General features: G+C 49.2%; 2 protein-coding genes across 2 annotated transcripts; both read left to right on the top strand.

The window, feature by feature from the left end:
* Positions 1-22,680: 22,680 nt before the first annotated feature.
* SPG7 (SPG7 matrix AAA peptidase subunit, paraplegin) lies at positions 22,681-60,975 on the top strand (the record flags this gene model as incomplete). The annotated part of the gene is made up of 17 exons (XM_080702044.1): positions 22,681-22,845; positions 26,711-26,813; positions 27,868-27,957; positions 30,748-30,989; positions 34,274-34,413; positions 34,976-35,078; positions 36,676-36,801; positions 37,208-37,370; positions 37,932-38,105; positions 41,619-41,743; positions 45,968-46,070; positions 48,841-48,951; positions 51,446-51,561; positions 54,180-54,336; positions 55,479-55,645; positions 56,711-56,788; positions 60,781-60,975. 17 exons carry the CDS (start codon positions 22,681-22,683, stop codon positions 60,973-60,975), a joined length of 2,358 nt encoding a protein of 785 aa, XP_080558170.1.
* Positions 60,976-66,076: 5,101 nt separating this feature from the next.
* On the top strand, positions 66,077-69,700 carry RPL13 (ribosomal protein L13). Its single transcript, XM_080702904.1, has 6 exons — positions 66,077-66,092; positions 66,317-66,426; positions 66,506-66,647; positions 66,833-67,006; positions 67,380-67,436; positions 69,538-69,700. Exons 2-6 carry the CDS (start codon positions 66,323-66,325, stop codon positions 69,694-69,696), a joined length of 636 nt encoding a protein of 211 aa, XP_080559030.1. The 5' UTR covers positions 66,077-66,092; positions 66,317-66,322; the 3' UTR covers positions 69,697-69,700.
* The last annotated feature ends 489 nt before the right edge of the window (positions 69,701-70,189 follow it).

Here is a 70,189-nt window from a genome sequence, read left to right as displayed (position 1 = left end):
AAAGTTTTTTTTGTTTTGTTTTGTTTTGTTTGCGGGTCTGGGGGTGGAACCCAGGGGCATTCGACCTCCGAGCTACACCCCCTGCCCTATTTTTTATTCTTTATTTTGAAACTGGGTCTCACTGAGTTGTGGAGGACCTCACTAAATAGTAGCTGAGGCTGTCCTCAAACTGTGATCCTCCTGTCTCAGCCTCCCAAATGCTGGGATTACAAGCGTGGGCCACCACGCCCGGCTCCCTTTTATGTTGTTTTGAAATGTGCATTGCCAGGTTACTGATAGATAGTCTCCCCAAGTTACTGAGGCTAACTTTGAGCCTGTCTTAGCTTTCCTAGTACTGGGATTACAGACATGTGTTACCAAACCCACCTAAAGCAACACTCTGTGTGTGTGTGTGTGTGTGTGTGTGTGTGTGTGTGTGTGTGTGTTATAGGGATGGAACCCAGGGAGAGAGCATCACTAAGTAACTGAGGCTGTCCACTAAACTGTGATCCTCCTGCCTCTGCCTCAACTTACCAAGTACAGAGATCACAAACCAGCGCCACCACGCCCACTCTAAAGCAACACTCCTGAAAGATTTTTTTTTTTTTTGCGGGTCTAGGGATGGACCCCAGGGGCATTCCACCTCCGAGCTACACCCCCTGCCCTTTTTATTCTTTATTTTGAAACAGGGTCTCACTGAGTTGCAGAGGGCCTCACTAAGTAGCTGAGGCTTTCTGCGAATGGGGATCCTACAGTCTCAGCCTCCCGAATGCTGGGATTACAAGTGTGTACCACCACACCAGGCTTTTTTTTTTTTTTTTTTTTTTTTGGTGGTACTGGGGTTCCTGGAAGCCCTTCTACCTCCGGGCTACACTCCCAGACCTATTTTTACATTTTTATATTTGGAAACAGGGTCTCCTAAGCCAACGCGCGCGGCTGGCTTCGAACCTGCGCGATCCTCCTGTCTCTGCCTCCCAAGCGCGGGGATTACAAGCGTGCACCACCACGCCCGGCAGGCTTATTATTTTTAAAATAAAATTTCGCTAAGTTGTGGAGGGCCTCACGAGGGAAACTGAGGCTAGCCAGGAACCTGTGACCCTCCAGTATCCGTTTCTCAAGTGCTAGAATTATAAATGTGGGTCACCACACCCAGCTAGAGGGAAATCTATGAATCTTACTAAAAATCTATTTGTTAACAAAAGAATTTTCAAATAATGAGAAGGTGAGTGTTGTTTGCTTTTACAAGTGAAAAAAGGAGTGCCTGCAGGTTTTCAGAATAATAAAAAACTTTGCTACCCAGATACCAGACCCAGGGCAGAACTCAAGCACAAGTCTTGCCCTCAAGCCAGCCAGCTACTGAGCCAACATCCCTTGGCAACAGAGCCTTTGGCTAGGCCTAAGAAATGAAAGGAAGAGAATGTAGGCATCCCAAAGGCCATGGCGATCCAAGCATTCTCACCCCTTGAAAAATCCTAGCCATACTAATAGATTTCTTTTGTGTTCATACAAAACACCCACTATTGCTTAGTCACAGAATCAGCTCCTAGAATTGTGGGATTTCTTAGCTCTAGAATAGTCTAAATGCTTACAACCAAAACTAACCAATTCTATTCACCCCTTATATCACCCCAAAAGATGAACCCACACAAATCCAACCCAGTATCAAATCAAGAACTCAGCCCGGCATGGTGGCGCAAGGTTTATAATAATCCCAGTACTTGAGAGGCTGAGACAGGAGGAGGACTACAGGTTCGAAAGCAGCCTCCTTAACTCAGGCCTTCTGCAATTTAGTGAGACTCTGTTTCCAAATAAGAAAATTGAGCAGGGGGTATAACATGGAGGTAGAATACCTCTGGGTTCAACCTTCAGTACTAGAAAAAAAAATTAAGAACTCAACCATTCAAATACATTTTTAAATTAGTCTCTTTAAAAGCAATTTTCCTGCCAATTACATAACAGATTCTTCCCCCACCCTGTGCTACAAATGAAACACAGAGCCTTCATATATTAGGCAGGCACTGTACTACTGAACATCCCAAATCTCCAAGTTTTTTTTTTCTTTTTTCAGGGAGGGTTGCTGGGGATTGCACCCAGGGGCCTTCTATCCAAGTTACACCTCCAGACCTTTATTTATTTATTTATTTATTTATTTATTTATTTATTTATTTATTTTTGTGGATCTGGGGATGGAGCCCAGAGGCATTTGACCTCCGAGCTACACACCCTGCCCAATATTATATTCTTTATTTTGAAACAGGGTCTCACTGAGTTGCAGAGTGCCTCACTAAGTAGCTCCCAAATGCTGAGTCTCAGCCTCCCAAATGCTGGGATTACAAGCATGCGCCACCATGCCCGACTCCCTATTTTACTTATTTATTTATTTATTTTTGGTGGTACTGGGGTTCCTGGAAGCCCTTCTACCTCCGGGCTACACTCCCAGACCTATTATATATATATATTTGGAAACAGGGTCTCTTAAGCCAGCGAGGCTGGCTCCAAACCAGCGCGATCCTCCTGTCTCCACCTCCCAAGCACTCCCAAGCTCAGGGATTACTTTCCCTATTTTTATTTCAAAATGGTCTAGCTAAGTTGCTGTTGGAATGCTGAGGCTGTTCTTAAACCTACAATTCTCCTGTCTCAATCTCCAAAGTATTGTGATCACAGGCATTGCGTCACCAGGCTCAGTGCGTGCGTGCGTGTGTGTGTGTGTGTGTGTGTGTGTGTGTGTGTGTGTGTTTACTGGAACCCAAGGGTATTCTACCTCAGTAGAATTCCACCCCAATTGTTTTTTTTTTTTTTTTTGCAGTCCTTGGGATTGAACCCAGAGACATTCTACCTCTGACCTACACATCCAGCCTTATTTTTATTGTTTATTTTGAAACAGGGTCTCACTAAGTTGCAGAGGACCTTTAAGTTGCTGAGGCTGGCTGTGAACCTGCAATACACCTATCTCAGCTATAAGCATGTGCCACCACACCCGGCTTGGTCTTGCTGATGCTGTTGTTTTTAAGGCACTGGAGATGGAACCCAGGGGCATTCTACCTCTGAGCTACACTCCCAGCCCAAATTTTATTCTTTATTTGGAAACAGTCTCACTGAGTTGCGAAGGGCCTCACTAAGTAGTAGCTAAGACTAGCCTTGAACCCAGATCCTCCCCTCTCAGCCTCCCAAATGCTGTGTTTACAAGCATGCACCACCATGCCCAGCTCCAGCCCTATATTTTATTCTTTATTTTGAAATAGGGTCTCTTAGGGGCCAGGATGTAGCTCAGTGGCAAAGCGCCTGCTTTGCAGGTGTGGCGCTCTGGGTTCGATCCCCAGCTCCAAAAAAGACAAAAAAAAAAACTCTTGAAACAGGGTCTCACTAAGTTGTAAAGGGCCTCACTAAGTAGCTGAGGCTGGCCCTGAACCCAGATCCTCCTGTCTCAGCCTCCCACGTACTGGGATTACAAATGCGTGCCACCATGCCTAGCTCAAAATAAAAATGTTTTAAAAACATTTTTGGGAGCATATTTTAGGAACATAGCTCAGAGCTAGAATGTTCTTGAGAAGAAGGAAGGGAGGAAGGAAAGGGTAGGGGAAAGGAGAGGAGGAAAAAAGAGGGGAAGGTTGAGGTAGCCAGTGTCAAAAGCTAAAAGTGATACCAGACAGTGGTGCATACCTGTGATCCCAGGAGTTGGAAGCTGAGACAGGAAGATGGCAGATTCAAGGCCACTCTTATCTATATAGCAATACCTTGTTTCAGAATAAAAAATAAAAGCTGGGGTGGGGTGTTGCTTAGAGTGGTAAAACAGAGCTAAAAGGGAGGTGACCAAGGATCTGAGTAGAGGAGGAGGATACCACTCGGGATGCTAACAGTGTCTGTAGCTAGAAAAGTGGTTCAGTGGCAGGAATGTGGTAATACGTGCAAGGCCCTAGGTTCAATCCCCAGCACCATGCCAGAAAAAAAATAAAATCTGTAATTCTACTATATATACACGAAATGCTACTTGGTCCAAAGACAAACTACTAAAAAGAGAGGTATTTTTAAACTGGGAGTGGTGGTGCATGGGAGGCTGAGACAGGAGGATGGCAAGTTTGAAGCCAGCCTCAGAAACTTGGTGAGGATCTCAGCAACTTAGGGAGACCCTGCTTCCAAATAAAACATAAAAAAATAGGTCTGGGAGCCCGGCGTGGTGGCATACACTTGTAACCCCAGCATTTGGGAGGCTGAGACAGAAGAATCCAGGTTCAAAGACAGCCTCAGCTACTTAGTGAGACCCTTTGCAACTCAGTGGGGCCGTTTCAAAATAAAAAAAGCAATTGCCGGGCGTGGTGGCGCACACGCTTGTAATCCCCACGCTTGGGAGGCTGAGACAGGAGGATCTTTCAGGTTCGAAGCCAGCCTCAGCTACTTAGTGAGGCTCTCAGCAACTTAGTGAGACCCTGTTTCCAAGTAAAATATAAAAAAAAGGTCTGGGAATATAGCCCGGAGGTAGAAAGCCTCTGGGTTCCACCCCCAGTACCGCAATAATAAGAAGAAGAAGAAGGAGGAGGAGGAGGAGGAGGAGGAGGAGGAGAAGAAGAAGAAGATGATGATGATATAGTTCTGGGGGGTGTGGTTTGGAGGTAGAATGTCCCTGGGTTCCATCGCTAGTATATAAAAAAAAAAAAAAAAAAAATAGGTCTGGGGCTGGGCATGGTGGCGCACGCTTGTAATCCCCGCACTTGGGAGGCTGAGACAGGAGGATCGCACAGGTTCAAAGCCAGCCTCAGCTACTTAGTGAGGCTCTTAGCAACTTAGTGAGACCCTGTTTCTAAATAAAATATAAAATAGGTCTGGGAGTATAGACCGGAGGTAGAAAGCCTCTGGGTTCCACCTCCAGTACCACCAAAAAAAAAAAAAAAAAATAGGTCTGGGGATATAGCCCAGAGGCAGAAGGCCCCTGGGTTCCTTCCCCAGTGCCACAAAATAAAAAGATAAAATAAAAAAATAAAAAGGGCTGGGGGTAGAGCAGAGCATCTCTGGGTTCTAGCCTCAATGTAGAGGGAGGGAGAGGCCATCAAACAAACAAAAGCCACTTAATAGTAGAAGTATCTATAGGATTAATGAAGTAGTCATTAAAGTGGATCATTTCCTAAGCCTAAAAAGGCTTTCTGTGCCAATTATCCAACTGCCTGAGTTCCGGAGCTGAGGACTGACACCCTCTTTCATATAGCTTTAAGACAAAACTGAGAAACTTGAATTGCACAGAAATTCCATTTGAAATTCAAATTAAGAGAACACATACTGAAAACATTTCAAGACAATAACTCTTAGTTATCTGAGTTCATTCAATTTTTGTATAAAGTTTATAAGGCGGGCCACACTCAATCCCCACAGAGCGCTGGCTAAACAGCAATAACAAACTGACACAGCATGTGGTCAGACAAGCAATACATCATCATTTTCACCTATTAACTGGCAAATATCTTGCTATTAAGAGAAGCGCATCCATTACACTTACCATGTGAGGGATGAAGAGACTTACACAGGGTAATGGACAGATCAAAACACTTATTTTGGCAACAAATGCAGATTATTCTCTGAACCAGCATTTACTGATGCTCTCTAATTATGTTATTTAATTGATGATGGGCTCACCGCCAATATGCAAAATAACCATCCTCTCATATCTGATGGAACATAACTTTGCTCTATCAATCCTACTTAAGTACACAAAGCACATAAACCTTGAAAAATATTCTCAAGTATAAAAAGCATAGTTTCTTTTTAACTCTTTGTAGAAAGTTCTTGTCACTGTATCAACACTGTAATTATAGCTAACATGACAGCCACTAGTCATCAGCAGCCCATCTGGTTTAGTGAGATGAAAGGGGCTGGTGCAGTGTGATTAACGGCTAGTCTGGAGAAAGGCATCTGACAGTGCAGTGCAAGTTACAAGTCTGACAGAAAGTTAGAGCTGCAAAGGAGGAGTTCAGGACCAGGAGACACCTTCAAGAATGCCTGGTACGTTTAACTATGCATACTTTGCCACAGTAAAAAAAAAAAAAAAAAAAAAAAAAAACCAGAAGAAAAAAATCAGTGAGCTATAGGGTTGGGTCAAATTTGGGTAGCTTTCAACAAATTCAAGAGGCATGCACAAAGAACAGTGAAAACTGTCATAGCAACTCAGCCTTTGTTCCCTCCTATCCCATTCCATTCAGGATGGCCAGCCTATCACAGGAGATCCTGCTCTTAAGCGTGAAACTACCGAAAGAGAACAACAGCTGAATGCAGGGTGGGGGAGGAAACAACAGCTATGTGGAGATCCAATTCAAGGGTCACAATCGAAATTTGAACAAGGTATTTTTTCTTCTTATTTTAACTACATTTACAAAGTAAAATCTGAGTAATCATTCTCCAAAGGCACAAGAAGAACTCTAGGTCTTCATAGCAGCCACAGTTTAGGGAGAGAAATCAAGGTTCCAAAGACACGGAGTAACAGTCTCAGCCTCTTTGATGTAGAACTATCCAAGTTATGCCATTGACTGGTTTTGCACAAACCAAAAATAGTAACTGTTTCAATAGCACTTTTTCACAATATTATCTTACATGTTTTCTGAATAAGTCGCATCACTCCCCCCAAAAAGACCAAAAGATTCTAAGTTTTACAGTTCATCACGTGTGCGCTTTTACTCAGCTGAAAAGTGTTAAAGGTACTGCTCGAATGACAGGGATAACTGTCACTTATTTCACCAAATAAGAAAGACCGAAATCAGGTTTCTCTACAAAAAAAGAAAAAAGAAAAAAGCTGTAAAAGCACCCTGCTCCTGGAAGTGGATATAAAATTCCTCATGACCTGCAGAGACCAGGAAACACAGGGATGCTACATCTTAACTGCTAGAAAGTAAGCAGTTTTTGATGCACTGGACCCTCCCTCCTTAAACCAGCTTAACCTCCATTCCAAGCCTGTTCCCAGCCTCCTGGAAGAAAGTATGCAAGACTAAAATCTCCAAACCGACAAGAAACAGAACGTTCCGCTCGGGCACCAGGCAGGGTAGGCCTCGAGAAAAATCAGACTCCCTCCCAACAGACCAGACTGAACACACCGCCCCTCGGTGAAGGGGACAGACTCCGTGCGGCTGGCTAACCCGGCACCGACGCGCGCTCTGCTGCCGCCCTGCCAGGGGATGATGAAACGAGGAACGGAAATTAACATTTCAGGCAACGTCTCACATTGTTCCTTGAGGCCGAGCGCGGCTCCGGCAGCCGCCGCCGCCGCCGCTTTCCTCCCACTCGCCCAGTCCCGCCTCCCCGCGAACTCCCCCTGCCGCCCGACATTCCACCCCCGCGCCGCCCGCGCCCGCCGCCCAGGCCTCGGCTCGCCGCCCGAGCCGCCGGCTCCCGTTTCAAAACACGATAATAATAGGGACGCGGGGAATAACAACTGCGGCCGGCGCGGCCGGCGCCCCTCCCGCGGGTCAGAGGTCAGCGCCCGGCGCGCAGCCCACCCGGGCCCGGCCCCGCGGGCCGCCCACGGCCACCCGCTCGCCGGGCTCGGGAGCCCAGCCTTCCTCGGGGCGGCCGCGGAGCCGGCCCACGGCCCCGGCCTCCCTGGAGCCCGACCCGCGGCCCTCCCCGAGCCGCCCTCACCCTCCGAGGGCCGGACCGCAGCGCTCCGCGGCCCAGGCGGCGCCCCGAGGCCCCTGCGCGGCCGCCGCCGGGGAAGGCCTGCAGGCCGCAAGGCCGCGGGAACGCCCGGCCCCCGCCCCCAGGCCCGCGGCGCCTCTCACCCGGCTCGGAGGACGGCGCGGCTCCGCGGCGGGTCGGCGGCGGCGCGCGGGCGCGGCCCATGCAGCCCGCGGCCGCGTTTCCCGGGCCGCGCGGCCCGGGCGGGAAGGCGGCGGCGCGGGCTCCGGGCGGCGGCGAGTGCGGGGCCGGCGTGAGACGAGCGGGCCCTCGGCGGCCCAGGCTCGCGCGGGGCCGCGGCGCTCGCGCGGGCGCTACTGCGGGGGCGTCTGGCCGCGGGCTCGGCGGCGGCGCCTCCCCGGCTGGGGCCCTCGGTCCATCGCGCTCCGTCGCGGGCGGCCTCTGGCTCCAGGACCCAGCGGCGGCTGCGGCGGGCGCCGGCCGCATGAGACGCTCCCGCCCATTGGCCCGCCGTATCCGCCACCGCCATTGGCCCGCCCCGCAGGACGGAGGGCTACGCACGTCACAGCGTCGGGGCGGAAGCGCGCTGCGGGTGAAGGGGCGGCGGCGGCCCTGACGGCTTCCCCACCAGGCCGGAGGCGGGTCTAGGAGGACACAGCGCCAACGATTGGCCTGGGTCGTGCGCGGGCCTCGGGCGCAGCGGGCCACAGGACTGGCTACCTGCGTCAACACGGGGCTGAATCTTTCGCTCTGCGGCACCGCGATTGGCCAGGCCGACTGCCGGAAACGGCGGCGACGGGGCGTGGGCTCCGGACGGGGCTCGCCGGAGGCGTGCAGGGCCCTCGAGGGGCCGGCGCGCGGGCGCCCTGGCCTGCAGCTCCGCCGGCGTCGTGAGGACGCAGTGCCCGCCGCGGACCTTGCGGGCGCGGGCCGTGCGCCCCGGGGCCTGGGCAGCGCTCCCGAGCCGCGTGCCCTCGGCCGCCCGGGGTGCGGCGGGCTGCGGCGGGCTGCGGCGCCGCGTCGCCACGGCTGCACGACGGCGCGTCCCTTCTGCGGCCGCCGGAGCCTCCTGTGCGCAGACAGAAGGTGGACAGAGCCGGAACCCTGCCCCTGAGGATGTGGTCTCGGACCTCGTTAGCAAAACCTGGAACACTGGATGGGAATGTGAGGTAGTGATTTGGTACGCAGACTCGGGCTGTAATTAAAAGTCATCAAGCTACCGGTGAGTCTGGGTCCTATTTTTTTAATTAATTTGTTTATTTTTGCGGTACTGGGGTTGGAACCCAGGGGCATTCTACCTCCGAGCTACACCCCCAGCCCTATATTTTTTATTATTTTATTTTGAAACGGTCTCACTGGGTTGCAAAGGGCCTCGCTAAGTAGCTGAGGCTGGCCGCTTTTTTTTTTTTTTCTTTTTTTTCTTTTGCGGTTCTGAGGATGGAACCCAGGGGCATTCGACCTCTGAGCTACACCCCCTGCCCTATTTTTTATTCTTTATTTTGAAACAGGGTCTCACTGAGTTGCAAAGGGCCTCACTAAGTAGTAGCTGAGGCTGTCGTCGAACCGCAGTCCTCCCGTTTTAGCCTCCCAAATGCTGGGCTTACATGCGTGCGCTACCACGTCCGGATTTTCATTTTAGTGTGTGTGTGTGTGTGTGTGTGTGTGTGTGAGAGAGAGAGAGAGAGAGAGAGAGAGAGAGAGAGAGAGATAGGGAGAGATAGAGATAGAGATGTACTGGGGATAAAACCCATGGGCCTTCTAAACCTTTATTCTACACCCCCAGACCTATTTTATACTTTATTGGGAAACAGTGTCTCACTAAACTGCTGAGAGCCTCACTACGCTGCTGAGGCTGGCTTCAAACCTGCGATCTTCCTGTCTCACCCTACCAAGTACTGGGATTACAAGCGTGCACCAGCACACCCGGCTTTATTCTTTATTTTGAAAGAGGGTCTTAGTTGCGGAGGGCCTCACCAAGTAGCTATGCTGGCCTCCAACCGGTGATCCTCCTTTCTCAACTTCCTAAATACTGATACTACTAGTGTGCACCACTTGTGACTTTTTTTTTTTTTTTTTATTCTGTATGGTACTAGACTTGAAAACAACGAATTGAGACTTTCTTTTTTTTTTGGTGGTACTGGGGTTCCTGGAAACCCTCTACCTCCAGGCTACACTCCCAGACCTATTTTATGCTTTTTTATTTGGAAACAGAGTCTCTTAAGCCAGCGTGACTGGCTTCGAACCTGTGCGATCCTCCTGTCTCCGCCTCCCAAGCGCGCGCCACCACACCTGGCCCAAATTGAGATTTTGAGGATGCCCTTCCTTCTTATGAAATATGGTGTGGTCCAACATTTTTTTTTTCCTGGTCTGGGGATGGGACCCAGAGGCATTCTACCTCCAAGCTGCACCTCCAGCCCTAGTGTTTATTCTTTGTTTTGAATCAGGGTCTCACTGAGTTGCAAGGGTCTCACTAAGTGGCTGAGGCTGTCCGTGAACCATGATCCTCCTGTCTCAGCCTCCGGAATGCTGGGATTACAAATGTGTGCCACCACACCCGGTCCCCAACTTCTTTCCAAATTCTAACCTGATGATTAGATGTAACCCTGGACACCTTCTCTCTCAAGCCTTCAATTTCTTTATGGGTAACTGGAGCAAGTGACACCTGTTTCATTGGTTCTTCAAGAAGATTAGACCTTAAAGAAATTGGGAAATCCATAGAACCGTGCATTGCATGTTTTGCTGTGGAAGTATTAATTGTGACAACTGGGCTTTCAGACTCCTCAGGGATGGCCAGACCTTGTTCTTATTAACTTCACTGGGTAAGAGGTGGGCACCTGATAAAATAGCCAGCCCAGCCAGGTGTGGTGGTGCAGACCTTTAATCCCGGGACTTAGGCTGAAACAGGAGGATTGCAGGTTCAAGGCCAACCCTCAGTAAGAGACCCTGTTTCAAAAGAAAATATAAAGTGGATCTGGAGGTGTAGCTCAGAGATAGAACAGCCTCAGCTACTTATGTTCCTTGCAACTCAGAGAGACCCTGTTTCAAAAATAAAAAAAAAATTAGGGCTGAGGGTGTAGCTCAGAGGTAGAATGTCCCTGGGTTCATCCTCAGTACCCAATAAAAAAAAAAGATGGGGTAAGGCCTTGGGGTTCAGGTGATGGTGGACTATGCTGTCTACAGGGAAAGGATGTGCAGACTTCCTATGGCCCCCAAGCAAAGGCACTGGCTCCTCCACACCTCCTTTGCCCCCTCCCCCACTGGCTCTAGAAGGGCTCAGCTTGGGCAGGCTCCGCCTTCTTCCTGGCAGAATGGACTGAGGGCATCCCAGCCACGAGGCCTGCTTTGTACTTCCTCTTTCACACAAGTGGTAGAAGTGGCTGCAGCAGACCATGTTCTGGCACCTTCTTTCCTGTCTCCTCCCTGTGGCCTTGTGGAAAGAGCTGACAGCTGGATCTGGGCCAGGCAGGCCTGGCCTCCGCCCTGTGGTCAGCCCCAACTAGCCAGCATTCTTGGCATGAGGATCAGGAACCCAAGCTCATTTCACAACAAATTATTACTTGCTTTGCTCCCCGGTTCCCACATCACCCTCCCAGGCCACGAGGGGGGGGGGTGTGGAGGAGCCAGAGCGCAGGCTGCACCAACATCTACCCAGCATCTACACTGCACCTGCCGCACTGTCAGTAGCCCCGTTGCCATGGACTCCCCACATACTACTACGTGTTCCATTTCTCTCTCTCTCTCTCTCTCTCTCTCTCTCTCTCTCTCTCTCTCTCTCTCTCTCTTTTTTTTACCTTTTTTTGTTCTGAGGTAGAATCTTACAAAGTTTCCCAGGATGGCCTTGAGTTTAGAATGCTCTTGCCTCAGCCTCCCAAGCAGCTGGAATTATAGGCAGTTGCTAATAAACCATGCCCCAGCCTTTTCCTAATTATTTTGGGGGGTAGTTCTGGGTATTGAAGCATTCTACCTTCAAGCTACACCCCCAGCTCATGTGTGTGTTACTGAACTCAGGAGTATTTTCCCTCTGAGCTATATATACCCCCAGCCCCACCCTTTTTTTTTTTTTTTTTCTTTTTTTAGTACTAGAGGTGAAACCCAGGGGCTTTTCTACCTCTAGGCTATACTCCCAGACCTATTTTATACTTAATTGGAAAAAAAGTCTCACTAAATTGCTGAGAGCCTCACTAAGTAGCTGAGGCTGGCTTCAAACCTGTGTGATCCTCCTGTCTCAGCCTCCCAAACTCTGGGATTACAGGCTTGCACCAACACGCCTGGCCCCAGCCCTATTTTTTATTCTTCATTTTGAAACAAGGACTTGCTAAGTTACAGAGGGCCTCACTAAGTAGTTGACACTGGCCACGAACTGCTATCCTCCCGGCTCAGCCTCCCAAGCATTGTGATTAGTTTGCAGCCAGCCTCTGCAACTTAATGAGACCCCATTTCAAGATTTAACAAAAAATATATATAGGACTGCGGTGTGTAGCTCAGAGGTAGAATGCTACTGAGTTCCATCCCCAGTATGAAAAAAAATATAATAGGGCTAGGGATAGCTGGGCAGCAGGGTGGCTCATGCTTGTAATCCCAGTACTTGGAAGGCTGAGACAGGAGGAGCGCAGGTTTGTGGCCAGCCTCAGCTACTTAGGCCCTAAGCAACTTATTAAGACCTTGTTTCCAAAAGAACAAAAAAAAAAAAAAATAGGGTTGAGGTGTAACTCGGAGGTAGAATGCCCCTGGGTTCCATCCCCAGTACCACAAAACCAAAATAGGGCAGGGGGCTATAATTCAAAAATAGAATGCCCCTCAATTTAACCCACAGTATCATAAAAATAAACCAAGAGCCGGGCGTGGTGGCGCACGCTTGTAATCCCCGTGCTTGGGAGGCTGAGACAGGAGGATCGCGCAGTTTTAAAGCCAGCCTCAGCTACTCAGTGAGGCTCTCAGCAACTTAGTGAGACCCTGTTTCCAAATAAAGTATAAAATCGGGCTGGGAGTATAGCCTGGAGGTAGAAGGCCCCTGGGTTCCACCCTCAGTACCACCAATAATAATAATAATAAATAAATAAACCAAAATCAGACTTCATCTATAATTCTGTTTCCATGATTTTTTTCGTGTGTGTGTGTGGTATTACTAGGGTATACCTCAGAGGTTGAATGCCCCTGGTTTCCATCCCCAGACTCACAAAAAAAATTTAAAAAATAAAAATAAGCTAGGCATGGTGGCGGCACACATTTGTAATCCCAGCGCTTGGGAGGCTGAGACAGGAAGATCGAGGATCGCACAGGTCCAAAGCCAGCCTCAGCTGGCTTAGTGAGGCTCTCAGCAACTTAGACCCTGTTTCCAAATAAAGTATAAAATAGGTCTGGGAGTATAGCCCGGAGGTAGAAAAGCCCCTGGGTTCTACCCCCAGTACCACAAAAAAAGAAAAAGACTGCCAGGCATGGTGGTGCACACTTGTAATCCCAGCATTTGGGAGGAGGAGACCAGAGGATCGCAGTTCATGGACAGCCTCAGCCACTTAGTGAGACCCTTTGCAACTCATGAGACCCTGTTTCAAAAAAATAAAAAGACTAAAAAATAGGACTGGGGGTATATCTCTGAGGTGCAATGCCCCTGGTTCCATCCCCAGTACCGCAAAAATAAAAAATAGGGCTGGGGGGATAAGCTTGGAAGTAGAAATGTCCTAAGGTTCAACCCTCAGTACCAAAATTAAAAATTCTTTCCATGCAGATCTAAACAACAGGTACCTTTTCTCACATAGTTGGCAGCTTCCATGGCCCTCTGCAATCCCTTTCCCGGTGTTCAGAGCCCAGACACTCCCTCCCACAGGAGTCAGGCTTGGTCTCAGGGACCCATAGCATATAGCAGAAGTAATGGCATGGCACACCGGGATTAGGTCAAAAAGGCTACAGCTTGTTCCGGGGCTCTGGCTCGTGTTCTCTGGTCACTGGCTCCGGGAAGCTTGCCATTCTGCCATGTGAGTAGCCCTGAGAAGGTTCCCTCACACTGGACAGAGGTGTCCTGCCTGCCACAGCTGAGTGCCCAGCCTTGGAAGCAGATTCTCCAGTCCTAAGAGCAGCTAGGCCCATCACCTTGCCCATAGCCCTGAGAACCACCCAGCTGAGCCGGCTCCCAACCCTCAGAGGCTGTGTGATACTAAGGGTCTATTGTTTTAACTTGCCAAGTTGGTGGATTTGGTATGTACTGTCCAGAGCTTTGAGGGTCTTGTGTGGAGAGGCAAGACTGTGGAGGTCCCTCTCAATTATCTGTTAATCCCAGGGGCAGGAGTAAAACCAGCCTCAGCTTGGGGGGAAGCCCAGGGGCTTTCTACCTCCAGGCTATACTCCCAGATCTATTTTATATTTTATTTGGAAACAGGGTTTCATTAAGTTGCTGAGAGCCTCACCTATAAGTAGCTGAGGCTGGCTTTGAACCTGTACAATACTCTGTCTCAGCCTCCTAAGCACGGGGATTACGAGTGTACACCAGCACACCTAACTTTAGCCTCAGCTATTTAGTGAGGCACTCCACAACTTAGTGAGACCCTCCCTGAAAGAATAAAAAAATACAGCTAGGGGTGTACCCAGTTGGTAGAATACCCCTGGGTTCAACTCCCAGTCCTGAATAAATAAATAGGAGCATGGTGTGTTGGGAGGCTCCTGTAATTCCAGTACTTGGGAAGCTTAGACAGGAATATCAAAGGTTCGTTGCCAGCCTCAGTAACGTAGCCCTCTTAGTGAGCTCCTGTTTCAAACTAAAAAGTAAAATAAGCCGGGCGTAGTGGTGCACACTTATAATTCTGGCACTTGGGAGGCTGAGACAGGAAAATTGCACAGGTTCGAAGCCAGCCTCAGCTACTTAGGTTCTCAACAACTTAGTGAGACCCTGTTTCCAAATAAAATATAAAATAGGTCTGGGAGTATAGCCCGGAAGTAGAAAGCCCCTGGGTTCCACCCCCAGTACCACAAAAAGATAAAATAAAATAGAGCCGAGGTGGAATGCCCTTGACTTTAATCCCCAGTACAATAAGTAAATGCCAGCTTCAGCAATGCAGTGAGGCTCTCAGCAACTCAGTGAGTCCTTGCTTCCAAGTAAAAAATAGAATAGGGCTGGGGTATAGCTCGGAGGTAGAATGCCCTGGTTCAACCCCCAACACCAGAAAATAAATAAGCCGGGCGTGGTGGCACACGCTTGTAATCCCAGCATTCAGGAGGCAGAGACTAGAGGATTGTGGTTCGCGGACAGCCTCAGCTACTTAGTGAGACCCTGTTTCAGAATAAAGAATAAAAAATAGGGCAGGGGGTATAGCTTGGTGGTCAAATGTCCCTGGGTTCCATCCCCAGACCCGCAAAATAAATATGTAAACAATCCCATACAATAAGCCTGGCGTGGTAGCTCACACTTGTAATCCCAGCATTCAGGAGGCTGAGACAGGAGGATCATGGTTAGTGAGGCCATTTGCAACTCAGTGAGACCCTGTTTCAAAATAAAGAATAAAGAGCCGGGCGTGGTGGCGCACACTTGTAATCCCCACACTTGGGAAGCTGAGACAGGAGGATCACACAGGTTCGAAGCTAGGCTCAGCTACTTAGTGAGGCTCTCAGTAACTTAGTGAAACCCTGTTTCCAAAAATAGGTCTGGGAGTATAGCCCGGAGGTAGAAAGCATGTGGGTTCCACCCCCAGTACCACAAAAAAAAATAAAAAAATAAAGAATAAAAAATAGGGCTGGGGCAAGCTCAAAGGTAGAATGCCCCTGGGGTAAAAAATAATAACAATCACATACTCAATCTGGTGCAGTGGCACAGGCCTATAATCCCAGTATTTAGGAGGCTAAGATAAAAGGATCACAAAAATAAAGCGCTGGAAGTAGAGCCCATTGTGGTAGAGGGCTTGCTTAACATGTGCAGACTCTGGGCTCAAGCTAACATTCTGCCCAACCCTAAAAGAAAAAACTCGTATGAGTAGTTTTCCTAGCCGGGCATGGCAGCACATGCTTATAATCCATAATCCCAGCATTCTGGAGGCAGAGACTAGAGGATCGTGGTTCGCAGACAGCCGCAGCTACTTAGCAAAGCCCTTTGTAACCTAATGAGAACCTGTTTCAAAAATAAGATTAAAAAAAGACTAAGAGCCAGGCGTGGTGGCGCACGCTTGTAACCTAGCATTTGGGAGGCTGAGACCTGGAGGATCGCGGTTCGGACAGCCTCAGCTACTTAGTGAGGCCTCTGCAACTCAGTGAAACCCGGTTTCAAAATAAAAAGAATAAAAAATAGGGCAGGGGCTGTAGCTCGGAGATCAAATGCCCCTGGGTTCCATCCCCAGACCCGCAAAAATTAATTAATTAATTAATTAAATTTAAAAAGACTAAGAAATAGAGCTGGGAGTGAAGCTCGGAGGTACAATGTGCCTGGGTTCCATCCCTGGTACCACAGAAAAAAAGTTTTTTCCTATGAAAGACCTTTAGTTCAGAAACAAAATTTACCAAGATTCACAGATATAAACTTGTTTATTCAGCCATTCCTCTAGGTAGCACATTCTACCAAAAACATCCTGATATTAGACTGCTATCTGGGGATAGACCTGCTCAACCTGGCTTCAGCTGCTTGAGTGCCAACCTGGTGACAGTGCAGCGGCTATGTGTGCAGTAACCTCCGCGCTTCAGAAGCCTGGGTGAATGAGTGAGCAAGCAGCTGGGCAGCAAACCAGTTCGGAAGTTTAGCTGCTGCCAAATTTGGGAATAAACCAAGCGTGGTGGCGCACGCTTGTAATCCTAGCATTTGGGAGGCTGAGACTGGAGGTTCGCGGTTCGCAGACAGCCTCAGCTACTTAGTGAGGCCCTCCACAACTCAGTGAGACACTGTTTCAGAATAAAGAATTTTAAAACATGAGGCAGGGGGTGTAGCTCGGTGATCGAATGCCCCTGGGTTCCATCCCCAGACCCGCAGAAAATAAAAAAATAAAAAATTTGGGAAGAAGCAAAAAGTATATGCTCAGATATTAATAAGCCTAAGCCGGGCGTGGTGGTGCACGCTTGTAATTCCTGCGCTTGGGAGGCTGAGACAGGAGGATCACGCAGGTTCAAAGCCAGCCTCAGCTACTTAGTGAGGCTCTCAGCAACTTAGTGAGACCTTGTTTCCAAATAAAATATAAAATAGGTCTGGGAGTATAGCCCAGAGGTAGAAAGCCCCTGGGTTCCACCCCCAGTACCACCAAAAAAAAAAGATATTAATAAGACTAGTTTGATCATCTTCTCTTTGGGTACTGGGGATTGGACCCAGGGTCATTCTACCTCCAAGCTTCACACATAGCCCTGTTTTTTGTTACTAGTAATTGAACCTAGAGTTGTTCTTCCTCTATGGTACATTTCCAGCCCTTTTTATTATTTATTTTGAAATAGGGTGTCGCTAAGTTACCACATGCTCTCAAACCTGTGATCCTCCCACCTCAGCCTCCCAAGTACTGGGATTACAGGTGTGCAGCACCAGGCCCAACAAGAAGCCAAATCTTAAACTGGGCGTGGTGGCGCACGCTTGTAATCCCTGCACTTGGGAAGCTGAGACAGGAGGATCACGCAGGTTCGAAGCCAGCCGCGCTGGTTTAAGAGACCCTATTTCCAAATAAAAATATAAAATAGGTCTGGGAGTGCAGCCCGGAGCTAGAAGGGTTTCCAGGAACCCCAGTACCACCAAAAAAAAAAAAAAAAAAAAAGCCAAATCTTAAACCCAAAAATGACCTAAAATACCAGTTTCTGCTTCCAGAATGAAAAACTATGATTCCTACTTTGTAGAAGAGACAATTCAGGATCATAATGTAGCTTGTCTGAAGCCCCTCAGCAGGCAGTGTCAGGACAAGGGCCTATGACTCCTCCAGGTCAACAGAACAAAAGATAGTTCAAAGGGTGGGAGTGGGGACTGAGTCACCACTCAAATCTCCTCACAGCCCAGGCTCAGAGGGCTGCCCTTAGATGCCCCCGTGCCTCCCCTTTGATGGACCAAGTGCTGAAGGTACCTGGTGTTGGTACACCATCCACAGACCTAAGACATGTCCTGACTCAGACATTTCGCCATGAGATTGCCTCTCTCAGCCATTAGGGAAGTGAAGGGAAACCACACCACAAAGTCCTGAGGTAGAGTCCAGTGAGCGGAGCCCAACCTGGTGACAAGAAAGTGTAAATGAGTCAGCACGAGTTAGAAAGCACAGAATAAACACAACGGTGGGAGAAACAGCCGGGAAGGAAAGAAAGCATCCTGGCCCCTGGTGGGTAGTTGTCCAGTGCAGTGAGGGTGAGGGGCAGCTGTGGCAGCTGTCTCTCCCACGATGCCCTCTTCTTGCCCAATCACTGGGCTCCTGGATCCCCACATGATCCTACTTTCTGAGGCAGTATGAGCCTCCTTCTGTCACTCCGTGGTGGACAGGAACAGCCACATTTCATCTCTGCAGGCCTGGGGCAGAGCCAATCTTCAAAGCAGTTGAAAGATGCATGAACTTGAATAAATGAATCAAGAGTTTCTTCCCAGGCTCTTATTTCTCATGGCATCCTGGTTAGTAATGATTCCTGGATGTAAACAGCTTTCTGATTCACAAGTAGCTTTCACATACATTTATTGCATTTTATCTTTACAGCAATTCTGCAGGACGCCCAAGGCTGACATTAGCCTGATTTTGTAGATAATTATTATCCCCATTTTACTGATGAGAAAATTGAGGCTTGGAGAAGATAATAGCTTGCTTAGTAGGCTGGGAAGGACAGAACTCAGTGTTCTTCCCCCAAGGGCCACCTCTTGCCACCTCCTCACACTGCTTCTGACGGTGTTGCCAGGCAGAAAACTGCAGTCACAACTTATTTCAACAGTCTTAGTAGGCTTGCATCTCACACTCTTGCCATAAACGTTCAAATTCACTAGAGGCTTTGAGTTACAAGTGCGCTGAATGCACGGGCTTGGGTGAGGGTGTCACTTCCTATCGGGACTCTGTTGTAGAAGCTTTGATGGAGTACAAGAAACCCTCTTAGCAGTTTGGCTGTAGTCATAGGACAAGGTTGGGAGAGCAGGGGCTGGAAAATTCAGTGCAGACACACAAATTGAGCTGGGAGGCAGAGTGGCAAGGCAGGACCCTCTGATTTAGACCAAATGGTTTTTTTCACCAGGGAAAGAAAGTATAGTGGAGGAGGAAGTGGGGAAGATGGGCTGATTGTGAAGAAAGATTAAAAACAAGAGAAACAACAGGAAGAGCAATCAGAACCCCGTCAGCGGCAGTCCCAGGCCTAGGGGACTGCTCCCCCAAGCCAACAGCTAGCTCCCGGCCACCAGGAGCACCAGCTGCTGGACACCCCATCCCTCACTTGCAGGAAAGAGAGCAAGGCACTTCCTTAGGCCTTTGAGTTTTAGGGCTGCAGGAGACCGTGGATATGCAAGTCAACCACACGCAGCCCGGGCCCAGTCAGATTAGCTTAGAAACTGTGGCATAAATCTCGCCTGTGATCTTGGGTGGAGTATTTTAAATTTTTCTGAATCTCACTTTCCTTATCTATAGAGATATTAGAAGTATTTACTTCGCCAGACATGGTAGGGAGGCGGAGACAGGAGGATCGCACAGGTTCGAAGCCAGCCTCAGCTACTTAGGCTGTCAGCGACTTAGTGAGACCCTGTTTCCAAATGAAATATAAAATAGGTCTGGGAGTATAGCCTGAAGGTAGAAAGCCTCTGGGTTCCACCCCCAGTACCACCAAAAAAAAAAGTATTTACTTCACAGACTTGTGAATATTAAGACAGGGTGTTTGACGTGGAGCCAGGGCCTAGTAAACTTTCAGAAGTGCTGGTTCTTGAGCTGGATGTGGTGGCATATGCCTGTAATCCCAGTACTTGGGAGGTTGAGATGAGACAGGAGGGTCAAAGGTTCAAGGACAGCTTCAGCAAGTAGTGAGATTCTCATCAACCTAGCAAGACCCTGTTTCAAAATAAAATAGGAGCCAGGCGCAGTGGCACATGCTTGTAATCCCAGCATTTGGGAGGCTGAGACAAGAGGATTGCTGTTCACAGAGAGCCTCAGCTACTTAGGCCCTCAGCAACTCAGCGGGACCCTTTTCAAAATAAAAGAATTAAAAAATAGGGCTAGGGATGTAGCTCAGAGGTAGAATGCCTCTGGGTTCCATCCCCAGTACCGCAAAAAAATTTTAAAAACAAATATAAAAGTAAAATAAAAATAAAATAGGGTTTGGGGTATAGCTTGGAGGTAGAATGCCTCTGTGTTGAATCCACATTGCACACATATACAAGCACACATATACAAACACACACACACACACACCCCCCAAAAAAAGTGCTGGTTCTTGTTATAAACCTGGGGGATATAGGAAACATAGCTCCCAGTTGCTGCAACCCCAGCTCTGTGGCAGGCCTCTCTTCTGCTTTTTCTGCTCCTCTAAGCAGTCGGCCTTAGAACATCTCCCACAGGCTCACGCCAAAGTGCTGGGTGGACACAATGACCTGCCTGGGCCTAGAAATTCAGCTGCCCAGGATACTGACACAGATCCCTGCTTTCTTCATAATTTTTGTTTGATTGATTGGTAGTACCTGGGGTTGAACCTTTGGCATTGACCCTCTCTCTGAACAATACCCCTAGCCCTTTTTTTTTCATTTTCAGTACTGGGGATTTAACCCAGGGGCATTCTGCCTTCAAGCTACACCCCCAGCCCTATTTTTTGTTCTTTATTTTGAAACAGGAGCTCACTGAGTTGCAAAGGGCCTAAGTAGCTGAGGCTGTCTGTGAACCATGATCCTCCTGTCTCCACCACCACACCCAGCCTTTTTTTTTTTTTTTTTTTTTTTTTTTTTTTTTTTTTAAACAGGGTCTCACTAGGTGGCTGAGAGTCTTGGTAAATTCTGAGGCTGTTTTCAAACCTGCAGTCTTCCTGTTTTAGCTTCCTAGGTACTGGGATTACAGGCCTGTGCCACCATGCCCAACTGTTCTTCCTTGTGTTTTGGTACCATGCCTCCTCATTTCCCATGAACAGTGTGCAGACCTGTGCAGGGCCTGGCCATAAGCATGGCTGGGCAGTGAGGCCAATTACCAGGGCCTGCATGACTTTCAGAAGTGAGTCAGCCTCCAGGAAAAACAACTAACCTGGTCTGTGGAGATGATTATCTATACAAAATTAAGGATCCGTAGAACAAATATTCCACTCCTACTCAAATCATAAAGTGCTTAATACTTTCCTTTCAAAAACTTGCCAAAATGAAGAAAAATAATGGTCACAATCCCAGACATGTTCATCCTGGTGGCCTGATTGTGTCCCTCAGCTCTCTCCAGGCCAAGAAATGACTAGCCTGCAGTTGATTAGTGACTTCTGCCTTTGGAAGGGCTCCTTCCCTTCCTTCCTTTCTTTTCTTTTTTTCAGTACTGGGGGTTGAAACTAGAAACACTCTACTTTCGAGCTATTACACCCCCAGCACTATGCTTGTAACCCCAGTTGTGAGGAGGCTGGGAAAGGAAGATAACAAGTTCAAGGACAGCCTCAGCAAAGTAAGACTTCCAGCAAGCCAGGTGTGGTGGCTCACACTTGTAATCCCAGTACTCAGGAGGCTGAGAGAAGAGGATCATGGTTCAAGGACAGCCTCAGCTACTTAGTGAGGCCCTCTACAACTCAGTGAGACTTTGTTTCAAAGTAAAGAATAAAAAATAGCCCTGGGGGTGTAGCTCAGAGGTAGAGGAATGCCCCTGGGTTCCATCCCCATTACCGCAAAAAATTAAATAAATAAAAACCAGGGTCTAACTTGTTGAAGATCTTTCTACATTGAAATTGCTGAGGCTGGCCTCTAACTTGGAGCCTCCTGTCTCAGTACCTTCCCTTCCTTTCTAAGGCGGGGATCTTCGATTATGGCCCACCCCTATCCCAGTACTGGGCAGTCTGAGACAGAAGGATTAAAGGTTCAAGGCCAGCCTCAGTAATTTAGCAAATCCTGTTTCAAAAATAAAAAGGGCTGAGTATAGTTTAAGAGGTAAGGATGCAGCCGGGCGTGTTGGAGAAGGGTTGTAATCCCAGCATTTGGGAGGCTGACTGGAGGATCCCACAGGTTCGAAGCCAGCCTCAGCAACTCAGTGAGCCCCTGTTTCCAAATAAAGTATAAAATAGGTCTGGGAGTATACCCCAGAGGTAGAAACGCCCCTGGGTTCCACCCCCAGTACCACCACACACACACACACACACGCCTCTGGGTTGAATCCCCAGGAACAGTCTATGCTCTTTGGCATCTGTGCTGCGGCTGGAGTCCACGTTGTCTTACCACACACACACACACACACACACACACACACACACAGCCTCTGGGTTGAATCCCCAGGAAGAGTCTATGCTCTTTGGCATCTGTGCTGCGGCTGGAGCCCACGTTGTCTTCTTCAGAAGCCAGACGAGCACTCTCGACTGCTCTGATCCTGCCAGAAGTGTTAAGAGGCCACAAAGAGCCCCGAGTGAACATTCCAGAGAGGACCGAATCAAAAGCCAAGAGGGACAAGGTGGGAATCGCACAACTGCAACTGCAATGCATTCGTTTGCCTGGCCCTGCTTGCGCTGGGGCTAAGACCACGGCTGCGACAGAGACGCTTGTTGGAAGTCACCCAGGGCAGCGGCCGGCTCGAGACCGGCCCAGGGAGACCCGCCCGCTGAGGCCGCGTCGGGGTCACGGGGGGCAGATGACCGCGCTACAGGGCTCGGCCAGGAGGAAGCTCTGGACGGCGCGTCCGCGCCCTCGAGCGCTCAGCACGACGCAGGAACCCCAGGAGCGGTTAGGGGACCCAGGAAGAGCGGGCTGCCCACCGCCCGAAGAGGTGAAAGTGGAGCCCGGGGAATTGCGTGCGGCCCGCAACGAGACGCACTCTACATCACCACCGCGGCGCGCACGCGCCCCAGGACTTCCTCGCCACCACCTCAGCGCGCATGCGCCCAAGGCTGGCCTCGTCACCATCACAACGCGCAGGCGCCCCGGGGATTCCCCGTACCAGCGCCGGCAACGCAGGCACCCGAACGCCGCGAGCACGCATGCGCCGAGCCTCCTCCCCCCCCCCCCGCGCCTCCTGCGCAGGCGCGGTCGATGGCGTCATGGCGGCTGCCTTGCTGCTGCTGCGTGCGCTCCGCCAAGGCCCAGCCCCAAGGCCGGGGCGGCTGCGGGGCCTCGGCCTCTCCGCTGGGGCCGGGAGCTGGCGGGCGTACGTGGCCCGCAGCCCCCTGGTGGGTCCCGCCGCGGCGGGCGACCCAGCCCTGCAGGTAACCCCGCGCTCGGGGCCCTCGTGGCCAGCGCGGGCTCCGAGCCTTCCTGTCTGCGCGCGTGAGGACACTTCCTGCCAGCCTCCCTGTAGTGCTGAAATTGGATCCAGCCAGGGTCTACTTCTAGCAGCATTATTTACAGCTCCTCCACTGGGCCGGTTCCATTGCGGCGGATTCCATCGCATTCCAGATAGTAGAGGGTGGCTGTTCCAAGCTGGCGGCTGCAAAGTTTTTGTAGAGGAAAATACTGTGTGGTTGTATTTCGTGCCGTGTTTGTTACTGATAAAAATTCATTGATCGGGCCAGGCAGGGTGGCGCACACCTGTAATTTCAGTACTTGGGAGGCTCGCAGGTTCGAAGCCAGCCTCAGCAATTTAGCAAAGGCATTAGTAACTTAGCGAAACTCTGTTTGTAAATAAAAAGTAAAAAAGGGCTGGAGGTGTAGCCCAGAGGTAGAATTCCTCTGTGTTCCAACACCCAGCACCAAAAAAAAAAAAAAATGAAACTGATTGAGTGCCCAATGGGGGTCTACCCCTGGCTCTGCCAAGGCAGATTCTAAGACTTTGAAATGGTGTTTAAGTTACATTTTAGGACAATGTAAACTTTACAAATAAGCTTGTATTTGAACTTAAACAATTTTTAGAGCCAGGTATGGGGATACACTCCTTTAATCCCAGTATTTGGGAGGCTGAGGCAGGAGGATTGCAAACTCGATACCAGCCTTAGCAATTTACTGAGAGCCCCTTTTAAAATAAAAAGGGCAGCCGGGCATGGTGGCGCACGCTTGTAATCCCAGCATTCAGGAAGCTGAGATGCAGTTCACAGCCAGCCTCAGCTACTTAGTGCGGCCCTCCACAGCTTAGTGCGACCCTGTTTCAAAATAAAGAATAAAAATTAAGGCAGGGGGAGTAGCTCGGAAGTCGAATGCCCCTGGGTTCCATCCTCAGACCCACAAAAAACATTTTTTTTAGTTAAAGGCTCACCAGGCGTCGTGGCAAATGCTTGTAATCCCAGCATTTGGGAGGCTGGAATCGCAGTTGGCTGACAACCTAGCTCGGAGATAGCATGCCCCTGGGTCCCATCCCCAGTACTGCAAAAATTAAATAAAATAAAAATGGCTAGGTGTGTTGATCAGAGTTAGAATGCCTCTGGGCTTAATCTCCAGTTGTGTTTTATTCTGCATTGTTTTGATATTCTGTGGTGTAGATGTGACTCTTAGTCTTGGTTTTTGGATGATTTTTCCCCCTAGCCCTCTCTTAGGAGATCAACCCTTATACTTTCTTTCTTTATTTGTTGTTGTTGGTTTTTTCAGGTCTGGGGATGGAACCCGGGGCATTCGACCTCCTGCCCTATTTTTAGTCTCTATTTTGAAACGGTCTCACTGAGTTGCGGAGGGCCTCACTAAGTCGCTGAGGCTGTCCATGAACTGTGATCCTCTGGTCTCAGCCTCCCGAGTGCTGGGATTTCAGGCCTGCGCCCCACGCCCAGCTTCTATTATTATTATTACTGTTGTTGCAGTACTGGGGATCGAACCCACCAGCATTCTACCTCCAGGCTATACCCTCAGGCTTATTTTATTAATATATTTTGTGTGTGTGTGTGTGTGTGTGTGTGTGTGTGGTACTGGGGATGGAACCCAGGGGAATTCTACCTCTGAGCTGCACCCCCCAGTCCTATTTTTTATTCTTTTTTTTTGGGGGGGATACTGGGGATGGGGATGGAACCCAGGGGTATTCTACCTCCGAGCTACACACGCAGCCCTATTTTTTATTATTTTGAAACCAGGTTGCAAAGGGCCTCACTAAATAGCTGAGGCTGTCCTAAAACTATGATTCTCCTGTCTCATCCTCCCAAATGCTGGAATTACAAGCGTGCACCACCCAGCCCGGCTTATTTTTTATTTGCTTTGAAACAGTCTCACTGAGTTGCAGAGGGCCTCACTGGGTAGTAGCTGAGGATGTCCACAAACCAAGATCCTCCTGCCTCACTGTGCCTGGCTCCTATTTTATTTTTTATTTGGAAACAGGGTCTCACTAAGTTGCTGAGACTGACGTCTGCTGAGGAAAAGCTGTGATTCTCCTGTCTCAGCCTCCCAAGTACTAGGATTACAAGCATGGGCCACCACACCCAAATGTAACTTAATGTTATTTTATATATCTGTAAGTATTTTAAACTGTTAGCCAGTCCTGGTGGCACACACCTGTAATCCTAATACATAGACTGAGATCAAAGGAACACAGGCTTGAAGCCAAGGTCAGCAGTTTAGCAAGACCATTAGCACCTTAGCAAGATCCTGTTTCCTAATAAAAAATAGTGACACATACCTGTAGTCCCAGCATTCAGGAGACAGACTGGAGGATCACAGTTCTCAGATGGCCTCAGCTACTTAGCGAGGCCCCTTGCAACTCAGTGAGACCCTGTTTCAAAAATAAAAATACTTAAAGCTGGGCGTGGTGGCATACACAGCATTCAGGAGGCTGAGACCGGTGGATCGTGGTTCAAGGACACCCTCAGCTACTTACTGAGGCCCTCCATAACTTGGTGAAACTTAGTGAGACCCTGTTTCAAAAAATAAAGAATAAAAATAGGGCAGGGGCTGTAGCTCGGAGGTCGAATGCCCCTGGGCTCCATCCCCAGACCTGCAAAATAATAAATAAATAAATAAATAAATAAATAAATAGACTAAAAAATAGGGCTGGGGCTGGATGTGTTGGCACATGCTTGTACTCCCAGCATTTGGGAGACTGAGATAGGAGGATTGTGGCTCAGGGCCAGCCTCAGCTACTTAGGCCCTTTGCAACTCAGTGACACCCTGTTTTGAAACAAAGAATAAAAAATAGGGCTGAGGGTGTAGCTCGGAGGTAGAATGCCCCTAGGGTCCATCCCCAGTACTGCAAAAAATAAAATAAGCCAAGCATGGTAACTAATACTTAGGATACCAGCATTTGGGAGACTGAGAGCCAAGATCCCAATTCATGGACAGCCTCAGCTACTTAGTGAGGCCCTTCACAACTCAATGAAATCTTGTTTCAGAAATAAGAAAACAGGCTATGCATGGTGGCACAAGCTTGTAATCCCAGCATTTGGGAGGCTGAGACCAGAGGATTGGTTTACAGATCCTCAGCTACTTAAGCCCTCTGCTTAAAAAATGAGATCCCATTTTTTTTAAACAGGATCTCACTAAGCTGCTGAGGCTATTCTCAGATCTGCAATCTTCCTGACTCAAGTCTACCAAGTACTGGGTAGAGTGTGCCACCACGCCCAGCTTGGTGTTTTCTTAAACTTAAAATAATGCTTAGCGGTGCATGGTGACTTGTAATCCAGGATTCCAGAGGCTGAGACTGGAGGATCGCAGTTCCCAGACTCCCTCAGCTACTTAGCGAGGCCCTTCACAACTCAGTAAGACCCTGTTTCCAAAAATAAGGCCAAAAAGCCGGGTGTGGTGGTACACACTTGTAATCCCCATGCTTGGGAGGCAAAGACAGGAGGATCACACAGGTTCAAAGCCAGCCATGCTGGCTTAAGAGACCCTGTTTCTAAATTTAAAAAAGTATAAAAATAGGTCTGGGAGTGTAGCCCGGAGGTAGAAGATTTCCAGGAACCCCAGTACCACAAAAAATAAAATAAAATAAAATAAAAAATAGGGCTGGGGATGTAACTTGAGGGAGAATGCCCCTGGGTTCCATCCCCAGTACTGCAAAGAATAACAAGAAGAATGCTTAGCACATTAATTACTTCACATTTCAGGGCAATGTGAACATTAAAAATAAATGCATATTTGCACTTTTAAAAAAGATTTTTAGTCTGCATTACTTTGGTGTACTATGTTCTTGGTGTGACCCTGTCTTTTTTTTTTTTTTTTCAGTGTTTGCAATTTCGAATGCTAACCCCCACCTTTGATGAGATGAGGGTATTGTTACTGAAACAGCATCTATTTCAGAATCCAGTCGGACTCTGGCAACTCTTAGGTGTGTATCTATCGGGAAGCACGCGACGGCAGTTGGTGGCTTTGCTCAGTACAAATCGTGCAGAGTCGTTACGGCAGCTTTATGGATTGGTGCTCCAACAACCTCACGAATTTCTAATATTTACCTTCTGACTTTTTTCTTTCTTCTTTCTTTTCTCTTTTTTGGTACTGGGGATACAACTCAGGGCCTCACCGGTGCTCAGCTCTACCTCTGGGCTACACCTTCTATTTTTTTTTTTTTTTTTTTTTTTTTGCAGGTCTGGGAATAGAACCCAGGGGCATTTGACCTCTGAGCTACACCCCCTGCCCTATTTTTTTTATTCTTTATTTTGAAACAGGGTCTCACTAAGTTGCAGAGGGGCTCACTAAGTAGCTGAGGCTGTCCGCGAATTGTGATCCTCCGGTCTCAGCCTCCCAAACGCTGGATTACAAGCATGCGCCACCACTCCCGCTTACGCCCCCTAATTTTTATTCCTATACATTAGCCAATTTAAATGGCCAAGATATTTGGTTTTATTATTTGAAATAGTGCATTCTATAGTTAGCAGATACTTTACTAGGAATATCAGAATGGAATGGTACTGGGGACGGAACCCAGGGGCCTTCTACCTCTGGGCTACAGTCCCAGACATATTTAATTTGGAAACAGGGTCTCACTAAGTAACTGAGGCTGGCTTTGAACCTGTGCGATCCTCCTGTCTCACCTTCCCAAGCGCAGGGATTACAAGTGTGTGCCTCCACGCCCGGCTGGAATGCTTTATTATCTCAGACTTATAACTTTTTTTTTTTTTTTTTTTTGGTACGGGGATTGAACCTAGAGGCATTCTACCTGTGAGCTAAAGTCCCAAACTGATTTTATTTCTTATTTGGAAACAGAGTCTTACTGAGTTGGCTGGCTTCGAACCTGTGATCCCCCTGTCTCAGCCTCCTAGTTAGACTTCCAACTTTATGGATGTAGTTTGCAGATGGTTTTGTTGTGTTGGTTATTTTTTTCCCATGTGTCTTCACTGTGGCTGCAAACCTTGGTTGTTCAATTCTTTTCCTGTTGCTTGTAGGTGGTACTTACTACTTTAACACCTCAAGGATGAAGCAGAAGAGTAAAGATAATGCTGAGTCCAGGAGAAAGGCCCCTGAGGATGATGAAGGTAGACTTGCCTGGCGCTGATGAAATAACAGTTCCTGTGCTCGTCTCCACTTTCCTGCTTTCTTCTTGGCAAGGTGAAACCTGTCTACGAGTGGGGCACCTGTGCTGGCTTCCGCCTGTGCACACCAGCCCCTTAAGCTGTTGTCTCTAAGTAATCATTGGGTGTTCTGAGCTTGTTCTAGAGATGCTTCTGTGGACACTGGTGTCTCTGAGTCAGGAATGTCTTGAGGCACGAGGCTGTAGGTTTCTGCACAGGAAGTGTGACTCTCACACCTACCCGGAGTTGTGGGCGTGGGGGCCAGAGCACTTTGGCTGAACCCAGCCCCATACACACCTGGTCAGTATTGCCACTGTCCCTGGGCTTTGGAAGACAGCCCCAGAGGAGAGGACAGTACAGTGCACAGGTCACATAATTGTCTAGTGTAAGAGTGACCAGTGGAAACCAGTTAATCCTGCCCTTGCCCCTCCTGCAGCTCACAAGTTCACACTTCACTTGCAGAATCTTAGTGTCCTCAGGGCCTAGGTCTCCTTTCTACCCTGGATTAGGACTCACTGGGTAGTGTGGGGAGAGAAGAAAATAAAGCAGTAACTTTGTAGTTTGTACTACATGGACCTGGTTTCTGAGATACGAGCTGGCTTTGTGCCTTTAGGTGTTTAGAGCTAATAATGATGATGGAAGTTGTTAACTCTTGGGAATGTTTAATGTGTGCTTAGCACAACAGTGAGTGATTTACATATATCCTCTCCTTTAATTCTTTTTCCTTTTTTTTTTTTTTTTTTTTTTTTGATGGTACTGGGGATCAAATCCACGGGCATTTTACCTCTGAGCTATACCCCAGCCCTATTTTTTATTCCTTTTATTTTATTAATTAATTTATTTATTTTTGTAGTACTGGGGATGGAACCCAGGAGCATTTTACATCCGAGCTACACCCCCAGCCCTATTTTTTATTTTTTATTTGGAAACAAGGTCTCACTGAGTTGCAAAGGGCCTCACTAAGTAGCTGAGCATGGCCACGAACCTGTGATCCTCCAGTCTCAGCCTCCCAAGGACTAGGATAATAAGTATGTCTGGCTCCTCTCATTTAATTCTGTTTTTAAAATAGAATAAATTCAAAGCTGGGCATGGTGGCGCACGCTTGTAATCCCCGCGCTTGGGAGGCTGAGACAGGAGGATCGCATGGGTTCAAAGCCAGCCTCAACTACTTAGTGAGGCTTTCAGCAACTTAGTGAGAGCCTGTTAACAAATAAAATATTTTTTTAAAAAGGGCTGGGAGTATAGCCCAGAGGTAGAAAGCCTCTGGTTTCCACTCCAAGTACCACACACACACACACACACACACACACACACACACACACACAATAAATTCAGCCAGACGTGGTGGCGCACGCTTGTAATCCCCACACTTGGGAGGCTGAGACAGGAGGTTCACACAGGTTCAAAGCCAGCCCCAGCTACTTAGTGAGGCTCTCAGCAACTTAATGAGACTCTGTTTCCAAATAAAATATAAAATAGGTCTGGGAGTATAGCCTGGAGGTAGAAAGTCCCTGGGTTCCATCCCAAGTACCACCAAAAAAAAAAAAAATAGAATAAATTCTGAATGGATAAAGTTACTAATTTTGGTGTTTTTTGTTTTTGTTGTTGTTGTTGTTGTTGTTTGCAGTGCTGGGGATGGAACCTGGGGCATTCTGTTTCTGAGCCACACCCACAGCCATATTTTTATTTTTTTTATTATTATTATTATTATTTTTTTTTTTTGGTGTGTCTGGGGATGGAACCCAGAAGCATTTGACCTCCGAGCTATACCCCCTGCCCTATTTTGTATTCTTTATTTATTTGTGTGTGTGTGGTACTAGGGGTGGAACCCAGCGGCTTTCTACCTCTGGGCTATACTCCCAGCCCTATTTTATATTTTATTTTTGAAACAGGGTCTCACTAAGTTGCTGAGAACCTCACTAAGTAGCTGAGGCTGGCTTTGAACCTGTGCGATCCTCCTGTCTCAGCCTCCCAAGCGCGGGGATTACAAGCGTGCGCCACCACGCCCGGCTGTATTCTTTATTTTGAAACAGGGTCTCACTGAGTTGCGGAGGGCCTCACTAAGTAGCTGAGGCTGTCCGCAAACTGAGATCCTCCGGTCTCAGCCTCCCGAATTCTGGGGCTGGGATTACAAGTGCACCACCATGCCCAGCTTCCTTTTTTGTGGTACCTGCTGAATTTTAAAAGTAAAAGTATTCTCAGTGGCTGAGACAGGAGGATCACAAGTTCAAGAACAGTGTCAGCTACTTAGTGAGCTGGGAGTGGTGGTGCACACTTGTAATTTCAAGATTTGGGAGGCTGAGACCGCAGGATCTGGGTTCGTAGACAGCCTCAGCTACTTAGTGCGGCTTTTTGCAACTCGGTGAGACCCTTTTTCAAAATAAAGAACAAAAAAATAGGACTGGGAGTACAGCTCATCCCCTGTACTGCAATAAATAAATAAAATAAGATAAAAATAAAATAGGAAGAATGTCCTTGGCTTCAGTACCCAGCACCACAAAAAATAAATCAAAATAAAAATGGGCTGTGGGGTATAACTCAGATATTGAATGCTGCTGGGTTCATCCTCAGTACCACACATATACAAAAAATGTTTTCATGTACTTCACATTTTATGTGCAGGTGCTATGAGTTCGTAGAATTAGTTCAAATCCCTTTTTTGTGCTGGCTGTTGTGAGTGGAGGTTCAGAGCCCTCCAGGGTGGGTGCCATTGGAGCCTGCTTGCTGTGCCTCATTCCTGTGTCTCCCGGGCAGAGGAGAGAAGACGGAAGGAGAGGGAGGACCAGATGTACCGTGAGCGGCTACGCACCTTGTTCGTCATCGCGGTGGTCATGAGCCTGCTGAACTCACTCAGTACCAGCGGGGGCAACATCTCCTGGAACGACTTTGTCCACGAAATGTTGGCTAAGGGCGAGGTGCAGCGTGTACTGGTGGTGCCCGAGAGCGACGTGGTGGAAGTCCACCTGCACCCAGGAGCCGTGGTGTTCGGCAGGCCTGTGAGTGAGGGCGAGCCTGGAGGCTAACGCGCATCCCCTTTCATTCGGTCCCCTTTTTTTTGGTGGTACTGGAGTTCTTGGAAGCCCTTCTACCTCTGGGCTACACTCCCAGACCTATTTTTATATTTTTATTTTGAAACAGGGTCTCTTAGGCCAGCATGGCTGGCTTCCAACCAGCACGATCCTCCTGTCTCCGCCTCCCAAGCGCGGGGATTACAAGCGTGCCCACCACGCCCGGCCTAACTCTTTAACTATGCACGTCATCTGGGCACGGTGGCACACGTTTGTAATCCCAGCGTTTGCAAAAAAAAATGTACATATAGGAATTTAGTTGGTGCTGGGTTTTTTTGGGTTTTTTTGTTTTTTCAGATCTGGGGATGGAACCCAGGGACATTCAACCTCCGAGCTACACCCCCTGCCCTATTTTTTATTGTTTATTTTGAAACCAGGTCTCACTGAGTTGCAGAGGGCCTCACTAGGTAGCTGAGGCTGTCGGCAAACCGCGATCCTCGGGTCTCAGCCTCCTGAATACTGGGACTACAAGTGTGCACCACCACGCCTGGCTTTGGTACTGGAGGTTGAACCCAGCATTTTACCTCCAAGTAACACACCAGCCCTATTTTACTTATTTATTTATTTATTCATTCATTTATTTATTTATTTATATATTTATTTATTTATTTGCAGTACTGGGGTTGGAACCCAGGGGAATTTTACCTCTGAGCTAAACCCTTAGCCCTATTAGTCTTTTTATTTTTATTTTTTTATTTTTTATTTTATTTTATTTTTTTTTTTTTTGGTGGTACTGGGGTTCCTGGAAGCCCTTCTACCTCCAGGCTACACTCCCAGACCTATTTTCATACTTTTCTATTTTTGGAAACAGGGTCTTGTAAGCCAGCATGGCTGGCTTTGAACCTGTGTGATCCTCCTGTCTCTGCCTCCCAAGTGTGAAGATTACAAGTGTGCCCACCACGCCCAACTAGTCTTTTTATTTTTGAAATAGGGTCTTACTGAATTTCAAAGGGCTTCGCTAAGTAGCTGAGGCTGTCCACGAACCAAGATCCTCCAGTCTCCACCTCCCAGATACTGGGATTACAAAGTATGCACTACCATGCCCTGCCCTTTTTTTTTTTTTTTATCTTGAAATAGGGTCTCACTAAGTTTCTGATAGCCTCACTAAGTTTTGGTACTGGGGATTGAACCCAGAGACATTCTACCTCTGAGCTACACCCCCAGCCCTATTTTATTGTGTTTGTGTTGTTTGTTTTTTTGTTTGTAGTACTGGAACTGTAGGTGGAAGTCAGGGGCATTTTACCTCTGAACTATACCACTGGCCCTATTTTTTTATTCTTTAATTTGAAACATGGTCTCACTGAGTTGCAAAGGGCCTGGGGGTGGAACCCAGGGACTTTTCTACCTCCGGGCTGTACTCCAGTTTATTTTTATATTTTATCTCGAGACAGGGTCTCACTAAGTTGCTGAGAGCCTCACTAAGTAGCTGAGGCTGACTTCGAACCTGTGCAGTCCTCCTGTCTCAGCCTCCCAAATGCTGAGATTACAAGCATGTGCCACTATGCTCAGCTTGGATTCAAAGTATTTTGAGTATTGGCCCACCTCTGTGCCAAGCCCGAGGTAGCAGTGCAGGCTGAGTTGGAGGATGGGGTTCTACCAGGCAAGGGCATGGCATCAAACAGCAGGGAGGCCCACCCCCAGGTGACAGCAGTCAGTCACAAGCACCCTGGGCATCAGGTAGGGCTCTCAAGACTGAGCCCAGAGCTGGGTGTGGCGGTCCACACCTGTAATCCTTGGGAATGTTTCAGCTTTGAAACTAGCCACAGCAACTAAGCATGACTCAGCAACCTAGCAAGAGTGTTTCAAAATAAAACAATAAAATAGGGCTGAGGATGTAGCTCAGAGGTAGAATACCTCTGGGTTCAATCCTCAGTTAAAAAAAAAAAAAAGCAAGCCTTGTAATCCCAGCATTCGGGAGGCTGAGACAGGAGAATCGCACAGGTTCAAAGCCAGCCTCAGCTACTTAATGAGACTCTCAGCAACTTAGACCCTGTTTCCAAATAAAGTATATAATAAGTCTGGGAGTATAGCCTGGAGGTAGGAAAGCCCCTGGGTTCCATCCCCAGTAACACACACACACACACACACACACACACACACACACACACACTAAATGGACTAAAAAATAGGGCTGGGGCTGTAGCTCGGAGGTACAATGCCCCTGGGTTCCTTCCCCAATACCACAAAAAATAAAAAACACTGACCCCAGGACTTAACAGAGTGGAGGTGAGTCCTGCCCGACTGCACTCCCATCTCTCAGTCTTACTTGCCTCTCCCCTGTAACCACAGCACCTTTGCTAGGCCAGAAAGTTAGGACTCCTGCAGCAGTACTCAGAACACTTTCTCTGCACACTTCCCAGCTGTCTGTGTTGGCCTGAGAACTTTTGCTAATATTTAATTACAGGATTTAATCAAAGATCCTGGTTGTGTTTCTTTTTCTTCTTCTTTCTTCATTTACTTCTGGACTGAACTCCGGGGCATTCTACCTCTGGGCTATACTCCCAGCCCATTTTATTTTATTTTAGTTTAGTTTAGTTATTTTACTTTGAAATAGAATCTTGCTAGCCGGGTATGGTAGTGGCGCTTGCTTATAAACCCAGCATTTGGGAGGCTAAGACCGGAGGATCATGGTTTGTGGGCAGCCTCAGCTACTACTTAGTGAAGCTCTCTGCAACTCAATGAAATCCTGATTCAAAAAATAAAGAATAAAAAACAGGGTTGGGAGCCAGGCATGGTGGTGTACGCTTGTAATCCCAGCATTTGGGAGGCTGAGACAGGAGGATCCAGGTTCGTGGACAGCCTCAGCTATTTAGTGAGTTCCTCTGCAATTTTATGAAACCCTGTTTCAAAATAAAGAATAAAAAATAGGGCTAGAGGTATAGCTCAGAGGTAGAAGGCCCCTGAGTTCCATTCCTGGTACCACCACCAAAAAAAAAAAAAAAAAATTGGGGCTGGGGGTGTAGCTCGCAGGTAGAACGCCCCTGAGATGCATCCCCAGTACCACAAAAAAAAAGGGGGGGGGGTCTTGCTAAGTTGCTGGGTCTGGCCTCACCTGTGACACTCCTGCCTCAGCCTCCCAAGTGCGAGGCTACAGGCTCTCAGTGTTGACGTGCTTTCTGGGTGACCTCTCCTCAGAGCCCTGGTACTGGCTGTGGTGTGCCGCAGGCACCGTTCTCTGGCCCCTCACTGTCCCCTCTGCTCTCTGCCCGCAGCGGCTGGCCCTGATGTACCGAATGCAGGTTGCAAATATCGACAAGTTTGAAGAGAAGCTTCGAGCGGCGGAAGATGAGCTGCACATTGAGACCAAGGATAGGATCCCCGTGTCCTATAAGCGCACAGGATTCTTTGGAAAGTATGTTGGTGGTGTTTGTTGACTCCAAGTAAACTCAGCCTGACTTTGTAATGTGAGAAGTTACTTCTGTAGTTAGTGGAGTCCGGAAAGGGGCTCACTTCAGCGGGAGTGTAGAGGTGTGGCAGGGAAGTGGGGGGATAGCAGGCAGGCAATGCAGGCTTGCTCCCTCCACTTTCTTTTTCTTTTTTTTTTTTTTTTTTTTTTTTTTTTTGTGGGTCTGGGGATGGAACCCAGAGGCATTTGACCTCTGAGCTACACCCCCTGCTCTATTTTTTATTCTTTATTTTGAAACTGGGTCTCACTGCGTTACAGAGGGCCTCACTAAGTAGCTACAGCTGGCCACACACCTGTGATCCTACGGTTCCAGCCTACCAAATGCTAGGGTCACAAGCATGCACCCCCAATGCCCGGCATCTCTCACCAACTTTGCTGCATGCACTGGTCTGGGCTTCCCGTCACCTTTGAGAGTTGCCATGGTGTCCTGGCTCTACCCTCTGTACATACCTGACAGTTGCCATGGTGACTGCCTCTGTGCCAACAGCCTTTTCTCTTTCTCGCCCAGCGCCCTCTACGCCCTGGGGATGACCGCAGTGGGCTTGGCCATCCTGTGGTATATTTTCCGTCTGACTGGGATGACAGGAAGGGAAGGTGGATTCAGTGCTTTCGTAAGTTGTGCGGATCAGAGCTTGCTGAATGTGTGTCTGGATATTGCAGGGTGTGTGCTTGCTGAAACCTTCTTCCATAAGAAGCCATAATTGGCAGAAACCTCTCCTGATGAGCCTACTGAATGGTGTCCTGACCAGAGCAAGGACCCTCTCCCCAACTTCTGGGCTGGCTACACCCAGGTAGCACATAGGGCAGTTTGTTTCTGCAGTGTTTCTTCTCAGCTTGGAATGGTCCTTCCTTATTCTTATTCTTAGTTTCTTCTACTAGCTAGGAAGTTGACTTTTTTTTTTTTTTTTTTTTTTTTTTTTGGTGGTACTGGGGGTGGAACCCAGGGGCTTTCTACCTCCGGGCTATACTCCCAGACCTATTTATACTTTATTTGGAAACAGGGTCTCACTAAGTTGCTGAGAACCTCACTAAGTAGCTGAAGCTGGCTTTGAATCTGTGCGATCCTCCTGTCCCAGCCTCCCAAGCACTGGGATTACAAGCATGCGCCACCACGCCCGGCCTACATTTTTATTTTTTATTTATTTCTTTTTCTGTGATACTGAAGGTGAAACCCAGGGGCTTTCTACCTCTGGGCTATACTGCCCAACCTATTTTATACTTTATTTGGAAACAAGGTCTCACTAAGTTTAAAAACAAAGAAAGAGAGAGAAACTGTACAGTACTGAAGAAGATCATGTAAAAAGATGTTGCCAGGCATGGTAGCAATTCCAGTACTTAGGAGGCTCAGACAGGAGGATCACAGTATTGCATTTGAGGCCAGCCCCAGCGACTTAATGAGACTTTGTTTCCAAATAAAAATAAAATAGGTCTGGGGTTGTAGCTCAGAGGTAGAAAGCTCAAGGATTCAATACCTGGTACCATAAAAGAAAAGAAAAAAGCCGGGTGTGGTGGCACTTGCTTGTAATTGCAGTACTTGGGAGGCTGACACAGTAGGATCCGGGTTTGTGGCCAGCCTCAGCTACTTAGTGAGGCCCTCTACAGCTTAGTGAGACCCCAGTAGGGGGTGTAGCTCGGAGGTCAAATGCCTCTGGGTTCCATCCCCAGACCCACACACACAAAAAAAATCGGGCTGGGGATGTAGCTCAGAGGTAATATGCCCCTGGGTTCAATCTTCAGTACTGCAAAAAAATTAAAAAATAAAAAAACGCAAAGAAAGAAAAAAGATCATTAATGGAAAAGGTACTAAATCGCCTAGTTTTTGTGAGAAGGTTTTTTGTTTTCTGTTTTATTATTTTTCCCTTAGTATTGGGGATTCAACCCAGGGCTTCATGCATTCTAGGCAAACACTACTATTGAGCTGACCCTATCCCTGGGGAAAGGTTTGTTTTTGTTTTTAAGGCAAATTAGTAGACAGTTTTCTTACTGATTATTGATGTAAAAGATTCCCCTTGACCCGTGTATCTCATGAGTGGCATATCCGTCTGATGTGAATGGGGGAACAGCTGGTCTCCCCGGGCTATGGGCGTGTGATTCCCCCTCCCCGGGCATGGGGGATGCTGTGTTCAGCTCAGCTCCAACTGGACAGTGCTGCTGGCTCCCCTGTTCTCAGAGGTGTGCAGCTTTCTGAATTTTGCTCTTTCCGGACAGAATCAACTTAAAATGGCCCGTTTCACCATCGTGGATGGGAAGTCAGGGAAAGGAGTAAGTTTCAAAGATGTGGCAGGAATGCACGAAGCCAAACTGGAGGTCCGAGAGTTTGTGGACTATCTGAAGGTGAGGGGCACGTGCTGAGCAAGAGAGGGGTGTGGGCGGGCAGTTGACAGCCTTCCCTCTGGCAGGAAGTCCAAGGCAGTCAGACATCTCGGGACTGGGTCCTCTCATTCGGTGTTGTGGCTCGGGTGGTGACCTCCCTCAGTTCACGGGGACACCAAGCATGTGCCATTGCCAGTTAGCCCGCAATGCGCGCCCATCGTGCTGTCGTTCCATGAAGCAGGAGGTCGAGGGCGCGTGTTGATGGGGCCATCGTGGTGCTGGACATCTGCTCACTGGTGCAGCTCCACTGTTCCCAGACCCTCTGGACACAGCTGGCTCGGGGCCACGTGCGAGCCACCCTTCACGTGAGCCACTTAAGCAGTCTGTGCGGCAGAGTGCTTAGTGCCCCGTTGTCTGCGCTGTCTAGAGCCCGGAGCGCTTCCTTCAGCTTGGAGCCAAGGTTCCAAAGGGCGCGCTGTTGCTGGGGCCCCCTGGCTGTGGGAAGACGCTGCTGGCCAAGGCGGTGGCCACCGAGGCCCAGGTGCCCTTCTTGGCAATGGCCGGCCCGGAGTTCGTGGAGGTCATCGGAGGTAGGTGTGGAGTGGGGATGAGGGCAGGCTCACTGACCACGTGTCTGAGATGGTTCTTTCTGACACCTGTCTCCATGGCTAAAACGTAGGGAATAGATAAGGAAAGAGAAACAACCAAAGGCGGGTGTGGTGGTGCAAGCCTGTAATCCTATGTGTGGTGAGGACTGGGGGACCTCAGGTTTAGCCAGCGCCAGCAACTTTGTGAGACACTATTTCAAAATAAAAACAAAACAGGGCTGCAGGTGTAGCTAGAGGCAGAATGCCCTGGGTTCAGTCCCCAGTACTGCACAGACACAAAAACTGCAGCCCAACTTAGAGGCGCCGTGCATCCACTTGGCAACCTGGGGGCTTGTGCTTGAGGCCACTTTCACTTGTGGCCCAGGCTGGGACTGTGAGCTGCTGACCTTGCCATCCCCAGAGCCACTTCTGCGGGTTTGTCTACAGGGCCAGGGGCTGTTTTGATGTAGGTGTCTGCGGGGGGCAGCATCAGCTGGCCCCAGCCAAAGAACAGCATTTGCTTCCCGTTATCTGTCTGTTCTCAGTGTTCTCCGTATCCCCCAGGCCTGGGCGCTGCCCGCGTGCGCAGCCTCTTCAAGGAAGCCCGCGCCCGAGCCCCCTGCATCGTGTACATTGATGAGATTGACGCTGTGGGCAAGAAGCGCTCCACCTCCATGTCCAGCTTCTCCAACACAGAGGAGGAGCAGACACTCAACCAGCTTCTTGTTGAGATGGACGGTCAGTGCCCAGCATGCCCTCCCCTCACTACCCACTGGGAGGAGACTGCCACCTCCTTTCAGAATGGTGGCTTTCTGAGTAGTGGCTGGTCATGTCTGACTTCTGGAATAACGCTTACAGAGCTTCTATTTCTCTCTTTCGCTGGTGTGTATTGCTGTCCTCCCCCTTCTGCCATGGTAAGGCACTTCTCAGAGCATGTTTTCAGGCTGTTGTTACTTGTACAAAATCAGCTGAACTTTCCATTGCCTGCCACCCTCAAAAAATACAGCTTTAGCCAGGCATGGTGGCACATGCATGTAATTTCAGAACTTGGGATGATCTTAGGTTCAAGGCCAGCCTCAGAAATTTAGTAAGAGTCTGTTTCAAAATAAAAACTAAGAGGTAAGCCAAATGTGGTGGTGCACACTTGTAATCCTAGTACTTGGAAGGCTGAGACAGGAGGATCACAAGTTTGTGGCCAGCCTCAGCTACTTAGTGAGGCCCTCTGCAACTCAGTGAGACCCTGTTTCAAAATAAAATAGGGCTGGGTATGTAGCTCAGAGGTAGAATGCCCCTGGGTTAAATTTCCAGTACACACACACACACACACACACACACACACACACACCCCTCTCTCTCTCTGCTATGGGTATAACTTGAAGGTAGACTGCCCCTTATGTTCAATCCCCAGTACCAGAAATAAAAAGAAATACAGCTCTCAGGCAGCAGTGTAGGCAGTGGAGAAACAGGCAGCCAGGCTCCCAGCTGACTGCTCAGCACACCGTGCCTGTCCCTGTGCCTCCCGGTGAGGGGCACAGAGGGCGCTGTGTGCCAGCCAGGGCTGTGGCGCTGGACCAGCCTCAGCAAGGCTTGTTTTAGCACTTTGGATTGAACCCAGGGGTATTTCACCTCTGAACTAGACTCCCAACTGTAATTTATTATTTATTTGTTTTGGTACTGGGGATTGAACCCAGAGTTATTTTACCTCTGAGCTATACCTTCAGCCTGATTTTTGCCTTTTTTTTTTTGGTGGGGGGCAGGTACTGGGGATTAAACCCAGGAGCATTCTACCTCTGAGCGACACCCCCAGCCCTATTTTTTATTCTTTATTTTTTGAAACAGGGTCTCCCTGAGCTGCAAAGGGCCTCACTAAATAGCTGAGGATGTCCTCGAACCATGATCCTCCTGTCTCAGCCTCCCAAATGCTGGGATTGCAAGCATGCCCCACCACACCCGGTTAGAGCAGCCTTTTGAAAGTCCTCAGATGACTGTCGGGCCAGCACACCTGGTGTGTTGAGCTTCACTAGTGATGAAGGCAGTGGCTTTCACATCTGTCCTCAGGCTCCTGCCTGCACTACCCAGGGGCTGCATGACCTGTGAACATGGACTTGTAGGACACGGTGGCCTCCGTGGTCCTCCTGTCTCCGCTGGCTTTCTGGTTTGCAAAGTGAGATTGATTCTGTGACCTCCTACATATCCACCAGGTGTCCTTCCAGGCCATCTAGGGGGACTGAGTGAAACTTCCCTCCGTGGCTCCTGCTGAGCTGGACGCACAGAGCCCGGCAGATCATCACTCTGATGCTGCTTTTCACATGTGAAGACGGAGACTCCCTTTCCTCTCAGACTCCATCCCTCTGGGAAGCATTCTTCCCATGACTTCTTCCTCTCAGCTCAATCTCTGTGCTACCAAAATACAGCTGCTTCTCCCCCAGGGTTGGCTCCCCTAGGGGCGCTGGCTGGAGGCCTCTCATCAAGCTGGGCCGGCATCAAGTGCCTTTGTTCCCACACAGCTGTGCGCCCCCGGCCCTTCAGATGCTCTGAGGCGAGTCTTTGTCTCCCCGGAAGAGTGGTTCTGCTCATTGAGGAACAGGAAGAGAGCTGAATGGATGCTCTGCTGGTCCTAGGGAAACTCCCCAAGCGGAGGAGGGGCCCTGGCGCAGGTGGTCTTGGCACCTGCAGCATCCTGGCTGTGCAGTAGGGCCTCAGCAGCCTGCGGCGGCTGCTGACCCCCTCTACACACCACCTGGTGCATCAGAGAGGGGCTTCTCAGGGAGTGTCTGTGGCACATTTCCAGGCCTGTGTGGGGAATAGCGATGGAGGGATGTGAACTCTTCACATGAGAAGTGTTAGAAGTTCCTACAGGACCGGGGCTAACCCAGGTAGAGTGCTTGCCTGGTATGCAGGAGGCCCCAGTTAGGATCCTCAGCACCAGAAAAAAGAAAGAAATCCCAAAGTTCACAGCTTTACTTGGGTGAAGTTACCCCAAATGGTGGCAGCCAAGTAGAGAAGCTTTTCTTTGGAGCCAAATATAAAATAAGCTGTTTCAAAAAGAGCCAAGTTTAGCCAGGCGTGGTGGCGCACGCTTGTAATTCCCGCACTTGGGAGGCTGAGACAGGAGGATCACACAGGTTCAAAGCCAGCCTCAGCTACTTACTGAGGCTCTCAGCAACTTAGACCCTGTTTCCAAATAAAGTATAAAATAGATCTGGGAGTATAGCCTGGAGGTAGAAAGCCTCTAGGTTCCACCCCCAGTACCACCAAAAAAAAGAAAAAAAGCCGAGCCTAGCTGGGCCCGGTGGTGCATGCTTGTAATCCCAGTATTTGGGAGGCTGAGACAGAAGGATCACAAGTTAAAAGCCAGCCTCAGCAACTTAGTGAGACACTGTTCTCAAATAAGAAGTAAAATAGGTCAGGTTGTGTAGCCTAGAGGTAGCAGGTCCATAGGTTCCATCCTAGCACCGCAAAAAAAAAAAAAAGGAAAGAAAGACAAGAAAATGCTGAGCCAGGCATGCCAGGCATGGTGGTACACAGTTTTCTTTCTTTCTTTTCTTTTCTTTTCTTTTCTTTTCTTTTCTTTTCTTTTCTTTTCTTTCTTTCGTGGTGCTGGGATTGAACCCAAGGGCATTATATCTGAGCTACACCCCAGCTCAGCTTTTTATTTTTTATTTTGAAACAGGATCTCACTGAGTTGCAAAGGGCCTCACTCAGCTGAGGCTGGCTGCAAACCCGGATCCTCCTGTCTCACCCTCCAAGTACTACAAGTGTGGATTACAAGTGTGCACCACCACGCCCAGCTTCTTTTTTTTTTTTTTCTTTCTTTCTTTTTCTTTCTGTACTGGGGATTGAATCCAGGGGCATTCTACCTCTTAGCTATATCCTCAGCCCTATTTTATTTAATTTACCTCCCTTTGGAAGTCTGAAAGTTAGGACATCACAGTAGAGATGCCTGCAGCCAGTGGAGAGTGGGGAGCAGGGAAGAGAGCTTCCCAGCAGGGGGGGCGGGACTCCTGTCCCCAACAGGCGTGCCCTGGGACTCGAGGGCTGGGACGGTTGAGCTGGGGTGCCCAGGAAGCGGCTGCTGCTTCCACCTGAGCAGGCTCATTCTCCTTCCTCGGCTGCCTCGCATCATGGTTCACATAAAGTGGATGTTCTTCTCTCGCTGGGCCTGAGCACCCCTTCCTTCGTGTCCCAGAGGGGAAGGTATAAGGGAGAACCTCCCCTCCTAAATGGCGCTGTGTCTGCTCTGTCCTTCAGGAATAGGCACCACAGACCACGTCATCGTCCTGGCATCCACCAATCGAGCTGATGTTTTGGACAATGCTCTGATGAGGCCGGGCCGACTGGACCGGCATGTCTTCATTGACCTTCCCACGCTGCAGGTCAGAGCCTGGGGAGGTCGAGGCAGCCAGCCTCCCATTGCACCGTCAGCATGGCGGGCCAGCCACACCATCTTGCAGTGGCAGGTGCCGCCGCTGCCGCCGCCCCCCCCCCATGCGCCCCTGCTGCACCCGGACGTGGAGTGTGTCCTGGCCCTGTGCCTCTGGCTCACCGCTCTTGGCTTTGCAGCCCCTCCGCTCACCTGCTGCGTCCTCTTGCACCCTGGAACATGTGGAGCTCATTGTACTGATCTGGGTTGAGTTTTCTAGCCAATTCTTTGAGACCAAATCTCGGGTGGGAAACCCCATTTCTGCATAGCATCTCCCTTCCAACTTGAGCTTTCTGAAAGCCAAGGTTTTTTTTTTGTTGTTGTTTTGTTTTTTGTTGTTTTTTGTTGTTTTTTGTTGTTTGTTTGTTTGTTTGTTTTTTGACGGGATTTAGCTCAGGGGCTCTACCTCTGAGTTACTCTCCCAGCCCTATTTTTTTATTTTTATTTTGAAACAGGGTCATACTAGGTTGATGGGAGTCTCTCTCCTTGCTGAGGCTGGCTGCAAACCTGCGATCCTCTTCTCACCTCCCGAGTACTGGGATTACAGGCGTGCGCCACCACACCAGGCTAAGCCTTGGGTTTTCATCCTGCCCCTGGGAGCGGGTAAGGGTGGCATCCTGGCAACTGGACAGCCTCCTCGCTATGGGCTTCTGGTTGGACATCACCCTCCTGATCAAAGGGTGTCCTTTGTGGCCTGCAGGGAGCAAGGAGTGGGATTCGGTGAGCAGCAAGCAGGGTCCCACGGGCTAGGGAGCCTAGAATGAGACCTGAGGGCTGGCTGGTTGGTTAATGTGCAGGACACAGGTGCACCCCAGCAGCCATCTGGCTCTCCACCAGAGGGACTGCTCTCTTTCTGCTTGTGAGAAAAAGCCAAAAAGGTGAGGAATAAGCTGGGCGTGCTGGCTCGTGCCTTTTCCAGTACTTGGGAGGCTGAGACAGGAAGATTTGAAGTTCGAGGCCAGTGTGCAGCAACTCAGTGAGACTCAGCAGCCTAACAAGACCCTATTTCAAAATAATAAGCCATGCATGATGTCCCATGCTTGTAATTCTAGTACTTGGAAGGCTGAAGCAGGAGGGTCACAAGTTCATGGCCAGCCTCAACTACTTAGGTTGTCAGCAACTTAGTGAGACCTTATTTCAAAATAAAGAATAAAATAAGGCTGGGGGTGTAGCTCAGAGGTAGAATATCCCTGGGTTCAATCCTCACAAAATAAATAAGCCCACACAAAATAAATAAAAAAGAATGGGGTATTCAGAGGTAGAATACTCCTGGATTTAATCCTGAGTAAAAAAAGTGAATATACAATGTGTGTAGGAATCAAAAGTTTTGCAAAAGAAATTCATGTCACTGGGCGTGGTGGCGCATGCTTGTAATCCCCACGCTTGGGAGGCAGAGACAGGAGGATTGCACTGGTTTGAAACCAGCCTTGCTGGCTTAAGAGACCCTGTTTCCATATTTTAAAATATATATATAAAATAGGTCTGGGAGTGTAGCCCGGAGGTAGAAGGGTTTCCAGGAACCCCAGTACCACAAAAAAAAAAAAAAAAAAAAAAATCCATGTCGATGTGATTTATCTTCTTTTTTTTTTTTTTTTTTTCAGTACGGGGGATGGAACCCAGGAGCACTGTACCTCCAAGCTACACCCCCAGCCCTGTATTTTTTTAGTATGTATTTATTTATTTTTCGCGGTACTGAGAATGGAACCCAGGGGCATTCTACCTCCAAACTATACCCCCAGCCCTCTTTTTTATTCTTTATTTTCAAACAGGGTCTCACTAAATTGCAAAGGGCTTCACTAAGTAGCTGAGGCTATTCAAGAACTTTCATCCTAGCCAGGCGTGGTAGCGCACGCTTGTAATCCCAGCATTCTGCAGGATGAGAGTGGAGGATCGTGGTTCCTGGACAGCCTCAGCTACTTAGTGAGGCCCTCCGCCACTTAGTGAAACCCTGTTTGAAAATAAAGATTAAAATATAGGCAAGGGGTGTAGCTCAGAGGTCTAATGCCCCTGGGTTCCATCCCCAGACCCGCCAAAAAAAAAAAAAAAAAAAAAAAAAAAACCTGTGATCCTCAGGTCTCTCTGCCTCCTGAATGCTGGAATTAAAAGCGTGCACCACCACACCCCCAGTCATGCTTTATCTTCTAATCTATTAACATTTTTTTTCCTTTGTAGTACTGGGGATTGAACCTAGAGGCAGTCTACCTCGGACCTACACCCCCAGCCTAATTTTATTCTTTTTTTAAATGTTGAAACAGTGTCAAGTTGCAGTGGACCTTGTCAAGTTGCTGAGGCTGGCCAGTAACCTGCAATACTCCTGTCTCGGCTTTTCAAGTACTAGGATTACAGGCCTGTGCCAACATGCCTGGCTTTCTTTTCTATCCTTTTCTTTCTTTCTTTCCTTCTTTCCTTCTTTCTTTCTTTCTTTTGTGATACAGGGGATAGAACCCAGGGGTTTTCTACCTCCAGGCTACACTCCCAGACCTATTTTATATTTTAATTGGAAACAGGTCTCACTAAGTTGCTGAGAGCCTCACCAAGTAGCTGAGGCTGCCTTCGAACTTGCATGATCCTTCTGTCTCAGCCTCCCAAGTACTGGGATTATAAGCGTGCCACGCCCAGCTTTTCTTTTCATTTTTAAAATGTTCTTGGGCATGCTCATGCGTGCCTGTTAGTTATTCCAGTACTTGAGAGACTGAGAAAAGAGGATCCCAAGTTTGAGGCTAGTCTCAGTGATTTAGTGATGTTCTCAGCAACATAGAATTCCTCTGCAATTTAGTGAGACCCTGTTTCTTTTTTTTTTTTTTTGCGGGTTTGGGGATGGAATCAGAGGCATTTGACCTCCGAGCTATATACCCTGCCCAATTTTTTATTCTTTATTTTGAAACAGGGTCTCACTGAGTTGCAGAGGGCCTCACTAAGTAGCTGAGGCTGTCTGTGAACTGTGATCCTCTGGTCTCAGCCTCCAAACAGTTGGGGTTACGAGTATGTACCACCACGCCCAGCATAATACCCTGTTTCAAAGTAAAAGAATAAGTCAGGTTGGGCATGTAGCTTGGAGGTAGAATATCCCTGGATTCCATCCCTAGTACCACAAAAAAATAAGACTGGAGGTGCAGTTCAGAGATAGAATGTTCCTGGGTTTAATTCCTACCACCACCACAACAAAGTGCTGCTTGCAGCTCTCCAAACCATGAACCGTGATGTCGGATGGAACTGGTTTTATTTATTTAATTTTGTGGTCCTGGGAATAGAACCCAGTGGCGTTCTACCTCTGAAATATACCCCCAGCCCTTTTTATTTTTGATTTTCAAAGTCTCACTAGATTGCTGAGTCTCACTGTGCCATTGAGGTTGTCGTTAAACCTGCAATTCTCCTGTCTCAGCATCCCAAGTACTGGGATTACAGGTGCGCACTACCACGCCCAGGTACTCAGACGCTGATCGCCTTCTACCTCCGGACTACATTCTCAGGCTTTTTTTTTTTTTTTTTTTTTTTTTTTTTTTGGTGGTACTGGGGTTGGGCTATACTCCCAGACCTATTTTATACTTTTTTATTTGGAAACAGGGTCTCACTAAGTTGCTAAAAGCCTCACTAAGTAATTGAGGCTGGCTTCAAACCTGTGCAATGCTCCTGTCTCAGCCTCCCAAGTGAAGGGTCTAAAAGTGTGCGCCACCACGCCCAGCTTCCCAGACCTATTTTATATTTTTTTTGAAAATGGTCTCACTAAGTTGCTGAGAGCCTCACTAAGTAGCTGAGACTGCGTTCAAACCTGCAGGATCCTCCTGTCTCAGCCTCCCAAGAACTGGGATGACAAGCGTGTGCCCCCATGCCCGGCTCAGACATTGATTTTAAAGGCCCTGGTTTCAAGTCGGGCGTGGTGGCGCACGCTTGTAATCCCCGCGCTTGGGAGGCTGAGACAGGAGCATCGCACGGGTTCAAAGCCAGCCTCAGCTACTTAGTGAGGCTTTCAGCAACTTAGACCCTGTTTCCAAATAAAATATAAAAAAGGTCTGGGGGTGTAGCCCAGAGGTAGAAAGCTTCTGGATTCCACCCCCAGTACCACAAAAAAAATAAAAGGCCCTGGTTTCTGTGAGGCCTCTGGGTCTGGTTGACAGGTGACTTGGTGCTGTGCGTGCCATGTTGCTGGAGTGTGTCCAACCTGTGGCGTCTGTGACAGGAGAGGCGAGAGATCTTCGAGCAGCACCTGAAGAGTCTCAAGCTGACCCAGGACAGCAGCTTCTACTCACAGCGGCTGGCGGAGCTCACGCCGGGATTCAGTGGTATGCCCTGTGCTCGCCTGTGGCCTCTGACTATGGGGCCACTCCCACCAGCTCCCAGGCCCCTTCTCAGCCTGTGCCTGAGGCAGCAGGGGGAGCAAGGCAGGCCTCTTCCTCAACGGCCAGAACCGAACAGACACTCCTGGCCCGCTGACCCCAGTTCTGCTGGGACGTCCTCGTCCCCAGCTGGCTCCCAGGAAAGTTGGTCTGCCCTCCGCCCTTCCTGCGAGGCTTCCCTCTCCCTCCCTAGGCTTGGTCAGTAGAAGCACACTTCACAGAGAAGGTGTTTTATGTTTGTTTCAAGTGTGTGGCGGGCTGGGCATGGTGGCCCACGCTTGTAATGCAGGTTCAAAGCTTAAGAGACACTGTTAAAAAAAAAAATACACACACACACACACACACAATAGGTATCTGGGAGTGGAGCCCGGAGGTAGAAGGGTTTCCAGGAACCCCAGTACTACCAAAAAATAAATAGCCAGGCATGGTGGCTCACACTTGTAATCCCCGCGCTTGGGAGACAGAGACAGGAGGATCGTACAGGTTCAAATCCAGCCGCGCGTGCACTGGCTTAGGAGACCCTGTTTCCAAACAAAAATGTAAAAATAGGTCTGGGAGTGTAGCCCGGAGGTAGAAGGGCTTCCAGGAACCCCAGTACCACCAATAAATAAATAAATAAAATAAATAAATAAAGTGTGAGGGGTCTGGGATTGGAACCCAGGGTGCTCTACTGCTGAGCCCCATCTACAGCCCTTTTTGTTTTTTATTTATTTATTTGGTGTGTGTGTGTGTGTGTGTGTGTTGGTACTGAGGATTGAACCCAGTGGTTTTCTACTTCCATATTACACACCCAGCCCTGTTTTATTTTATTTATTTATTTACTGTTATTTATTTATTTATGGTACTGGATTGAATCCCGGTACATTCTACCTCTTAGTACATACCCCAGCCTTTTTGTTGTTGTTTGTTTTTGTTTTTTTGTGGGGTTTTTTTTTTTTTTTTTTTTTTGGTGGTGCTACTGGGGATGAAACCCAGGGGCATTCTATCTCCAAGCTACACCCCCAGCCCAATTTTTTTTTTTTTTTTTTTTTTTTTTGTTCTGGGGATGGAACCCAGGGACATTCAACTTCCAAGCTACACCCCCTACCCTACCCTACTTTTTATTCTTTATTTTGAAACAGGGTCTTACTAAGTTGCAGAGAGCCTCACTATGTACCTGAGGCTGTCTGGGAACCGCAATCCTCTGGTCTCAGCCTCCTGAATGCTGGGATTACAGCGTGCTCCGCCACGCCCTCCTCCTTATTTTTTATCTTGAAATAGAGTCTTGCTGAGTTGCAAATGGCCTTACTAAGTACCTGAGGCTGTCCTTGAACCGAGATCTTCCTGTCTCAGCCTCCCAAGTGCTGGAATTACAAGTTTGTGCTACCACCCTCAGCCTATTTTTTATTCTGTATTTTGAAACAGGATCTCACTACATTGCGGAGGGCCTGAGGCTAGCTACAAGTTGGGATCCTTCTGTCTCAGCCTCCCAAGTACTGGGATTACAAGCATGTGCCACCATGCCCGACCTTAGTTTTTTTTTTTTTTTTTCAGTACTGGGAATTGAATCTGGGGGTATTCTACCTTCAAGCTACACCCCCAGCTCTATTTTTTATTCTTTATTTTGAAATATGGTTTCATCGAGTTGCAAAGGGCCTCACTAAGTAGCTGAGGCTGGCCACAAAACCGTTATCCTCCTGTCTCAGCCTCCTGAATGCTAGGATAACAAGAGTGCGCCACCACACCTGGCTTAGTTTTTGTTTTAAAACAGGGTTTCACTAGATTGGGAAGGTCTTTCTACCTGGCTTCAGCCTCCTAAGTACTGGTGTTACAAGTGTGCATAACTACCCTTAACCCTTTGTGTGTGTGGTGAGGGGTACTGGGGATTAAACCCAGGTGCATTCTACCTCCAAGCTACACCTCTATCCTTTAATTTTTTGCAAGCTGGGCGTGGTGGCGCACACTTGTAATCCCCGCGCTTGGGAGGCTGAGACAGGAGGATCACACAGGTTCAAAGCCAGCCTCAGCTACTCAGCGAGGCTCTTAGCAACTTAGTGAGACCCTGTTTCCAAATAAAATATAAAATAGTTCTGGGAGTATAGCCCAGAGGTAGAAAGCCTCTGGGTTCCACCCCCAGTACCACACACAAAAAAAGCAATTTTTTGCTTTTTATTTTTTTGTGATACTGGGGGTGGAACCCAGGAGCTTTCTACCTCCAGGCTATACACTCAGTCCTATTTGGAAACAGAGTCTCACTAAGTTGCTGAGAGCCTCACTCAGTAGCTAAGGCTGGCTTCGAACCTGCGTGATCCTCCTGTCTCAGCCTCCCAAGCGCGGGGATTACAAGCGTGCGCCACCACGCCAGGCTAATTTTTTGCTTTTTTGAACAGGGTCTCACTAAGTTGTAGAGGGCCTTGCTAACTTACTGAGGCTGGCCACGAACCTACAGTCTCTCTATCTCAGCCTCCTAAGTGCTAGGATTCCTTTTATTTTTTTCCCCTTCATTTTGAGACCAAGTCTCAGGGTTGCCCAAGTTGGCCTGATTCAGGACCCTCTGGCTTCAGCCTTCCTGTAGTCTCACTTCTCCTGCTTCTTGTACTGTTCCCTGCTGGCCGCTGTTCTCTTCCCACTTCTTTTGTTCTTGAGAGCCCCCTTTCCTCTAGTTCCTCACCCGTGCCCAGGCAGGGAAGAGCATCGCGTCCTTCCCCCTGCCCAGGCCCGTGGCTTGTGTTGACAGGCGCTGACATCGCCAACATCTGCAATGAGGCTGCACTGCACGCGGCACGCGAGGGGCACACGTCTGTCCACACGTCCAACTTTGAGTACGCCGTGGAGCGCGTTCTTGCTGGTAGGAGGGCCAGGCCCTTTGTGGAGTGCTGTGTTGTTAGGAAGACTGGGATGGTCCGTCACACAGGAATTAAGTGAAACAGAATGAGATCCTGACAGGTATCCTGATGTTTAAGTAGCAAGAGATAATTGCCTTTCCTTAGTTTAACGTGCTGTTAGCTAACTGGCATGGTGGTGCATACCTGTAATCCTAGTACTTAGAAGCTGAGACAGAAAGATCACAGGTTCTAGGGTAGCTTCAGCAATGTACCAAGGCTCAGCAATCTTGTGAGACACTTTTTTTTTTTTTTTTTTTTTTTTGCGGGTCTGGGGCTGGAACCCAGAGGTGTTTGACCTCCAAGCTATACCCCCTGCCCTATTTTTTAGTCTTTATTTTGAAACAGGGTCTCAATAAGTTGCAGAGGCCCTCACTAAGTAGCTGAGGCTGTCCTCGAACCATGATCCTCTGTTCTCAGCCTCCCGAATGCTAGGATTACAAGCGTGTGCCACCACGCCTGGCTTACACTATTTTTTTTTATGTAATACTAGAGATTGAACGTAGGGGCAGTCTACCTCCGAGATACACCCGCATCCTTATTTTTTGTTTTGAAACAGGGTCTCACTAAGTTGCAGAGGGCTTCACTAAGTAGGTGAGGCTGTCCACAAACCTGCAATCCTCCTGTCTCAGCCTCCCAAGTACTAGGATTACAGCTATACACTACCATACCTGGCATGAGACCCTCTTATTTCTTTTTTTTTTTGCGGGTCTGTTGGATGGAACCCAGGAGCAATCTACCTCCAAGCTACATCCCCTGCCCAATTTTTTATTTTGTTTGTTTATTTATATATTCATTCATTTTGGTGGTACTGGGGGTGGAACCCAGAGGCTTTCTACCTCTGGGCTATACTCCCAGACCTATTTTATACTTTATTTTGGAAACAGAGTCTCACTGAGTTGTGGAAAGTAGCTGAGGCTAGCGGTGAACCTGCAATCCTCTTTCCTCAGCTTCCCAAGTACTAGGATCACAAGTGTGCGCTACCACACCTAACGCAGATGATGAACATTTTATTGTTTTTTTATTGTTTATTTTTGGTGGTACTGGAGATTGAACCCAGGGCATCACACCTCTGAGCTACATCCCCCAGCCCTTTTTTTTTTTTTTTGCTTTTGTTTTGAAAGAGTTCCCCTAGGTTGGTGAGAGTCTTGCTATGTGCTGAGGCTGTCCTTTGTCCTCAAACCCAAAGTCATGGACCGCCATGCCTGCTGATGACCATTTAAATTTTTTTTTTTTTTTTTTTTTTTTTTTTTGTGGTGCTGGGATGAACTCCAGGGGCCTTCTATCTCCGGGCTACACTCCCAGACCTATTTTATATTTTATTTAGAAACAGGGTCTCACTAAGTAGCTGAGGCTGGCTTCGAACCTGCGTGATCCTCCTGTCTCAGCCTCCCAAGTACTGGAATTACAAGCTGCCCTCAGCTTGAGTTAATATTTAAGGTACATGCCACCCAGCTCCTCAAGGCTTCGGTATGAGAAGCAGTGGTCCCTGGGAAGGACAGAAGGGGTGGCCATTCTGCCCAGAGCAGAGCCTAGTTTCTCTCCAGCCGCCAGCAGAGGAAAGGCCTTTGCATCCTGTGGGAAGCTTGCTTCAGATAAGCCATTTATTTGTAGTTGGGAGTTAGTACGGTTTCAGTAACTGTATGAAAGCTGGAGTGATTGCGGGAAGCAGCAGGCCATTGAAGAAAAGCCCCGTAGAGCACTGCCTCGGGTGTGCTTAGTGCTGCGCAGTCCATGCTCCACCACGGCGCCGGCTCGTTCTCCGGGTTGGCCTGTCCTCCAAGGCTGTGCGCTCACACTTGCAAGCCCTGTAGTGAGCTCTGGTTGAAGCGGTGTCACCTGCTACTGCTGGTGTGCTTTAGATGAGTTCATGGTAAGGGGAACAAGATTCTGCTTGCATGCTATGCTAAATACTTGAACCTGGAGCATATTCAGACTGCATAGAGTGGAACTTAAAGGTATTTGGAAAGTTTGGAAAAGGGAATGAAGCTGCACTAGAGGTTCGATCCGGGGAAGTTTAAATAAAGACCCTTGGGGAATGGACTGTCAGCTCCTAAAGGGACCAGTGGGAACCTTAGAGCTGCAGCTGCAGCCACCTCAGGATGTGAGGCGAGTGGAAAGCAGAAGCCTCCGTCTAGAGGAGAGCCCTGCAAATCCTGTCAGTGGCAAAACCAGAAGCCAGCCGCTGGGCCCCCACCTGCCAGCCCACCCAGGAGGCCGGACGGATCAGTGAAGGGGCAGCTGGTCCCAAGGTCTGCAGGAACACTTTGGGTGATTCCAGCATTCAGCAGAGAAAGGGACCTTCTCTGCCACCCTCCTCCCTAAGAACCCCTTGAGCGGGGGTCAGGAGCAACAGTCGTGGTGAGAGTGGGGCCGACCTGAGGCACCAGGCAAGAAGAGGTCCAGAGGCCAAGGCTCGGGGCACCATGTGCCTGAACTCCATTCTTGCCATGCTTTCAGGGACTGCCAAAAAGAGCAAGATCCTCTCCAAGGAGGAGCAGAAGGTGGTTGCCTTCCATGAGTCGGGCCACGCTTTGGTCGGCTGGCTGCTGGAGCACACGGAGGCGGTGATGAAGGTAGGTGGCAGGAAAGCCCGAGCTCCACAGGCCTCACCGAGCTGGGTGGGAGGATTGTGCACTGTGCTTCATGAGGTCCCCGCAACAGTGGAGCCAGGCGTGGTGGCACACACCTGTAATCCTAATCCTTGGGAGGCTGGGACAGGGAGATCTCAGGTTCATGGCCAGCCTCAGCTACTTAGCCAGGCCCTCTGCTACTTAGTGAGACCTTATTTCTTTCTTTTATTTTATTCTTTTTTTTTTTTTTTTTTTTCAGTACTGGGGTGGAACCCAGGGACATTCTACCTCCAAGCTAAACCCACAGCCCTATTTTTTAGTCTTTATTTTGAAACACCATCTCACTGAGTTGCAAAGGGCCTCACTAAGTAGCTGAGGCTGTCTAGGAACCATGATCCTCCTGTCTCAGCCTCCCAAATGCTGAAATTACAAGCATGCATCACCATGCCCAGCTTTTATTTATTTATTTATTTATTTATTTATTTATATTTTATTTTATTTATTTTTCTTTTTGGTGGTACTGGGGGTGGAACCCAGAGATTTTCTACCTCTGGGCTATACTCCCAGACCTATTTTGTATTTTATTTGGAAACAGGGTCTCACTAAGTTGCTGAGAGCCTCACTAAGTAGCTGAGGCTGGCTTCGAACCTGTGTGATCCTCCTGTCTCAGCCTCCCAAGCACTGGGATCACAAGCGTGTGCCACAACACCCGGCCTTTTATATTTTATTTGAAAACAGAGTCTCACTAAGTTGCTGAGAGCCTCACTAAGTAGCTAAGGCTGCCTTCGAACCTGTGCCATCCTCCTGTCTCAGCCTCCTAAGCACTGGGATTACTAGTGTGTGCCACCATGCCTGGCTTAGTCTTTATTTTATTTTATTTATTTATTTTTGTGGGTCTGAGGATGGAACCCAGGGGATTCGACCTCCAAGCTACACCCCTGCCCTATTTTTTAGTCTTTATTTTGAAACCAGGTCTCACTGAGTTGCAAGGGGCCTCAGTAAGTAGCTGAGGCTGTCCCTGAACCACGATCCTCCAGTCTCAGCCTCCCAAATATTGGGATTAAAAGCATGCGCCACAGCCAGGCGTGGTGGCGCACGCTTGTAATCCCCCGGCTTGGGAGGCTGAGACAGGAGGATCGCACAGGTTCGAAGCCAGCCTCAGCTACTTAGTGAGACCCTGTTTCCAAATAAAATATAAAATAGATCTGGGAGTATAGCCCAGAGGTAGAAAGCCTCTGGGTTCCACCCCCAGTACCACCAAAAAAAATTTTAAAAATAAAAAAGGTCTGGGAGTATAGCCTGGAGGTAGAAAGCCTCTGGGTTCCACCACCAGTACCACACAAAAAAAAAACAAAAAACAAAAAAAAACCACGGTCTCACTAAGTTGCAGAGGGCCTACTAAGTAGCTGAGGCTGTCTGGGAACTGAGATCCTCTGGTCTCAGCCTCCCGAATGCTGGGATTATAACATGCGCCACCAGGCCCAGTTTATTTATTTATTTTATTTTATTTTATTTATTTATTTATTTATTTTTGCAGTCCTGGGGTGGAACCCACCCAGGGGCATTCTACCTCTGAGCTACACCCCCCAGCCCTATATTTTATTCTTTATTTTGAAACAGGGTCTCACTCAGTTGCAGAGGGCCTCACTAAGTTGCTGAGGCTGTCCAAGAACTGCGATCCTCCTGACTCAGCCTCCCAAATGCTGGGATTACAATGGAGCGCCACCACAACCAGCAGCCCATTTATTTATTTGTTTGTTTGTTTGTTTGTTTGTTTATTTTTGCGGTACAGAAGATTGAACGCAGAGGCATATTAGCTCTGAGCTACATCCCCAGCTGATTTTACTCCTTTTTTTTTTTTTTTGGTGGTACTGGGGTTTCTGGAAACCCTTCTACCTCCAGGCTACACTCCCAGACACCTTTTTTTTATATTTTTATTTGGAAACAGGGTCTCTTAAGCCAGCAAGGCCAGCTTCAAACCTGAGCAATCCTCCTGTCTCTGCCTCCCAAGCACAGGTATTACAAGCATGCGCCACCACGCCTGGCGTATTACTCATTTTGAAACAGTCTCACTAAGCTGCAGCAGGCCTCACTTAGTAGCTGAGGCTGGTTACAAACCCGGATCTTCCTGTCTCAGCCTTCCAAGTACTGGAATTACAAGTGTGCACCACCAAGCCTGGCTGCCCTTTTATTTTTTAGTGGGGTTTTCTAGGAATTAACCTCCTACCTTTGTTCTACACCCCCAGCCCTTTTACTTTTTCTCACCTGCTGCTCTTTTTTCTCAGCCTCCCAAGTACTGGAATTCCTGGTGTGCACCACCACACCCATCTAGGCTCTCACTTTTATGGTGGTATTCTATGCAGTTTCCCAAAATCATGTGGCCTAGACTGGAGGTCGCTTAGTGACCGCTCAGGACGCTGTGACTGTTGGGATGTGGGTGCCCACTGTGCAGTCCAGGGCCTGGCCTCAGACAAGTGGCAGCAGGCCCTGCGGCTGGGCTGGAGTGCACCCTGAGAGGCCGGCTGCTCTGAGCTCCGCCTCACCGCACGCTGCAGAAAGGCCTGCTCGCTGTCTTCTAAAGCCCCCTTGCCCTGTGCTGACTCAGCCCTGGACTGTTGCAGGTCTCCATCGCACCTCGGACAAATGCCGCCCTGGGCTTTGCTCAGATGCTCCCCAGAGACCAGCACCTGTTCACCACGGAGCAGCTGTTTGAGCGGATGTGCATGGCCCTGGGTGGCCGCGCAGCCGAGGCCATCTCCTTCAGCAGAGTCACTTCCGGTGAGGGCGGCCCGCGGGCGGGGCGCTGGGGCGCTGGTACGGGCGCATCATCTCTTTCCCTCCGTCTGTACGTGTGACGGGTGAATCTGAACTTTGAACTTTATCAGAGTTTTTTGTGTGTTTTTGTTTTTTTGGGTGGCATAGGGAATTGAATCCAGAGGCAGTGTACCTCTTAAGCCAAGCTACACCCCCAGCTCTTTGATTATTTTTCTTTTTTCATTTTGCAGAGCTGGGGATTGAACGCAGAGGCATTCTACCTCCAAGCTACATCCCCAGTCTGATTTTGTTTCTTTATTTTGAAACCGTCTCACTAAATTGTGGAGGGCCTCACTAAGTAGCTTAGGCTGGCCGGGAAACTGCTACTCCTGTCTCAGCCTCCCAAGCACTGGGATGACTAGTGTGTGCCACCACACCCAGTATAAATGGTTTTTTTTGAAACAGGATCTCACTAGGTTTCTGAGTCTCACTATATCGGTGAGGCTGGACTTGAACCTGTGATTCCCAAATACTGTGATTACAGACAGATGCCACCATGCCTCCGGTTTTGGTTTTTTGGTTTTTTGGTTTTTTTGTGGTACTGGGGGTGGAACCCAGAGGCTTTCTACCTCCGGGCTATACTCCCAGCCCTATTTTTTTTTTAATATATATTTTATTTGGAAACAGGGTCTCACTAAGTTGCTGAGAGCCTCACTGAGTAGCTGAGGCTGGCTTCGAACCTGTGCGATCCTCCTGTCTCAGCCTCCCAAGCGCGGGGATTATAAGTATACGCCACCGCGCCCGGCTAGCTTCCCTGTTTTCAAGCTGTTATTCCACGGGGATGCCTATAGACATCAGGAGTCACTCCTCGACCCCAGGGACACCAAGCTCCAGCTTGGCCAGCTTGGCTCATGCAGCACTGGTCTCATGCTCTAGAACTGCCATGAGTGGCTGTGACGGCATCTCGAGTGGCCAACTTTAATCCAAGAGCCTGTTTGAACATTAAGACTCTCTAAGGAGAGCGGCAAGGTACAGACGTCCTGATGTCTGCGAGTGGACATTATCAGGGATGGCGTGTCCAGGGAGTGCAGCGCCTGTCCACATCAGCTCTGATGGGGCCTGTGCACGGGTGCTCCTGAGAACGCCCTCCTTACCTCACATTCCAGGGGCCCAGGACGACCTGAGGAAGGTCACCCGCATCGCCTACTCCATGGTGAGACAGTTTGGGATGGTGCCCAGCATCGGGCCTGTCTCCTTCCCTGAAGCACAGGAGGGCCTCATGGGCATTGGACGGCGCCCCTTCAGCCAGGGCCTGCAGCAGATGATGGACCATGTGAGTCTTCTTGGGCCATATGGCCAAATTCCATGCCCATGGGGGGAAGCACAAGTTCGCCAGCACCCTCGGCCTGCTCGCTGCCAAGAACTCTGCTGCAGACCTGATGTGGGTTCTCCCATCCTGAACCCTGCTTTCACAGTAACCTGTGGTTGAGCCTGTTTTCTTGGAGGAGGACCTGGATGCTCCAAATGGAATTGTAGATGTGAATCTTGAGAGGATGTCATATAAACACATTGAGCCGGGCGTGGTGGTGCACGCTTCTAATCCCAGTACTTGGAAGGCTGAGACAGGAGGATCGCAGGTTTGTGGCCAGCCTCAGCTGCTTAGTTAGGCCCTCTGCAACTTGGTGAGACCCTGTTTCAAATAAAGAATGGAAAGCCGGGCGTGGTGGCGCACGCTTGTAATCCCAGCATTAGGGAGGCTGAGACCGGAGGATCGTGGTTCGCGGACAGCCTCAGCTACTTAGTGAAGCCCTCTGCAACTCAGTGAAACCCGGTTTCAAAATAAAGAATAAAAACTAGGGCCGGGGGTGTAGCTCAGAGGTCAAATGCCCTGGGTTCCATCCCCAGACCCGCCAAAAAAAAAAAAAAAAATCAAATAAAGAATGAAAAAAGTAGGGCTGGGAATGTATTCAGGGGTAGAATGCCCCTGGGTTTAATCCCCAGTACCACACACACAAAAAAAACGCCACACTGAATGACAGAGCATGGACATGCTCCCTGTGGCCTCAGGCTGCACCAACACAGTGCTTGGCAGTGTTTGGGCCTGTCCTGGGACAGCTCCCACTCCTGTGGCTCAGCGCCGTCTGTGAGTATGGCAGAGGACAGACGGGGCCCTCCAGTTGCTGCCTCTAGGGTGTAGGTGGCTGGCACGTGGGCTCCGTGAACTAGGTGTGCTAGGATGGCGTGGGAGCAGACGGCTGCTCACCGTGAGAGAGGAGACCAGTGTTCCCAAACCTGTCTCCTTCCTGCGTTTTGGTATTGGAGCTGGCTGTCAGTGGCAAGTCTGCGGATAGTGGTCAGCTGTCCTTTCTCATGACGGTTCTTTCCCTTGGCTCCACAGGAAGCAAAACTGCTGGTGGCAAAGGCCTACAGACACACTGAGAAGGTGCTGCTGGACAACCTGGACAAGCTGCAGGCGGTGAGGGCCACATGGGCACACAGCACAGCACCCACCCACCCTCCGCGGGGCAGTTTGAATGTGCCAGAAGCGAAGGAAGGAGAAGGCCCAACACTGATTCCACCCAGCCCACCTAGAGTCGAGCACCCACCGCTGCCCTTGCTCTATCAGCACATGCCCAGCCAGCTTATCCCAGTAGAAGAGCATCCTTGGCCCTCTTGAACAGTCCCGCAGCATCAGCAGTTATCAGCAATTTGCTTTTTTTTTTTTTTTTTTTTTTTTTTTTTTCGGATCTGGGGATGGAACCCAGGGACATTCGACCTCTGAGCTACACCCCCTGCCCTAGTTTTTATTCTTTATTTTGAAACCGGGTCTCACTGAATTGCAGAGGGCCTCACTAAGTAGCCGAGGCTGTCCGTAAACCATGATCCTCTGATCTCAGCCTCCCGAATTCTGGGATTACAAGCCTGCGCCACCACGCCTGCTGAAAATTGTGTTTAATTGGCTTCCAACACTTAAACCTTTTTCCTGAAATTTTCCAAAAATTATTTTTGGCCAGGTGTGGTGGCGCATGCTTGTAATCCCAGCTCTTGGGAGGCTGAAACAGGAGGATCACACAGGTTCAAAGCCATCCTCAGCTACTTAGTGAGGCTCTCAGCAATTTAGTGAGACCCTGTTTCCAAATAAACAAAAATAAAATATAAAATAAATAAATATAAAATAGGTCTGAGAGTATAGCCTGGAGGTAGAATAGCCCCTGGCTTCTAACCCCAGTACCACAAAAAAAAAAAAAAAAATTATTTTTGGCTGGCTATGGTGGCACACGCTTGTAATCCCAGCATTCAGGAGGCTGAGACCAGAGGGTTGTGGTTCACAGACAGCCTCAGCTATTTAGTGAAGCCCTCCTCAACTTAGTGAGACCCTGTTTCAAAATAAAGAATAAAAAATAGGGCAGGTTGTGTATTTGGAGGTCAGATGTTCCTCGGCTCCATATCCAGACTGCAAAAAAAATTATTTTTGCCAGCCAGTCATGGTGGTGCACGCTTGTAATCCTAGTACTTAGGAGGCTAACACAGGAGAATTGCAGTTCGCAGCCAGCCTCAGCTACTTAGTAAGGTGCCCTGCAACTTAGTAAGACCTTGTTTCACAATAAAGAATAAAAAATAGGGCTGGGGTGTAGCCCAGATGGTAGAATGCCCCTGGGTCCCATCCACAGTACTAAAAAAAAAAATTATTTTTGCCAGGCATAGTGGTGCATACTTGTAATCCCAGCATTTGGGAGGCTGAGACAGAAGAATCACAGATCATGGACAGCCTCAGTTACTTAGGCTCTTTGCAACTCAGTGAGAAATAGGACTGGGGATGTAACCTAGAGGTAAAGTTCCCCTGGGTTCCATCCCCAGTACCACAAAAAGTAAATATATTTTCATTAGCTGGGCGTGATAGCACACACCTATAATCCCAGTACCCAGGAGGCTGAAACAGGAGAATCATAGGTTTACAGCTAGCCTCAGCAACTTAGTGAAGCCCTCCGAAATGTATTGATATCCTGTTTCAAAATAAAAAATAGACAGCCGGGCGTGGTGGCACATGCATTTTATAATCTCAGTGCTTGGGAGGCTGAGACAAGAGGATCGCACAGGTTCAAAGCCAGCCTCAGCTAGCTTAAGAGACCCTGTTTCCAAATAAAATATAAAATAGGTCTGGGAGTGTAGCCTGGAGGTAGAAAGCCCCTGGGTTCCATCCCCAGTACTACCCAAAAAATATATATGTGTGTGTGTGTGTGTGTGTGTGTGTGTGTGTGTGTGTGTGTGTATGTATGTATATGTGTATATATGTATGTATGTATACATACACACATACATACATATATATACACACATATATATTTTATTTATTTATTTATTTATTTATTTATTTATTTTTAAATAGGGTGAGCCAGGCTTGGTGGCACACACTTGTAATCACAGCATTTGGGAGACTGAGACCAGAGTATCGCAATTCGCAGACAGCCTCAGCCTACTTAGTGAGGCCCTCTGCAACTCAGTGAGACCCAGTTTCAAAATAAAGAATAAAAAATAGGGCAGGGGGTGTAGCTCGGAGGTTGAATGCCCCTGGGTTCCATCCCCAGACCCGCCAAAAAATAAAATAAAATAATAAATAAAGAATAAAAATAGGGCAGGGGGTGTAGGTCAGAGGTTGAATGCCCCCTGGGTTCCATCCCCAGACCCACAAAAACAAAAAACAAAAAAAAAAAAAATAGGGTGTAGCCTAGAGGTAGAAAGCCCCTATACCACAAAAAATTTAAAAATTAAAATAGAGCCAGGCGTGGTGGTAATCCCAGCATTTGGGAGGCTGAGACAGGAGGATCGTGGTTTGTGGACAGCCTTGGCTATTTAGTGAGGCCATTTGCAACTCAGTAAGATCCTGTTTCAAAATAAAGAATAAAAAATCGGCTGAGTGTAGCTGGAGATAGGATGCCCCTGGGACTTAGCCCCAGTACTGCAAAAAAAAAAGAAAAGCCTGGGCCCACATGCAAGCTCAGTGGTAGAAGGCCCCTTTGTTCAATCCCCAGGACTACCCAAAAAAAGTGCTTTTTATTTTAGAATTTTTGTGTGTGTGGTCCTAGGGATTGAACCCAGGGATATTATACCTCTGAGCCATACCTTCCCATCATATATATGTGTGTGTGTGTGTGTGTGTGTGTGTGTATGTGTGTGTGTATGTATGGATATATATGTATATATATATGTATTTTTAACTTTATATAATATATTTTATATAGCTTTGAAATAATCTTGCTATATTCCTGAGGCTACCCTTGAATCTGTGATCCTCCTGTCTTAGCCTTCCAATACTGGAATATAGACATGTGTCACCACGTGCAGCTTTAGAATACTTTTATATTTATAGGAAAGTTATAAATGTAGTACAAAAAGTTCTCTTATAGCCAGATGTAGTGGCACACACTTGTAATCCTAGCATTTAGGAGGCTGAGACTGGAGGATCACGGTTTGAGGACAGCTTCAGCTACCTAGTGATTTTCTTTGCAACTCAATAAGACCCTTTTTCAAAATAATAAAAAAATAGGGCTGGGGGTGTAGCTGGGAGGTAGACAGCCCCTGGGTTCCATCCCTAGTACCACACACACACACACAAAAAAAGTTCTCTACATTTCCTGTTTGCCTAGAGTTAGCATTTCCCATCAGCAAGACTGTTTCCAGGGCCCAGCATAACACTTAGTAGCAGAGGCCGGATGTGCTTCCCATTTCCTCCCTCTTGCCCAGGATCCACAGGACATGCAGTAGCACGCCTTGGGGCCCCTCTTGCCTGTGACAGTGCCTCAGACTCTCCTTGTTCACGATGACCATGGCCGTCCTGGAGGACTAGCGTGGTGTCGTGCAGAGCATCCCTCTTTGGGATCGTCTGATATCTTCTCACAGCATTTGTTTGGGGCACAGCTCAGAGGTCCTCAGTAAGTAGCCGAGGCTGGCATGAACCTGCGATTTCCCTGTCTCCGCCTCCCAAGTACTGGGACCTGCAATCCTCCTATCTTAGCCTCCTAAGTACAGGGATTACAGGCATGCACCACCACACCCAGCTTTGGGATAAATTCAAGTTATCTCTGACAGTGTCTGGAATGGCAGCATCTCCCTCCCCACAGTCATCACGCCTCAGTGTCAGCCCCTCTCCCAGGCTCCAGCTGGAGGCTCCACAGCCCCCTCCTCCCCAGGCAACACACCTTGTTTGGTGAAGCAAATGTGGTTGCCAAAAACAAGTGCAGCTTGAGAGGCAGGAGAGCATTGAAGGGCTGGCAGCTGGGAGGCTGCTCCCCGCTGAGACAGGGAAGCTCTGTGCCTCCGCTCCCTGGGAGTGTGCCCACCCCCAGCGTCCTGCTCACACTCGGGCCTCGGGCTTGGAGGGGACACAGAGACCCTCTGTTGAACGCATCCCCCTCTCGGATGCGCTGCTCTCAAAGGCAGGAACTCACACACTTCCGTTTGTCTCTCTAGCTGGCAAATGCCCTTCTGGAAAAGGAAGTGATCAACTATGAAGACATCGAGGCCCTCATCGGCCCGCCACCCCATGGGCCCAAGAAAATGATCACACCACAGAAGTGGATCGATGCCCAGAGGGAGCAGCAGGACCCCGGGGAGGAGGCTCCGCAGCTCCCACCTCAAGGGGAAGAGCCCTCTTGGCCCAGGTAGCTGCAGTCCTGGACTTAGCACAGGAATCCAGGACTCCTTAGCCGGCTGCCCCGTGTCTTTTCCCGAGATCTGAACTCACCTCCACCTTAGCCTCGGAGGGTTCTGCCATGTCCTGAGATGTATGTATTCCCTCTCTGTGGTTAGTAAACCTCTTTGCAGAGCTGCTGACTGGACTCGTATTTGTGCTTCACATCCCAGTGAGGGGACTGTGCTGGGGTCTGGAGGCAGCCCCTCATTCAGACCGAACAGTCCCAGCACTTGTCCTGAGGCCCCCTCAGATGCTAACAGAAGCCTCCATGGGAGGCCCTCTGAGCCCACTGTTACGCTCATGGGGCCGGCTCCTCAAGGGATCAAGCGCTGGGACTGGACACTGGGCCCCAGAGGATCCCAACTCTGCTGCCTGCCGCCGCATGGACCTCTCCTCACCAGTCCCGCCGCCTGCATCTCCCCCACCAGTGAATTCTGTGGATGGGATGAGGACGCCACTTAGTGGTTAGCACCTGCCTGGCATGCGAGAGACTCGGCTCCATCCCCAGCACCACAAAGAAAGTGCAGGTGGAGAATCTTTTTGTACTGAGCTGCCCAGCTGGGCTGGCGGGTGTGTGCTGGATCACAGATCTTGTTTTCAGTTATACTCTGAACCATACAATAACAAGAAATGAACCTCTTTTGTAGGGCTCTGGGGATGGACGTCCAGCAGTGGGCTCGGCTCCCGGTGCAGTGTGCACTTTGCTCTCACCTGGTGTCTCACCTGTGTGTCTCCACTTCCCCCGCGTGGTGGTGGTTGAAGCTATGGACTGTAGTCACTTGCTGATAAGAGATTGTTCTCTTGCCGCCTGCTGACTCAGTGCCCTGGGAAGCCTGCGAGGCCGTAGGAGGACCTGCGGTGGGCAGCTAGTCTGGGGAGAGGACACCTTGGCCTTTGCCCAGTTCTCCATGCTTATTACCACAGAGTAGCACATAGGAGGCAGAGCTGCGTCTCTACCCTAGGGTGGCATCCTCTGTAATTGTTAAGCGGAGATGGCCCATGTCTGTTTATCCTTTGGGAAATCATTGACTGATGAGCAGATGATGTCTAGCTAGCAGAAGTTAAAACCACAGCACAGTAAAGAACCAGGGTACTGCCAGACGTCGTGGCCTATGCCTGAACCCTTAGTACTTCAGAGGCTAAAACAGGAGGACAGCAGATGTGAAGCCAGCCTCAGCAATTCACTGAGGCTTATATCAACTTAGTGAGACTTGTTTCCAAATAAAAATAAGGCTGGAAGCCGGGCGTGGTGGTGCATGCTTATAATCCCAGCATTGGGGAATTAGAGACAAGAGGATCATGGTTCGAGGCCAGCCTCAGCTACTACTTAGGCCCTCTGCAACTCAGGCCCTGCTTCAAAAATAATTTTAAAAAATAGCACTGGGAGTGTAGCTTAGAGGTAGAATGCCCCCTGGGTTCCATCCCCAGTACTGCAAAAGAATATTAAGAAATAAAAATAAGGCTGGGGTGCAGCTCACAGGTAGAATGCCCCTGGGTTCCATCCATAGCACCACAAAAAAGGGGCACTGCAGTGTAGTAGGGTGCAGTGCAGCCTAGCCTGACACTCACGGCCGTCGCTCCAGGAACAGACGTGAGTCCTTCACAGCCAAGCACAGTGCACACACTTGTAATGCCAGTACTTGGGAGGTTGAAACAGGAGCATTACAGGTTTGAGGACAGCCTCACCAAGTAATGATATTCTCATCAACCTAGTGAGACCATGTTTCCAAATAAAGTTGGGTTGGGGGTATAGACTGAAGGTAAAAAGCCTCTGGGTTCTGACCCTGTACCATAAAAGAAAAAAAAAGTAAAAGCTATTGAGACTTGGACTCACTGACTGATAATCTGCAGCCCATTTGTACTCAGAAAGACCTTGGAATTCCTAACGCCTGCCTGTCTTAGGCCACAACTGCACGGTGCCCACACGGCGAAGGCTCTGAGCTGAGGGGCTCCAGCATAGCACGAGGGTCCTGAGCAGCTGGGCTGCCCCAGGCCACGTGGGTGAGCGGCAGCAAGGCGCCACAGGAGGCGGGCTCAGTTGGGTTTTTTTTTTTTTTTTTTTTTTTTTTGCGGGTCTGAGGATGGAACCCAGGGGCATTCAACCTCCGAGCTACACCTCCTGCCCTATTTTTTATTCTTTATTTTGAAACCGGGTCTCACTGAGTTGCAAAGAGCCTCACTAAGTAGCTGAGGCTGTCCGAGAACCGCGATCCTCCGGTCTCAGCCTCCCAAATGCTGGGATTACAAGCGTGCGCCACCACGCCCGGCTAGGCAGGCTCAGTTCTGACCCTTCTGGACCCTCCATCCCATGACCAGCAGAGTGAGCACAGCCAAGCCTGACGCTCCCTTCTGAGATCCACCTTTCCTTAGCTGGGTATGTGTTGCTTCCTTGTGGAGAAAGTGCCGGTTCGCTGGCGCGCGTCCTCGCTCGCTCGCTCGCGCTCGCTCTCTCTGTCTCTCTCTGCAGTACTGGAGATGGAACCCAGGGGCATTTTACCTCCGAGTGACACCCCCAGCCTGATTTTTTATTATTTATTTTGAAACAGGGTCTCACTGAGTTGCAAAGGGCCTAAGTAGCTGAGGCTGTCCTTGAACCCAGATCCTCCTCTGTGAGCCTCCCAAATGCTGGGAGTACAAGTGTGTACCACCACACCCAGCAGCCTATATTTATTTTCATTTTATTTATTTTTGTGGGAACTAGGGGTTGAACCCAGGGGCATTCTACCTCTGAGATACAGCCCCGGCCCTATTTTTTATTTATCTTGAAACAGGGAGGGTCTCACTAAGTTGCAGAGAAACTCACTAAGTAGCTGAGGCTGGTGTGAACCCCGATCCTCCTGTCTCAGCCTCCTAAACACTGGGATCACAAGCCTGTGCCACCACCTCTGGCTCTTTTTATCTTGAAGCAGGGTCTCACAAAATTGCTGAGGCTGGTCTTGAACCTACGATCTCCTGACTCAGCCTCCCAAGCGCTGGGATTACAAGTGTGCACCACCACACCTGGCTATTTATTTGCTCTTTTATATTGTGACACTGGGGATTGAACTCATAGGCATTCTACCATCGAGCTACATACACCCCAGCCCAATTTTATTTTTTATTTTTTTTTCTTACTTTTTGTAGTACTGGGGATTGATTCTACCTCCAAGCTACACCCAGCCCTACTTTTAGTCTTTATTTTTATTTATTTATTTTTGTTTTGTTTTTTGTGGGTCTGGGAATGGAACCCAGGGGCATTCGACCTCTGAGCTACACCCCCAGCCCTATTTTTTATTATTTATTTTGAAACAGAGTCTCACTAGGTCACAAAAGGCCTCACTAAGTAGCTGAGGCTGTCCAGGAACTGCAAACCCTCTGGTCTCAGCCTCCTGAATGCTGGGATTACAAGCCTGTGCTGCCACACCCAGCCCTTATTGTTTATTTTAAAACAGGGCCTCACTAAGTGCTGACACTGGCCACAAACCCTCGATTTTCCTATCTCAGTCTCCCAAGTACTGGAATTACAGGCTTGTGCCATCACGCCTGGCTTCTTTTTATTTTGAAACAAGTTCTTGCCAAGTTGATGAGGTTGGTCTCAAACCTGTGATCTTTCTGTCTCAACCTCTCAAGTACAGGGATTATAGGTATGTCCACCACACCTGGCTTATATTAATTTTTTAGAAAATCAGAAATGCAGCAAGGCACAGTAGGATCACAGGTTCACTGCCAGTCTCAGCTAGTTAGTGAGTCCTTCTGTAACTTAGTGAGACCCTGTTTAAACAGAAAAGAAGGCCAGGTGTGGCATTGCATGCTTGTAATCCCAGCATTTGGGAGGCTGAGACAGGAGGATTGCATTTTGTGGACAGCCTCAGCTGCTTAGTGAGGCCCTGTTTCAAAATAAAGAATAAAAAGTAAGGCTGGGGGTGTAGCTCGGAGGTAGAATACCCCTGGGTTCAATCCCCAGTACTGGAAAAAAAAAAAAAAAAAGAATAAAATATAGGGCTGGGGATGTAACTTGGGGGAAGAATCCTCCTGGGTATACACACACACATACAGAAACAGGAGGATCACAGGTTCAAGGCTAGGCTCAGCAACTTGGAGAGACTGCTTCAAAATAAAAATGAAAGCCAGGTGTGGTGGAGCACTTTGGTTTTGGTTTTGGTTTTGGTGGTACTGGGGTTCCTGGAAACCCTTCCTCCAGGCTACACTCCCAGATATATATATATATTTTTTGGAAACAGGGTCACTTTTTTAAGCTTGTAATCCCAGCATTTGGAAGGCTGAGACAGAATCACAGTTGGCTGACCGCCTCAGCTACTTGTTGAGGTCCTTTGCAACTCAATGTGACCCTGTTTCAAATTAAAGAATAGAAAATAGGGTGGGGTGTGGTGTAGCTCGGAAGTAGAATGGCCCTGAGTTCCATCCCCAGTACAGAAAAGAAAAAGAATATGCCTGGGGGGTGTAGCTCAGAGGTAGAATACTCCTGAGTTCAATAGTTCAGTTTCCACTTCCAGAAAGCAAGCAAGAAAGAAAGCAAGCTCAGAGCGGTGGTGAATGTTTATAATCCCAGTATGAGAGACTGAGACAGGAGGATCACAGGTTTGAGACCAGCCTCAGCAACTTAGTGGGCCCTGTTTCAAAATAAATTAGGGGTGGGGGTGTGGCACAAAAGTAAAATGTCCCAGGTTCTATTCCCAGTACAACAAAGAAGATGGGGTGAGAGTGTAACTCAGAGATAGACTGCCTTTGGGCTCAATCCCCAGCACCAATTATGACAATAAATAAAACAATCACAAACGTTCCCAGTGGATGGGCGGGGAATAAGTGCTGCAGCGAGGACGAGTGCTTGAGGACGCTAATTCGCGCCGTCGAAGCTTCCCGGCCTCGGTGCGGCTGCTGCAACAGGTCTTCCGGCCGGGGCTGCAGTTCCGCCGGCGCTGCGGGGCACAGGTGTCGGCGGGCTAGAGCGACCCGGAGAGCGCCAACGTCACGTCCTGCCTGGCTCTGATTGGTCAGAACAGTCCGGCTTCTTTGATTGGCCGGGCCCTCTACCACCCCAGCGTTCTTTGCGGCGCCAGTTCCTTTCCGCTCGGCGGCTCGAGCACAGGAGGTGAGTTCGTCCGCCCGCCCGCCCGCCCGCCCGTCACCGCCGGGCTCCATCGGACGCCATCCGCCGCCATCGGCCCAGCGCAGCCTCCCGCTCGGCCATAGAGGGGCCTTTTCGCCGCTGCAGATGGCGTTGGGCCGGGTTCCAGGCGGGAGGGCTACGGGCGGCGCCCCGGGCCGAGCGTCCGCGCCGGCCTTCACTCGCGGCCCTCTCCCCCGCGGCCCTAGGCAGCCATGGCGCCCAGCCGGAATGGCATGATCCTGAAGCCCCACTTCCACAAGGACTGGCAGCGGCGCGTGGCCACGTGGTTTAACCAGCCGGCCCGGAAGATCCGCAGGTGCGCGGTCGGCGGGGGGGGCCAGGGCGCGGGCGAGGGGCGCCGCGGCCGCGGGTGACGCGGCCTCGTTCTCTCCCAGACGCAAGGCCCGGCAAGCCAAAGCGCGCCGCATCGCGCCCCGCCCCGCGGCCGGCCCCATCCGGCCCATAGTGCGGTGCCCCACGGTGAGGTACCACACCAAGGTCCGCGCCGGCAGGGGCTTCAGCCTGGAGGAGCTGAGGGTGAGTGCGGGCGGCGCGTGGCGGGGGCGTCGGGTGGGCTCGGCCGTGTGATGACATTCTCCGGAATCGCTGTACTGCCTTGATGAAAGCACGTTTGAACCCTTTTCCACCTGACGGGCGAGCGGCTCCATCGGGGAGGCAGGAGAGGCTTTCCGTGGGACCTCATCCACGCCTGTCTGCGGCAGGTGGCCGGCATCCACAAGAAGGTGGCCCGCACCATCGGCATCTCTGTGGATCCGAGGAGGCGGAACAAGTCCACCGAGTCCCTGCAGGCCAACGTGCAGCGACTGAAGGAGTACCGCTCGAAGCTCATCCTCTTCCCCAGGAAGCCCTCGGCCCCCAAGAAGGGTGACAGCTCTGTGAGTGCGGCGCTTGGAGTGGGAGGTTGTTGGGGGGCCTGAAAGGCTGGGCTTAGGTTGTGACCGCCTCTGTTCTGGAACCAGGTGTGGTAAGAAAACATCTGGCCCGTAGCCTTTTTCTTTAGAACTAGTTGGGATGTGTGATGGGGCGCGAGCCCTAGGAAACGTGCAGGAGGTTGGCAGTGTCCACCTGTGTGGACGTCACTTAGGGGTCCCTTTTTGGTGAGGCAGAACAGTCTGTAGGGGCTCAGGAAGTGTGCAACACGTAGATGCAGGAGCAGAGAAGATCTGGTGAAATGGGTACTTAATGGGTAGTGAATCTGGGGTCCTTGGGAAGGTAATATTGGCTCATTCGGCTCCTACTTACAAACAGGCTGAAGAACTCAAATTGGCCACCCAGCTGACCGGGCCAGTGATGCCCATCCGGAACGTAAGTAGACACTGGTTTGCTGGGCTCAGGTCTTGTGGCATGTGGATGTGTATTGGCACCAGATTGGGTGTCTGGACAGGAAGGTTCCCTGGCCCTGGATCTTGTTTCCCCTTTTCGTACTGGGAATGATAGGCCTTGCTAAGGTGACAGGACTGGGATTGCAGGTGTTCTATTGTTCCTGGCTTCCTGCACCCCTCGATCCCTTTATTTTTTTCTCTTGGTACTGTGGATTGGACTCAGGGGCATTCTGCCTCTGAGCTACACCCTAGCTCAATTTTACTAATGGTTTGGAAATGATGTTGCTGGGTTGACAAGTCTTATTATCTGTTGAGACTGTCCTTGAACCTGCAATCCTCCTGTCTCAGCCTCTCCGGTATAGGATTACAAGCAAGCGAGGGCTGCCATGCCGACTGTGCCCCTCATTTTTAAATTTTATTCTTTATTTTTTTATTTTTATTTATTTTTTGCAGCACTGGGGGTGGAACCCAGGGGGTTATTCTACCTCTAAACTACACCCCCAGCCTTATCTTTTGAAGCGGGTCTCACTGAGTTGCAAAGTAGCTGAGGCAGTCCTTCTGTCTGCCTCCCAAATGTTGGGATTACAAACGTGCACCACCACACCCAGCTACCCCTCTTTCTTTTTTTCTTTTTTTTTTTCTTTTTTTTTTCTTTTTTTTTTTTTCCGGGCCTGAGGATGGAACCCAGGGTCATTTGACCTCCAAGCTATACCCCCTACCCAATTTTTATTCTTTATTTTGAAACAGGGTCTCACTAAGTAGCTGAGGCTGGCCAAGAACCGAGGTCCTCCCATCTCGATCTTCCAAATTTAAGGATTACAAGCGTGTTCCGCCATGCTTGACAAAATCTTTTTTTTTTTTTTTTTTTTTTTTTGGTACTGAAAATGGAACTCGGGCATTTGACCTCTGGGCTACACCACCTGCCCTATTTTTTACTCTTTGTTTTAAAATCAGGGTCTCACTGAGTTGCAAAGGTCCTCACTAAGTAGCTGAGGCTGGACGTGAACCCAGATCCTCCTGTCTCAGTCTCCCAAATGCTGGGATTATAACCATGCTCCACCACGTCTGGCTACCCCAGACCTATTTTTTAGTCTTTTGTCTTTCAGCACTGGGGTTGGAACCCTGGGGCATTTGACCTCCAAGCCACACCCAAGCCTTGTTTTGAGTTGGCAGGGGTCCTCACTAAGCAGCTGAGGCTGGCTGAGAACTGTGGTCTACTTACCTCCCAAGTGCTGGGATTACAAGCACGCACCACCATGCCTGGGCTGTCTTGAGATACTGGGGGGTGGGACTTGGGGTCATTCTACCTCTGAGCTACACTCCCAGCACTTGGTTTTAATTTTTGAAACAGGGTCTCACTGAGTTACAATGGGCCTTGCTACGTAGCTGGGGTTATCCACAAACTGTAATCCTCCAGTCTGTCTCCCAAATGCTGGGATTACAAGCATGGCAACCATGCCCAGCCTTATTTTATTACATTTGTTTTATGTTGTTGGGAATTGAACCCAGAGCCTCACACATGGTAGGCAAGCACTCTAACACTGAGCTACATCACCAGCCCTTGTTTTATTTTTATTGTATTTATTTTTGGTAGTACTGGGGGTGGAACCCAGGGGCTTTCTACCTCCGGGCTATCCTCCCAGACCTATTTTATACTTTATTTGGAAACAGGGTTTCACTAAGTTGCTGAGAGCCTCACTCAGTAGCTGAGGCTGGCTTCGAACCTGCAATCCTCCCGTCTCAGCCTCCCAAGCGCGGGGATTAGAAGTGTGTACCAACACGCCTAGCCTACCAGCCCGTGTTTTGGACAGGTTCCCTAGGTTGCTAAGAGTCTCACGAGTTGGTTGATGAGGCTGTTCATGAACCTGTGCTGCTCTTGCCTCGGCGTCCCGAGTGCTGGGGTCACAGGCACGTGTCCACCCTGCCTAGCTGGGCAGATTCCCTCCAGGGAGGGTGGTTTTCTCTTCACACAGCTCGTGCAGTTCCTCAGCAGTGCTGCCCTTGCGTTTCTGCTGATGGTAGGTAGCTGCAGCCTTGCCCCGGCTGGTCCACTTGTGGGCTCTGACCCCTGTCCTTCCTCCCAGGTGTACAAGAAAGAGAAAGCGAGAGTCATTACCGAAGAGGAGAAGAACTTCAAGGCCTTTGCCAGTCTCCGCATGGCCCGTGCCAATGCCCGGCTATTTGGCATCCGGGCAAAGAGGGCCAAGGAAGCTGCAGAGCAGGACGTTGAAAAGAAAAAATAAAGCGCTGGGGCTTTGTAATAAATGTGTGGTAAATGTGAAGCGTTCTCCTGCAGCTCTCCCTCTGGAAGCAGCGGCCTGTGCGGCTGGCTGGGCCCAGCCCGGCTGATCCGCGAAGGCAGCCTGTTCTGTGCGTGTGGGCACTGCTGCCGCCACGAGGCAGCTTGCTGGAGGAGCTGCCTGGGTGCCTCAGTCTGGCCCCAGGGAGAGCCCTGCTGGCCTGCAGAGGATGGGTCCTGACTCAGGAAGGGGGCCCCCAGGTGGGGTATCAGCAGCATTCCTCAGCACCCTGAGGTGGGGGGGGCAGGTGTGAGGCTGCAGGCGCATTCTGAACCCACAGGGTAGTTGTGGCTCATCAAGGCAGAGCGGGCAGCCACTTCTGTGGGTGACCTGACCCTGAGCTGTGTCTTCCCACCTGTCTGAGATGGATCAGTTGAGTGATTGAGATGGGGTCTCAAGGCTAGCTGCAAACCCCAGTCCTGGGATCGGATCGTTG

Source organism: Muscardinus avellanarius, assembly GCF_963383645.1.
Source record: "Muscardinus avellanarius genome assembly, chromosome: 10".
NCBI lineage: Eukaryota > Metazoa > Chordata > Mammalia > Rodentia > Gliridae > Muscardinus > Muscardinus avellanarius.
Note: the sequence above shows the minus strand (reverse complement) of the source record. Positions and strands in the feature narration are given on the sequence as shown.

Coding starts and splice junctions, on each gene's coding strand:
- RPL13 (XM_080702904.1), top strand. CDS start 66,323: ATGGCGCCCAGCCGGAATGGCATGATCCTGAAGCCCCACTTCCACAAG. Junction 67,007..67,379: donor CCAAGAAGGGTGACAGCTCT/GTGAGTGCGGCG, acceptor ACTTACAAACAG/GCTGAAGAACTCAAATTGGC. Junction 67,437..69,537: donor CAGTGATGCCCATCCGGAAC/GTAAGTAGACAC, acceptor CCTTCCTCCCAG/GTGTACAAGAAAGAGAAAGC.